The 72,089-nt window shown below is 37.7% G+C and overlaps 1 protein-coding gene across 1 annotated transcript; it reads left to right on the forward strand.

The window, feature by feature from the left end:
* Positions 1 to 18,273: 18,273 nt before the first annotated feature.
* NAF1 (nuclear assembly factor 1 ribonucleoprotein) lies at positions 18,274 to 53,083 on the forward strand. Its single transcript, XM_023228437.1, has 8 exons — positions 18,274 to 19,038; positions 20,998 to 21,172; positions 33,156 to 33,249; positions 35,660 to 35,742; positions 41,134 to 41,294; positions 44,254 to 44,305; positions 48,182 to 48,284; positions 52,401 to 53,083. The coding sequence occupies exons 1-8, from the start codon at positions 18,665 to 18,667 to the stop codon at positions 52,847 to 52,849; spliced, it is 1,491 nt and encodes a 496-aa protein (XP_023084205.1). The 5' UTR covers positions 18,274 to 18,664; the 3' UTR covers positions 52,850 to 53,083.
* Positions 53,084 to 72,089: the final 19,006 nt, after the last annotated feature.

The raw sequence follows: 72,089 nt of genomic DNA on the forward strand, positions 1-72,089 counted from the left end.
AATTTAATTCTTCTTACTTACTTTGGCAAGCAAAACATAATGCTGTTTTGAAAATAAAATTAAAGCCAGTGAAATATTAAAAGGAAAAGATAAATTGGTGATTTGGCCATTGGGTTTCCAATGAATCTGCCATTTTGTAAATTCACCGACTTCCACAAGACATATGCCCAAAACAGACTGACTATAAAATTTATTGTCCAACATGACATACTCTTGAGAAAGAAAGCCAGAGCTATCCTTGATTGTACTGAGACCACAGACATAGTAATCGTAGACCACAGAACTGTCCACAGCAAACTCTGAAGGGGACTTACCTTAATGGAAACATCTGACAGTGTTTGGATGAAACCAGCTTTCATGACACCATCTGTCTCGTTACTCTTCTAAAAGAAAAATTTTCACATCTTTTATCTTATTTTATTTTTAAGTTTTAGCACTTTAATTTTCTTTTCTTTTTTTCTATTTAAAAATGTGGGTCTCGGGGCCGGGCGCGGTGGCTCAAGCCTGTAATCCCAGCACTTTGGGAGGCCGAGACGGGCAGATCACGAGGTCAGGAGATCGAGAGCATCCTGGCTAACATGGTGAAACCCCGTCTCTACTAAAAAATACAAAAAACTAGCCGGGCGAGGTGGCAGGCGCCTGTAGTCCCAGCTACTCGGAGGCTGAGGCAGGAGAATGGCGTAAACCCGGGAGGCGGAGCTTGCAGTGAGCTGAGAACCAGCCACTGCACTCCAGCCTGGGCGACAGAGTGAGACTCCCTCTCAAAAAAAAAAAAAAAAAAATGTGGGTCTCACAATGTTGACCAGGCTGGCCTCAAACTCCTGGGCTCACTTGATCCTCCCATCTTGGCCTCTCTAAGTGTTAAGATTACAGGCATGAGCCACTGTGCCTGGGCAGTTCTCTGACCTTTTACAGTGGCAAACAAAGTCTTAAGCCAGACATGTAATATGCCCTAGATAATAATCTCAGCTTGAAATTTGACTTCAACGTAGAATCATCTCACCTCCATCAGTGGAAGCCTTCATCTAGCTGGCTACTGACGGAGGGAAGGGGAATGTGGTCTTCCTTTTCCTTTGCCCTGTTGTTTCCTGCTTTTCCAGCTTGTTATCATTCTGCGGTTTTCAGTCTTTCCTGTGTGCAGGGGAGAGGGCAGAGAAAGAGGTAAGGGGGATTGAGGGTAGGTGTGCGGGTCACCACAATCCACCAAATTGTCTCCCAAGAACTTCTTCACAAAATCCTCTGACTCTCCATTCTTCTACTTGTTCATAACCCTGATGTGAGTGTGGGAGTTTGAGGTTTTTATAAATGAGTTTTGGCTGTTTTCTATGGAATTCTGCATATGGTCTAGAACTTCCTTCACTGTAGCACCTCATGTATTCTGTTGCTTTGTTCAAAAGTTTCCATTTAATATCCTGCTACAACCATGACCATGGGGTGTTGGTCGTATATAAATTCTGGCCCCAGAGAAAGAAATAACTCTGTAATCCTCCCTGGAGGATTTGTTTTCATGGACATATTCTTCAAGGATCTGGTTCATATGATGTATCTGGTTTTTGCTCTAGTAATTGTGGGCAGTGGAAATATATATCTGCCCTAAAAGAGCATTGAAGACTCCCTGAAAGACTGACACCAACTGGCTGACCATTTAATTCAGACTCGATGTGGCTAGAGGCTCCTTAAAATACCTGCCATAAAAACAGATTCTACCGGTGGGAACAGAAGATGATCTAAAACAATGGATAGATATTAATGTTTAAAGGTCAGCATAACGTACATGGAGTTTTCGGGTCATTTTAAGATAAAGTCTATGACTCTACCTCTCAAGAGCCCACAGTATTAGATAACATCCCACATATTTGTTTTTGAACAAAAGCCCATAGTATTAGATAACATCCCATATATATGCATCTTAACATACCTGAGAACAGTATGTTGAATGTAGAAATCACAATATTTCCAGCCCCAAAAAAGACAAATTAGCCCAACATTTTCCTGTCTCTATTCTTTGGCTAAAATCTTCTCTAACACAGAGATGAGAGAGAGAAAAAAAATATGAGGAAGGTCTCTGAGAAGGCACAAAAAAATGAAATCCATAGCACAGCTGAAAAATTAGATTTAGACTAGAAAAGATCCCTTGGTTTTTGAGATCAAAGTGATGGTAGTAAAAATGGGTATGAATGAGGTTTATCAATCTCTGGGAAAAAAGATGAGGGAATTCTAATCTAATGTGTATTTGATGAGAGTAAAATGATTATCAAAAGTAGTTTGAGAAATATGATGAAGGTACAAAATGGCACTATTCAAATATAGTAGCACTGCAGCAAAATGAACTTTTGGGTCTAGACGGACTTGTTTATCCAGTCACTGTATTAGCTGGTATCTTCAGGCCCCTTCAGGAGGAACATTCACATTTAAATTAATTAACATTGAATTGAAGTAAAAATTAGCTTCTCAATTGCCTTAACAACATTTTATGTGCTCAGTAGCTAAACGTGGCTAGTGGCTGCTGCATTAGACAGCACAGATGTAGAACATGTCTATCACTGCAGATATTTCAATAGGACATAACTGGTTTAAAATGTCCTCTTCGGAAAGTGCAACCTTTGTGTGGGTCTTTTGTTTCTGGAGGGGTGAGGTGTTGCTACTCAGCACTGAAAACTCATTTTCTATGTGTGTTGCTCTTCCTGAGCTCTGGCCTCTAAATGTTCGACTTGGGTGGTCAATAAGCCTGGCTTATTGTGGCTCTGTACTTCCGAGTATAGAGCAATTTAGGCATAAGTCTCAAGAGACAATTATTTGGAAAATAACAATATTGCTTTAATGAGTGATAAAACCAATTAGACAACATATTAATAGTTTTAGATCTACAGCAAAATGGACTTTTAAGATAAGACAGACTTTACCACCCAGTCACTATGTTAGCTAGAATCTTCAGCCCTCCCCTGAAGGAGCATTTGGAAACATTTGTCAACTGTTTGACCTCAGGGAATTCACTAAATCTCTTTGAGTCTCAGTTTCCTTATCTGTAAAATGGGAATAATTATATCTACCTCAAGATTTTGTGGAAAGAAGTAAATTTATGTCTATGGTGCTTAGAACAGTCCCAGGGACACAGTAAATTCTATTTATATGTTTGGATTTATCATTATTATTGCATAATGGAAAATAGCTCAAAGTGCATCTTCTCTGCTGATAGGTAGAGCTTAAGGAGAACTCAAATAAAATGGCTTTGTTGTCTGGGAATAAATACCAAGGTACTTGGCCTCACAGCTGAGGAAATCAAGGAAGTGGATGCACACACATGCTGAGATTGGAGTGGGAGTTTAATAGGCAAAAGGAAAGAACAGCTATCTGTCACGAGAGAGGTCCTGAATGGGTTGCCAAGTTGTAGTAAATGAATGTGCTTATTAGGGCCCACTCTTTTTACTGGGGCCCATTGTACATATGTGAATTTTGGTGATTACCCAGAAAACCCCGCTCTGTGCCCGAACTGCTTATCTGTGTTTTACAGCCTGATCTTCTAGGCTGTTCTTTGTTAGAAGAGAAGTGATTTCTTTGAACTGCTTGAGGTTAGAAAGGGAGCTATTTCTGACCCCCTTTTTGTTAGAAGGAAAGTTTTCAGCTGGGAACTCTCTCTACCCTAGCTATCTACCTAAATCATTTCTTTCTATCTCCTATAACATATTCCCTCCCCTCAGGAATGAAATCCCTAACTGCTGTTAGGGGGAATTGGGTGACGACTTCTTCTGGCTACTTCCTGCTGGAGAGGGGCATTGTATGGGAACAGCAGCCAGGGCTCCTTCTGGATGGATCTAAGTGTTCCCTGTAGAAGGGTGGTTTCATTTTTGGCTCCATTTGCAGCACCATCTGAAACTTGATTGTTTCTAGGCAAGAAGAGATAAACTTTACAAGGAGGTTTAGAAGATAGGGTCCGAATATGAGTATTAAGACTACCATTATCAGTGGGGGCACTATAGGACATGACCTTGACAGCAGAGTTTGTCTGATACCTGTGAGCCATTTAGATGGGTTGTACTGCTGCAAGTGGGTGATAATATTGGCTGCCTCTGCTAGATGTTGCTGTACTTTACCAGAAGCATTAATATAGAAGCAATACTCTTTCTTAAGAAAAACACTTTCCTCCCTGACTTGCCATTAGGAGGTCCAGCCCTCTTCAATTTTGCAAGGTGACACCTGTGAGTGAGTCTATTTGCCGTTGTTGTTTCTGAGTGGCGGCCATAATTTCAGCTAGCGCCTGGGTTTGCTGAGAGGTTAAATGTAGAGAGAGAGACCTGAGGGTGGTTCCCAGGAGTCCAGTTACAATGGTGCTAAAGGGAGTAGAATTACATGAGCTGCCCTTTTTGCTACAGCGTGGGTATGTTTTATAAGGAATGGGAATTATGTAGAGGCATTGGCATAGGATACTTTTGGAAGTATTACTGCAACACCACAGGCTCCCTCCATTGACTTAGCAAGCTCACATATCCCACGCTTCTTCATATGAAGTATAGTTCCTGTTTGGGATCTAAGGACACTTGATATCCCCAGAAGGCCAGCTCTAATTTCCCAGGAGGTTGGGGATGTCCCATGCACTTAGGTAGTTTTCAGTGAGGTCCTCCCATATTGAGGCAAATTCTGCCCGAATGTTGGAGATGAACACATGATTGGGGTGGAATTTTAGTAACATTCTTTGTATTCCCCAGGCTAACGTTTGGGCTAAGGATAAAGGTGAGTTATCGATTAACACTGAGTACCAAACCATAGAAGTGCAGGAAGTGTTGGTGTTACAGTAAACTGAGTTCACCTTGAATTTGGGTATTTAAGGAGAAGGAACTGGTGTTGCTTTCTTACTTTAAGATATCATTTGCCTCTCTTTTTTGAAGAGCTGTATTACCTTTCCTGAGTTGTCCAACTAAGAAAGACCATATGAGCAGTTGGACAAGATTCCCAGGTAAGTTCCTTTTGTTCTCAAGGACGTGAAACAAATGGGTAATGTGTGCCTCGGAAGTACAGTGCAAAAGACTCTTACAAGAGGTGCAGTTTCTGTAAAATTCAGGTCTGGACCATCCTGTATAACTTGTGATATGATTGGAAGACATACATTTTTTACTTGCTCATCAGGATAAGCTGCATTGGACTGAGTGACTAGGGTAACTTCAGTGTTCACGTTGGCTAAATCTTCTAATGATAGTGGTAATACTTCAACTGATGGCGAATCTGAAGTACAGCTATAACATGAAGTTAGATTGACTGCCAAGGCTAGGCGCTAGATCTGTTGGGCTATCAGGTTCAGGAAATTAACCTGCACTATTAGGAGGAGGAAGAAAAGTTTGAGCAACTAGGCCCTCATATTTGTCTTTTTCCTGTAATTATTCGGCCTGCTATAAAGGTGATAATCAGGCACAATATTAGAGCAACTAGAATTATTTGTCTAGAATTCCACTGTGCAGGTGCCACAGTATATAGTCCCACTGCAAACCGTGGAGTGAGCATAGCAGTTCCTGCAATTGTAATACAGTAAATTATTTACAATTTTGTTCACCAGGATATAGAATTTCCCCGTGAGTCTATGAAGCTACAAATGTAACCCCACAGATATTCGAAATCCCCCTGCAAGGATGCGTCAAAGAGGAGTTCTAATATCTGGTGGCAAATCTCAAAGGGAAAGGTGGAAATAACTGAGAGTATCTGGTAGGATGAAGGTGGGACTAAGTAGAATGAGTAGTCGTCACTCATTTACTTATATTTCGTGATTCTCAGCTTGAGATTCTCTGTTTCTTCACAGTGATATTGAGGGTATTCTGAGCTGTCAGGGACTTCTCCTTCAGTTCTCCAAACCTTGACTCGATTGTGATGTATCCAGAAGTCGATTCCTGTAACTTTTACTGCCAAGGGGTTGGACACAAGAACAGTGTAAGGTCCCTCCCAACTTGGGCTTAAAGATGGAGAGAGAGGAATGAGCCTTCACTAGTACTGAATCTCCTGGGTTAAATAAAGGTGGTCCTCTTTCCTGGTGCTGGGCCACCTGCACTAGCTGATTAATTCCTGTTGGAAATGAGCTGGGGAGGTTACATGCTTAACCAATTCAGAGGTTTTTTGGTCTAAAAGGAAGTCATTTGTAAGGAAAGGCCGTCCATACAGCATTTCAAAAGGGCTCAAGCCTAACTTTGAAGGGATATTTCTTACCTGTAGTAAAGTTATGGGAAGAAGAGTGACTCAAGGAAGGGGAATTTCCTGGGACAGTTTTCTGAGTTATCTTTTGATAATTTTTTTTCTCTACCTTCCCTGAGGACTGGGGCATCCAAGCACTGTACTGTATACTGTATGTATCAGTATACACTGATACTGTATGCCTAGAGCCTTTGGCACCTCTGGGTGACAGTTGTTTTAAATGAGGGGTCGTTGTCAGTTTGGACATGCTTAGGTAGGCCAAAGCAGGAAGTTATTTCATTAACTAGACCTTTTATTACCTCAGAGGTTTTTTTCTGTACAGCATGGAAATGCTTCTACCCAATTAGTGAAAGAATTTACCCACACCAGGAGGTATCAGATGCCCTTTGCTTTTGGCATATGGGTGAAGTCTGTTTACCAATCCTAGCCTGGATACTTTTCTATTCTTTGGGTTTCAGGAGGGAGGAGCCGTTTCTTAATGGAATGATTTTTAAGCCACACTATTTGACTGTTTTTAGTTAAGTTACTGTGTCCAGAATTGGTGGGTTCTTGGTCTCGCTGACTTCAAAAATGAAGCTGTGGACTCCTGCAGTGAGTGTTACAGTTCTTAAAGATGGTGTGTCCGGAGTTTATTCCTTCAGATGCTCAGACATGTCTGGAGTTTCTTCCTTCTGGTGGGTTTGTGGTCTCGCTGACTTGTGAAGTCAAGCTGCAGACCTTCGCGGTGAGTGTTACAGCTCTCAAAGGCAGTATGTCTGGAGGTGTTCGTTTCTTCCAGTGGGTTCATGCTCTCGCTGGCTTCACAAGTGAAGCTGCAGACCTTCGTGGTGAGTGTTACAGCTCTTAAAGGCAGCACCAGACCCAGAGAGAGAGCAAGATTACAAAAGATGAAAGAACAAAGCTTCCACAGCATGGAAGTGGACCTGAGCTGCTGGCCACTGCTGGCTGGGGCAGCCTGCTTTTATTCCCTTATCTGACTCCACCCACATCCTGCTGGTTGGTCCATTTCGTAGAGAGCTGATTGGTCCGTTTTATAGAGCGCTGATTGATCCGTTTTGACAGAGTGCTGATTGGTGTGTTTACAATCCCTGAGCTAGACACAGAGTGCTGATTGGTGCATTAACAATCCTTTGGCTAGACATAAAAGTTCTCTAAGTCCCCACCAGATTAGCTACATACAGAGTGCTGACTGGTGCATCCACAAACACTGAGCTAGACACAGAGTGCTGACTGGTGCATATACAATCCTCCAGCTAGACATAAAAGTTCTCCAAGTCCCCACCGGACTCAGGAGCCCAGCTGGCTTCACCTAGTAGATCCTGCCCCAGGGCTGCAGGTGGAGTTGCCCATTAGTCCTGAGCTGCACCCCTGCACTTCTCAGCACTTGGACAGTGGATGGGACTGGGCGCTGCAGAGCAGGGCAAGGGGTGTTGGGGCATGGCGGGCTGGAGGTCCTGAGCCCTGCCCGGCTGGGAGGAGGCTGAGGCCCGGGGAGAACTCGAGCACAGCACAGGCGGCCGGCAGTGCTGGGGGACCTAGCGCACCCTCCGCAGCTGCTGGCCTGGGTGCTAAGCCCCTCACTGCCTGGGGCTGGCGATGCTGGCTGGCCACTCCAAGTGCAGGGCTCCCCCGCCAGCCCGCACCCACCTGGAACTCACACTGGCCTGCGAGCGCAGCAGGCAGCCTTGGTTCCCGCCCACACCTCTCCCTGCACACCTCCGGGCAAGCAGAGGGAGCCAGCTCCAGGTCTGGGCCAGCCCAGGGAGAGGCTCCCACAGTGCAGTGGCGGGCTGAAGGGCTCCTGAAGCGCGTCCAGAGTGGACGCCAAGGCTGAGGAGGCACTGAGAGCGAGCGAGGGCTGCTAGCACGTTGTCACCTCTCATTATCTCCTGAAAGCAATCTCTGGGCACACTGATAAGTTTTATCCTTTACCAAGTGAAAGGTTTGGTGAAGAATTTTAAGGACTTTCCATTGTCTAGGAGGTGACAAGTGGAGTTTGCCATTCTCTCGCTGTAGCCATCCTGAAGGCTGGAAAATGTACCTCCAACAAGTGGCCCACTCTGTCTCTGCAGAGGAGTACTGAGGCTTAATTGCTATTATGGAGCCTTCCCAGACTAGGGGGCTTTAAGAGTGTTGATACACTGAGGCTTTCTTGCTGCTGACTTGGCTGCCTGATCAGCTAACTTGTTTCCTTCAGCTGTTTCATCAGTTTCCTGCTAATGGCCTTTACAATGCATCACTGCTACCTCTGGAGAAAGAAAAACCGAGGATAATAACCTGTTAACTTCCTGATTGTATTTTATAGGGTACCTATTAGCAGTTAGAAAGTGCCTGTCCTTTCAGATGGCAGCATGAGCATGGAGAACTAAGAAAGGATACTTAGAATCAGTGTAAATCTTAGTTACATTTCCCTTGCTTAATTCAAGTGCTCTTGTAAGAGCTGTCAGCTCAGCTAGTTGAGCGCTTGTGCCTGGGGAGAGAGGTGCACTTTCAATAACATTATTCAGAGTGACTACTGCATATCCTGCCTACTGTCTCCTTGTTCCACAAAGAATCTCTCATCCATGAAGAGGGTCCAGTCTGGATTTTCTAGGGGAGTCTCTCACTGGCTGCATAGGTCTGTACCATAATTTGTTCACCACCATGTTCAGATTCCCCAGTTTCCTCGGGGAGGAAAATGGCTGGATTTAGGTGACAGCAGGTTCTTAGCTGAACTGCTGAGACTGCTAACAGCAGAGCCTGATATTTAAGGATCCGGCTGTCCATTACCCAAAGGCTTCCCCTAGAAGACAGCAATCCTTCTACAGTATGTGGGGTGTAAACTGTTAAGCCATTTCCCAGGGTTAATTTGGTGGCTTCTGCTACCAGTAGGGCCACTGCTATGTCTGCTCAAAGACATGCTGGCCATCCCTTGGCTATCAAATCAAGCTCCTTACTCAGGTAGTCCACTGGCTATTGAGCTGGTGGTCCCGGGCTGGAGTTAAATCTCCCAGGGCCATTCCCTTCCTCTCTAATACGTAAAGATTGAGGGCCCTCCTCAGGGAAGGCTGAGGGCTGGTGCCTTAAGTAGAGCTTGCTTCAATTGGTTAAAGCCCTTTGGGGCTTCCGTTTCCAAGGTCAGGAAGTGAGTTTTAGCTGCTTGAGTTTCTTTCATGAGCTGACATAGAGGTCGGGCTATCTCACCATACCCAGGTATCCATAGTCTGCAATATCATGTAATGCCTAAAAATCCCCTTAGCTGCCTGAGGGTCTTGGGCAGGGGGAAGGAAGAAATGGGTTTAACCCTTTCTTTCTCTAATGCCCTGGTTTCCTCAGACAGCACTAAACTCAGGTACTTTTTACTAAAGTCTGGCAAAGCTGGGCCTTAGATTTTGAAATCTTGTATCCTCTGTCAGCTAAGAAATTAAGGAGCGCTCCAGTGCCTTCCTGGGAATCTTCCTCACTTGGGGCACAGAGCAGAAGGTCATCTACATATCACAAGACCCTGGCCTGAGGACAGGAAAACTCAGAGAGGTGCTTTGACAGTGCCTGTCCAAACAAGTGAGGATTGTCTTGAAATTCCTGAGGCAGCACCAACCACATTCACTGGGAAGTTTGGTCAGAGGGATCCTCAAAGGCAAACAGGTATTGAGAGTCAGGATGTAACAGTGTGCAGAAAAAGGCATCCTTTAAATCTAGGACTATAAACCATTTTGTTCCCTTGGGTTACCAAGGTGTAGGGATTAGAAATTACCAGATGAATTGGGACTATGGCTTCATTAATGAGGCAGAGGTCCTGAACTAGTCTCCATTCCCCATTGGGTTTTTGCACTCTTAGTATCGGGGAATTTCAAGGACTGTTACAGGCTTTGCCTCTTCATGTTATTATTATGATTTCTACTCCTTTCCTAGCCTCTGGGGTTAGGGCATATTGTCTCTGGTTAGGAAAAGAAGTGGAATTTTTACGGTGTATCTAAACTGGCCTAGCAGTTTTAGCTCAACCTATTCTTTCTTGAGTTACCTACACTTCTGGATTAATATTGGCTTCCATTAGGGAAAGACAAAAAGTCTGTCCTGGGGCCATGAGGATGCTGGTCCCTATGCAGGCTAAAATGTCTCTACCTAATAAAGGAGTGTGACTTTCAGGCATGATCAAAAAGCCATGTGTAAATAACACGCTCCCCCAACTACAACTAAGCGGTTGAGAGAAAAAAATCATGTTAGAGTCTTTCCTGTAACACCCACCATGGTTGTGCTATGGGAAGAGGGGAGGCCTAGATTGGAGAGGAGAACAGAAAGACTGGCTCCAGTGTCTAGGAGGAGGTCCACCCTCCTCCCTTCAATTTCCAGAGTCACCCAGGGCTTCTGAGCAGTAATGGCAGCTTCTGTAGTTTTCTTCTAATATCAGGAGCTGCCTGGGTAATAAACTTGTCCTTTAGAATGAGTTTTCCCTCAAATGAATCAGGGGACAAAGAGGTGTGTTTTACTAGTGCCTCTCTCAGCCTTTCCATGAGGGCCGAGGGATTGTCATCTGACTTGTGGTCTATTGTGGACAACTTAGAGTAATTCAGTGGTTTGGCCCTAGTTCTTCTAATGCCCTCTAATATGCACATTAAAAGATGTTTCCTTTTCCATTAATCTATGGGGTCACAGGGATTCCAATCAGGATTGTCAAGAGGTATAGCCTCTCTTCATGTTGGGAATGGTTGTTCTGTTATTTCCTCCCCTTCTATATCTCCACTTTTCCTTTTTGGGCTACTATAAGAGATATGTTGTTCATCTCTGAACTTCTCTGCTGCCTGCAGAGCTGCCTCTTTCTCAGCTGCAGTGAGGGTTTGGCTTAGAAACAGCATAACATCCTTCCATGTGAGGTCAAACACTTGAGTCAAATTTTGGAAGGCCTCTATATACCTATCAGGCTCATCAGAAAATTGGCCCAATTCTCCCTTTATTTGTCAAACGTCCTGTAATGAGAAAGGAACTTGCACCCTACTGGTGAACCTTCCATCTGGCACTTTTTTGTAGGGGTCAAAGTGCAGATGGGGGCAGTGGAGAGCTTTGGAGATGGGGGAGCTGGAGGAGCCAGAGGAGCCAATGGCACAGTCACAGGGCACCCGGGATAAGGGGGACAGGAAGAACTGGTGGGGCACTTAGAAGTTGCCTCCAATGGCGCCTTAAAAACTTGCTTTTTTGACTTAAGGGAACTACTTGCTACGGACTTGCCCAATATGGCTACCAAGAGGGCTTAGTCGATTATGCAATGCTTACAAAGGTCTGAGTTGTCTCGCAGGGCAAAGAAAGCCTGTACGTAGAGGAGCTTGGGCCACTTGCCCTCCCATCTACAAACAAGATCTAATTGTTGGATAAGATTAAAACCAAGGCTCCTTCAGCCAGCCAGGTCTGTTTATTTCCAATATTTCCATCAAATGAGCCACTTTTTCTTCAAAGTCTCAAGGTCAAAGGAGTTCCAGTGCTTCAGAATGTACTCCAGAGAGTGCAGACCAAAGATGGCTTGTTACCCATTTAGAAAAGAGACAAGAGAAGAGGCATCCCTTAGTCTCCTTGTTCTTTTCAGTGTGACCCAGGGTGCAGGGGAAAGACAGTGGGAGCATCACCCCAACTGTTCTCCTTCCTTGGTTCCTGGGTCCTGGCACTGTATGTGCCACCCGTGGTTGCAGGTATGACCCTCAAACCATGGTACCAGAGGAGCTAAGCAATGGGGCTAGTCATGCTACTATCCCATGTGACCTTAGTCCTCTGCTTGGTGATTACCCTTTGACCTCCTAGACTTGTGTGGTCTGCCTGACTTCTTGATGGACGGGTCTTGAGGAGACTATGTAACAACTGAATTTGGGCAAGGCCCCTTAATGGAGGGAGTATACTGGATTGAGCTTTATAATCTGCTGTTAAGGACCAGATTAGAGAATTTGTTTTTAGGTAGTGGTTCCAGTTAACTTTGAGACACAAAATCCCCTTTCTATTTAGATGCCATTCTAGTTATAGGCAGAATAGGTGTCTTAGGAGAACATAAGGGTCAAATGGTGGCCCTCCCGCTAATGGAGAGAGTATTGAGATTAAAATTTGGTTTTGGAGGACATTTTTCCCCTCACTACTGAAAGCAGAGTTCTTCCGCTTGCAGAGGGGGCATAAAGTTTGGTCTCCAGCAGAGGGACACAAAACGGAGAGGAACTGGAAAATCTTCCTGTCTGTAGAAAATCACAAAACCAGCAATCCCTTGATCTACGTTCCTAGTTTCTAAGGTGGTTGCTAAGCCTGCCTAATTGAATTATTTTCCAGGGCTGTAAAAACTCCTGCTGCGTTGCATACAGAGAGGGAATGGGAGACACGGTGACAGCAGAAAGGAAAGGAGGAAAGTGTGATTTGCAGTAGGAAAGCTTGGGTGGTCGACACCTGATTGGGCACTTGGGGGCTGGGGTCAGTCCCGAAGCCTTTAGATTGCACCAGGGTATAGCCCTGACCGGAAATTTTCAGTTGCTCCAGGACCTCTCCCAGCCCCACACGATGGCCGGGTTCTCCATGAAAGGAACTGGAACTGGTTTGGAACAGGGCCAACACTCCCAGCACCCGGAGGACACTGGGAGAATGACTATCTCCTCCCCAACAAGCCTCTCCTCGGAGTCTTCAAGACCAGCAACTTGCCCTGGTGGCTCCTTAATCAGTTGTCAAATGTGTGGGGTTTTGATAGTTGAGAGGATAAAAACTGAGGATGAGAAGCCTCGGAAATCAAAGTATAGAGTCCGCTCCTACATTTACCCTTCCAATAAATTTACCTTCAAATCCCGGACGGGTCCCCAAGTATAAAACGGCCTCATTGTCTGGGGTAAATACCAAGGTTCTTGGTCTCACAGCTAAGGAAATGAAGAGCATGGACGCATACACACAGAGAGTGAGACTGGAGCAGGAGTTTATTAGGCAAAAGAGAACAGCTCTCTGTCACAGAGAGGGATCCCCAACGGGTTGCCAAGTTGTAGTAAAAAATGTCAGTCATTTATAAATGGGCTAGTGAGGAGGGTGTGTCTTATCTTCCTAGGGTCCGAAGAACTGGGGACCAGGTGTGCTATCTGCATAGAGGAGCAGGGTCTCTATCAGCCCCCACCCCATTCTTTGATCACGTAGGTACACTCTTAGTTTATGCTGCTCTGCGCTGTTTGTCTGTGTGTGCTAAAAGGGAGGGAAGAGTGTCTGTTCCCCTATTCCCAGGCACCTTCTTGCAGCTGCAGGTATCTCCCCTGTGTACACTTCTAGCTTCCCTATCCTAGTATGCCTAAAGAAAGGGAAAGAGATGTGAAGGCCCACTGTTTTTACTGGGGCCCATCGTATGTATCTGAAGTTTGATGATTACCCAGGAAACTCCCCACTCTGTGCCTGAGTTGCTTCTATCTGTTTTACAGCCTGGTCTTCCAGGCTGCTTTGCTAGAAAGGAAGTGATTTCTTTGAACTGCTTGAGGTTAAAAAGGGAGCTATTTCTGGGCTGCTTTTTGTTAGAAGGAAAGTTTTCTGCGAGGGACTCACCCTAACTCTCTACCTAAATAATTTCTATCTCCTATAACACAAAGATACTGGACCAAGGATGCTCAGTTCCTTTTCCCAAGATCACCAGTCAGATAAGACACTCTCTTATCTGATAAGTCACCCTCTTACAAGCTGAGTGTGAGAGACTAGGTGGCAAGAGGTGCCTGGTCTCTAGTCTATAATATCTGTCCATACTCTCAAATGAGTCCAGTACAATGTCAGTCCATTTTGGGCTAAAATAGCACTTATACCTCTCTTTTCCCTACTACATTAGTTTGCAATGCAAACATATGACCTTGACTTAAATTAGTGCTACAATATATAAATAGGAATAGCAACTCACCTAAACAGTCACATAACCTGCTTTTAATCATTTTGTGACATATATTAGAAAAATCTCATCATTTTTATCTAGCAAGTGCATTGTAGGTTTCTTGAAATGTAAATGTGTCTATTCATGTCTTTTTAAACATTGAAATAGACTCAGATCAATCAGTGACATTTATAGAAATGTAAGTTTTACATGCTCCCTTTGAAATGTAATATGCCATTTAAATTGTAATTTAATTCAAGGTAAATTCTCTCATGCTGTCAATAGTGATGCTGTAAGCTACACAGTCTTCCAAGGAGTTTTTTTGGATTTAGTCTTAGGTTAAAGACTTCAGGCTAAGTTTAGCAGCTGTCAAAAATAATGCAGTTGAGAGGAAGGCTGTGGAAGTAGGCAAATTCAGGACATTCTGAAACAAGCACTTAGAAAAATTACCATCTGTGAAACACTGACCTACTTTGAAGCTAGGCATAGGTACCACTATCATCATGTTGAAACACAGAAATATTTCCACCACCACACAAACAAAAGATTTGTATTTAATACAGTAGCTTTTCTTAGATATCATCAGATTAATTTAAATTGAAAGAATAACAGATATTATCTGTTAAGTCATATTCCTTACTCTGATTGTCCCATTGAGCTTTATTCTTTCTTTCATTCATCCATTCAAAAATCCTTATAGGATTTATTATGTTTCCAGGCACTTAGAGAAACAGTTGTGAATTAGACAAAGATCCTGGGCACCCGAGACTTAATTTTATGAAAAAACAGACAATAAAGAAGTAAATAAATATAATTTCATGTCAAGATAAATACTATGTAAATAAAACCAGTAAGCAATAAGCTAGGAAGTGATTGGTATTGAGGGGTACACTTAGAATGGGTGATCTGGAAAGCTCTCTCTTAGGTGTAGTGAGTAGAAACATAAATGAGTAAAAAGGCCACCCTAATATGAAGAGAACAGAAAACAGAGAATTGAAAATGTCACACGTGAAGAATTAACTCGGTGCGTTGAAGGGAGATCAAGACCAGTGATCATGTGGCACAAGGGTGGGGAAGACAGTAGGAGATAGAAACTGGAGAGGTAAGCAGTGGCCAGATCAGGTAGGGTGTTGAAAGCCAAAGCAGGGAGTCTGAATTTTATTCTAAGTGTGCTTACAAATATTTAGAGTTTTAAGCATGAAATTACAATGATCTTATTTATTATCCCCTGTGAAGGTCTCCTATTTTCTCAGATTAACAAATTCATGGTTCTCTTTTAAAAGTCCAGCTCAAGTATCACACGCATTTTAAAGCCTTCTGTTATTGTCAGTGGGGCAGTGGTTGGGTGGTCCTGTTTAACCAGCTTTCCTAGAGGTGACTTCTCCCATTCAGTTCTATTCAAGTCAAAGATGGGTCTTAGAGATTGTCTCGTGCTTTTGTAGTTTATTCTGGCATTGCTCTTAAAAGATAGTGGGAAGAGTCTGGGGGCATACACCAGATGGTCAGGGCTCAGATGATCAAGAGAGACTGCAATTAGAGACTGTTCTCAGTGTTGGCGGTTTCTTCCCCCTTTTTAAAACCTGTATTCAGCTGGTCAGTTATCAGATGTTTCTCTCATAAGTGGAGTTGAAGCTATTCTTACAAGGGTAAGCTTTAAGGTTCATGAAAGTTGCATCTGTGCTGAAGTGGCCTCGTCTCCTGGAAATCACTGGAAATCTCCAGGGCCAGCTTGTATTACATTGATAAATACATTTAATATCAGCCCCTCAAGGCACCTGAGTGAGCCTTATGGCTATAATTAATCTTAAAGCCATGATATATCTCTTATAGTATACTTTCCTTAATTTTCCAAGTATCTTCTCTGTCTTTAGTTTTCCTATTTCATATATTCTTGCATTTACATGGTACATTTCTCTACTATAGTACCTTCTGCTTGTTTTCAACTTGTCTTTTCTACTGAACTGTTAACTCCATAAGGGTTGGGACTGTGTTTATCTTCCTGAATGCACAGTTTATAATGCAGTGCACAGCATATACTAACGTTAAGAAAATGATTACTGAATGAACAAATGAGTATTTCAGTTATCCCATAACTTATGCTTCTGGTCTTAACATTTCTGTCAAATTCCAGTTTCTTATTTTTAAATTGCCTACTGACATTTTTAATTATCTAGTTTTTCTTCAGACTCAACTTCACATACCCACATCTCTTTCCAACTTCTCCATTTTAGGTATTTGTTTATTTATTTATTTGAGAGGGAGTTTCCCTCTTGTTGCCTAGGCTGGAGTGCAACAGTGCAATCTCGGCTCACTGCAGCGTTTGCCTCCTGAGTTTAAGTGATTCTCCTGCCTCAGCCTCCCAAGTAGATGGGATTACAGGTGCCCGCCACCATGCCCAGCTAGGTTTTTGTATTTTTAGTAGAGATGGGTTTTCGCCATCTTGCCCAGACTGGTCTCAAACTCCTGGCCTCAGGTGATCTGCCCACCTCAGCCTCCCAAAGTGCTGGAAGTACAGGTGTGAGGCCCTGCACCCGGCCAACTTCTCCATTTTTATTGGTAATACCAACTTGTTTCTAATTTTCTTGACCAGAAATTTTAGAGTACTATTACTCTTCCCCTGATACTGGGGATTTCCTTTACTCTATTTCGTTGACTGTAACCCTAGTTCAGATTTTTATCACCTAATTCCTGGAAAAATGCAACAAAGTGGCTGGCTGGGGAAAATTCTGGCTCAAATGTCTTCCCTTCTCAAATCTGTACTGCATGTCTTTGCAAGATCATTGTTAACGAAATATTTTATTCATGAGTTCACGCATTGTTCCATTTTCCAAGTATTTTTGCACACTGAGTGTATGACATGCCATTCCCTTATACAAAACCTTACTTAATGCTCACATGAACTAAATGAGAGAATATTTTTATCTCCATTTTACAGATAAGGAAATTAGGATTTAGGTTAACTGCCCAAAGTCACAGTTACACCAATCACAAAATGGTAGTTCGTATTTTTATCTGTTTTACAGAAAAGGAAATTAAGATTTAAGTTACCTGCCCAAAGTCAGTTACACCAATCACACAATGCTAGAGCTGAGACCTGAACACAGGTCTTTTTAGTTGAAAACTCTGAGCTCTGCTTAATCATTATGCTAGTAAGTTAGTATACCAAGTTTAAAGTCCTTCTTCACTTTGGAGGATTTCCATGATATAGCCTATCAATCCTACTTCCCATTTCTGCTACACTTGGATTTTCTATTTCATATTTCAAATATTTTTCTAGTTATCTCCTGTGCATTGCCCTTCTCTACTTCAAGTAGATTATAAGCTTCTTAAAACCTTACTCTTATTACACTTGCCTTGCATTTCTATGAAGATCTACTGTTGTAGATGGCACACTAAATTCTCAGTGAATAATTTATAAAATCTTTAGCACAGTCCTTGGCACATATGCCTGTTTAACAAATGGTACCAATGATTATTAGTATTACGCAGGGACTGATGCATCAAATTGATGACCTAATAGGAAACCAGAAAATTCTGATCTCTTCCTCAGTCCTAAGAACTCTGCTGGCTCTCTCCACAATTTAGACTAGTGGTTTGCAATATTAAGTGAGTACATTTCAGTCTCATAGTCTCATCTCTCTACCACGAAACAGTGCCAAGCATGATATAGACATCACCATAACACGAACAACACAGCAAAATTTTGACCATTACTGCTCTCTTTGAGGGTACCTTGGAGAAAGGAAAATGGAATAGTTGTAGTTACCTTTTTGAAAAAATGGTCAATGCCCTATCTATTGACAGATGGATCTATTGATGGATAAACTTCATTTAACTTTAATGAAGTTACTAGTGTCTTGTCAAGGCTTCCTGACTCAAGTTTCTGATGTACAGAACTTAGTACTCTTCAGGCATCTCCTCTGTTGTATAATCCCTGCTTTATTTTGGCGCTTCAAGCAGAATTGGTTCACGTGCAGCAATAGGAAAATCCGACATTCAGGCCTTGAATGGTTCACATGACGCAGTGAAAACGGTCGATTCAGAACCTCCCCAGTCGTGATTTTTTCTGTTTTTCTTTCTTTTTTTTTTTTTTTTTGAGACGGAGTCTCGCTCTGTTGCCAGGCTCGAGTGCAGTGGCGCGGTCTTGGCTCACTGCAACCTCCGCCTGCTGGGTTCAAGCGATTCTCCTGCCTCACCCTCCCAAGTAGCTGGGATTACAGGCACGCCCCACTATGCCCAGCTAATTTTTGTATTTTTAGTAGAGATGGGGTTTGACCACATTGGCCAGGTTGGTCTGTGAACTCCTGACCTTGTGGTCCGCCCGCCTCGGCTTCCCAAAGTGCTGGGATTACAGGCGTCAGTCACCACGCCCCACCTCCTAGTCCTGATTTTCAAAAGTGTGACGCATGTGTCCTGTTCCCGGGAACGGCCGTCTAGCCGTCGCGCCGTCGCGCCACATACGTCACACGCTATTCGGAAAGCGTTGCTGCGTAAACGGCGGGGGCGTGTCTTTTGGCTCCTCCGCGTGTAGTTACCTGAGAAACGCGGGAAGTTGGGCCCACGGACTGTTGCTCAGGTTGTCTAAGTTGTTTTATTATTTCTGGAGAGAGCCGTAAGCTTGTGCAGGGTCTCAAATCCTGAGGCCGACTCGGTTTCTGGCGCGGTGTGATGGAGGTAGTGGAGGCCGCCGTCGCTCAGCTGGAAACTCTGAAATTCAATGGCACCGATTTCGGAGTTGGCGAAGGTCCGGCGGCGACGTCTCCGGGCTCTGCCCCTGCGCCAGGGACACAGCCACCGCTACAGTCGTTTGAGGGGTCCCCGGACACTGGGCAGACCGTGGAGGTTAAGACTGCCGGTGAGCAGCCTCTGCAGCCCGTTCTGAACGCAGCCGCGGCCGGGACCCCAGCGTCGCAGCCGCAGCCGCCGCCGCCGCCAGCTGAATCGCCGGCCTGCGGAGACTGGGTCACCTCTTCAGGAGCCAGAGAGCCTGCGCGGGCCCCGAACTCCTTGGAGACCTCGGACTCGGATTCGGACTCGGACAGGTCGGGTGCCTAAGGGACCCGGAAGCTGTGGGGAGAGGTCTTGTATGACGGGCGGGGTGGCTGGGGCCTAGGAGCCTAGAGGTTGCCCGTGTGGGCCCTGGAGGGTGGGCAGGTCGCTGGTGCTCCGGGCTCATGTGTTGAAGTATTGGCTCCGACTGCCCTTTATTCGCTGCCTCTCACAGCAGGTCGCGTTGTGAATCTGAGCTTAGTACTCACTTCTTTCCTAAATTTGGTAGTCTGAAGAGTTCTATGTATAGATCGTATCATTTTTAGTTAGACTTGAGAAAACCCGAGGATCTTAGGTTGTTTCCCTAACTACTCAGTTCAGGCTGTACTTTTGTGGTTATAATTGAGTTTTGCGTCAGATCTGAATTTTTTTTCCCATTACATGTAGGCTTTGTTTTTTGAACCACATACATTGAGGATAAGGAAAAGGATTATTTTGTGTGTTTCAGAGCTGGCTCTTGACGATTACGTTAATTTGTAGAATCGTTGTAGGGAACACGTGTTTATGAAAGTAGCTAAACAGTGTTATTTAGTAGTATTTTATGCTTCTTACGTTTTGTGAGAGCTTTTACCCCTTGCCTCTACTTCTGTCTTTTAAATATGAAACCTCTGGTCTGGAGAGGACTCCAGCATGTCGGATGTTACTAAACAACACTGAACATTGTCTACAAATAGTTGAGTGTGTTGAGTGGGGTACGGAACAGGTTAACAAGAGAGACACGTGTTGAGTAGGTGAGTAGTTTAGTTTTTAGGGAAGTCGTCAGCAGAGTGGGAGTGAAGAAGGCTGAAGGTAGGAGAGGGTATGAAATGGACTGGGAGGGGGAAGTAACAACTGTAGACAAGGTTGGATTTCTTGGCAGTACTAAGATTGCAGTATAATCATCTTGTGGGATTTCAGAGCTCACTGTACTAGCAAAGAAAAGTAAATGGTAGATGATTTGGGGATACGGTTTGAAAGCAGAAGGGATATGGCTTCATAATAGGCCAACTTAGTGTCAGGATACTACTTCTGACTCTTTGTGGGTGATGGCAGAGGATACCAAATATTTGAAGAAGTCAAAAGGGGTACAACTTTTTGCCAGTTAACAGCAGTGAAATCAAATGGAAACTGAAGGGGAGAAGCAGGTTCCGTTAGTATAATGCACTTTTTCTTGTTTTAACTTGCTGTAAGTGTGGGTGTATAGGCCGTTCGTACAAAGGTGACCAATACGCCGTCAGAGATTGGACATGAAGTTTAGAGACGTCATAGCCGAAAATTTAGGCGTTAATGTCACATGGGTGATGATTGAAATCATTAACATGTACGGGATTATCCATGACAGTAGTACAGAAAGAAGAGAAAGTGAGGATGGAACCCTTAAAAATAATATATAAAAGGCTTGAAGTGAGGAGCCAGCAAAACAGAATTTAAACTGAGACAGTGGTTGCTGTTAACGATAATTTCTGTGGAAGATAAGGACCAAATGAGTTTTCAAAAAGTAGAACGGTCTACATACTTTAGTAACTGAGGATTTCCCAAGTTGTCTGTAGACTGAGAAGAAACTCAAGCGATCTGGCAAGTAAACGATCTGGTTATTGGTGTCTAAGAGAGGTGCCATGCCCAGAATTCCCTTTTTTTAGTGATTTGTCACATGCTTGCTTATACTCACGTGTATGATATGTGAGACTGTTGTAATAAGAGGATCTGGGTTATAGCAGAGGTTTGAAAATGTTACTGGTAAACTAAAGACTACTTTCCCAATACCATGTCAGCTTTGAAGTGCTAGCTTTTGAATTAGAACAGCAGTAGTAAACATGTAGTAAAGTTGTTATTTTTTAATTAAATAATCTTATTTTAATATTATTAGAATAAGCAATAATAAACATGTATTAAAGTTGATATTTCTTAATTGAATAATCTCATTTTAATACATAATAATACTGGACTATTTTTTTTTGTTTTCTTCCCTACAGTGAAACAGATTCAGATAGTTCAAGCTCATCGTCTTCCTCCTCATCTTCCTCATCGTCTTCTTCTTCCTCTTGTATATCACTTCCCCCAGTGCTGTCAGATGGAGATGATGACTTACAAGTTGAGAAGGAAAACAAGAATTTTCCTCTTAAAACAAAAGATGAATTACTTCTTAATGTAAGTACTTAGATTTATTAAGTTTAGTTGGCATGTTTTAAAACATATTCTGGTACCGATATTGATCGTATCTGTTCCATAAATTTGAAGTTCATTCTCAGCCTAACCGGCATGCTTTTGGCATGCCTTGGCTTTCTTATATAAAAGAGTAGTGATCTGTATAATTTCTTAGGTAACCTCTAACTCTGCTGACATTTGATAATTTTTCCAATTGTGACATCAACTTCAGCTTTGAACTTTACATGTTTTACATTTCCTAGAAAAAGATATTTCTTATGTCGATTTGCTTTCCGGTTGTTTTTTTTTTTTAGGATCTGCAAGTCAGAAAATCTTGCTCAATAGCGATTGAAATTTTCTTTTTAATTGACTGCATTTAGAAAAGTAGAAGGTGAAATTCGAAGGGTTGAGCTTGTTAGGATTCCTATTGAAGATTTTGGAGTGTTTTTATTATTACAGTTGGAGAAAACTTGTTAATTGTAGAATGGTTATTTATTGGCACTTGATAGGTTTGGTTTGCAAAGTTAACTCTTGCAAGGTTATTTCCTCTTACGCTGTAAACATCCTTGTGAGGATGATGTTAGTCTGATTGAAACCTATAACCCAAGAGGAAAGTCTTCTCAGAATTTCAGAATGTAGGCTATATTGCCACATTTTTTTTCCAGCTCTGCATATACTTTTAATTATTAATGCTTTAAAAATATTTAATGGTCACTAATCATAATTCTTATATAACATTTACATTAATGAGATGGTTTAATGCAAGATTTGAAAAAATAAAGCCTATAGGCACTCAGGAACCTTTTTCATGAATGGATTCTACCAGTCTTAATTATTTCTCTTTTTCTCTACTCATAACAAGAAATTCTCATCTCACTTATGCTTTATACATTGAAAATCTTTGGATTTGTATGCAGCTTCATCAGTGGCTCATATTTTCGTGCTACAGATACGTTAATATTTCTTAGTGGTCTTCGTACACAAAGGCTCCCAACATAACTATTTTCTGAAAGTAGGAGACTTGTTTCGTCTTTTTTACTTGTCTTTTGATCACCTTTCTACATAAGTTCCTTTTAGACTATAATAACCAACAAAGAAAAGACCACAGTACTTCTGTAAATGCATACATATCGTTGTCTTATCTTACTAGATTTGGAATTCTTACCTTGGGAATTTCTTCAAATTTAATGCAAAGTCTTAGCGTATTTGTTTAGGTATTTTTTCTGAACAGAATGTCCCTGTTTTCATCAGGAAATCACAAAGGATTTGTGGCCACAGGGAGTCTAGGAACAAGTTCTTTGAGGACTGAGTTCATATGTGATCCTTGTAACTCCCATAGTACCCAGTGGAGTGCTTTACAGATAATGAGTTCTCAGGCGAAAGTAATTTATGATTATAGAATGAGTGTGAGGCATTTTATATTTATTAATTCTTTAAGAAATTATTATAGCACACCTGCCATTTGCCGGGTGCTGTAAATAAGACCAATCCAATTTCTGCTCTTGTAAGTGTCTAATGGAGGGACACAGACAGTAAATAAAGTGGAGACAAACAAATTTAATTGCTAAAAGTGCTATTGAATTGTGTGAGTGTATGTTTGCCTCAAAAGACAAAATTCCATTTGAATGTTGTTAGATTTTCCAACTTGGAATGATGGGTTGGTCTGTTCCTTTCTGAGACCATTTCAATGGATCTTTGGGAATGATGGAAGAGGGAATTATAGTCTTTATTTGGGAAACTTATTAGAAGTCCTTCAGACCACTGTGCTGCTAGAGATAGGTAGAGGAATTGAGGAGTTTCCCAGTCTGCACTAAATCTCTGGCTTATAGGTCTGAAAGAAGATACAAGGACTTCTTCAGGGTTTCAAATCTTAAATTTGGGGGAAAAGAATGGCTTTGTCCTGAGTACAAAAGATAGTGTATAGTTACAGGTATGTAGTGTGTTTTAAGAGTCTGCCTCTTTCTCAGGGCTGGCATTTTGACTACTGACAGACTCTTGCATGAAAGTCATGGAGATGACTTTTGCTGGCCTATGGTCTGTTACACAGCCTTGAACAGATCATTGAGGCTAGTGGAATGGATTTTCAGATTGCTTGGCTGTGAGTCACGTAGTTACTCCTGTTTGTGTAGGCGAGTGTGTAGGAGAGAGTGAGGAGAGCATGTGTAGGAAAATGAACACTTGAAAGCACATGGGCTAGTGCGAGAGGGTGGGAGTCTGTAAGAGCTAGTTGACAGAAAGAGAGTGTGAATGTGTATGTATTGTGAGGAGGGTGGGATGTTGGGTGTAATATCAGCCCCTATATAAACCACATGGAATGGTTTATCTTTCACAGGAAAGGGAGCTTATATCCATTCCAAAAGGGGATACTGGACAGACAGTAGTAATGGGCTATACTCTATGGAGGGCAATGGAAATACTTGGAAGTGGTTATCGTGTATGATTTATGTTGGACTCATTGTTACGAGGAACAGAGACTCATATTACCTCAGGAGAACTGGAGGTTTATTAGAAAGCAGCTGGGAACAAAGGCAGCTATGAAGGCTAGTCACACTGTTTCTTTTACATGCCTCTGGATAGTCTCACAGTTATCTGTCATTTTATTCTTTCGTTATTGACTGGCTTCCTCTGTTTATCTGTAGATTTTTTTTGTGGGGGGAGGGGATGGGAGGACGGACAGAGTTTTGCTCTTGTCACCCAGGCTGGAGCCCAGTGGCTGATCTGGACTCACTGTAACCTTCACCTCCCAGGCTCAAGCGATTCTCCTGCCTCAGCCTCCCAAGTAACTGGAATTACAAGCGCCTACCACCATGTCTGGCTAATTTTTGTATTTTTAGTGGAGACAGGGTTTCACCATGTTGGCCAGGCTTGTCTTGAACTCCTGACCTCAGGTGATCCACCCACCTTGGCCTCCCAAAGTGCTGGGATTTCAGGCGTGAGCCACCATGCCTGGCCAGATTTATCTTTTTAATTCTAGCTTATACATGGATTTCAGTATCTCTGGCTTTAAAAATGGCGTCTTTTGCTTTCGTCCCATGAACTGCTGTTAGTGTTGTATTTCCTTGCTTACTTTTGGGACAATTCTGTTATTTAACTTAGTGGGTTTTTTTTTTTAAATGATAATCCATTCTTTCTGGGAAGTGTCTCCTCTCCACAACTAGTACTAGCTGGTGTGGTATGTGCCATTTTGTTCAGGCCTCCTGATATGTCACTTAGACTTTTAGGCAGCGGAGGTTGTGTATCTTAGCTAGATGGAGCTTCAAGCTCTATGTGGTCTATTAATTTAACTAACAAAATTCTGAAGAAAATTAATGAACTTTTCTGCTAAAAGGTATACACAAATTAAAATGTGCCAAATAGTTAAAACCAATTTTAGAATTTGTGCTGGACCTTCAGGGATCTGGACATAGACATGCCCAATTTAGCCCAATTTAGCCCGATTTAACCCAATTTTACATCCAGCCACTTTCTAAAGTGTTTTCTAACAGTTTCCTGTTGTCACTTAGGCATGCTTAGCTTAATTTTTACTCCATTTAGTCTGTGTCTCAAGCAGGAATGTCACCTCTCTAGACCTATCCCTTTAAATCTTTCCATTGTGGGTTGTTTGATCTCTGTGATCTATGTACAATGCAGATCTTTAGGTATATGAGAACTACAGTTCACTAAAGTGAAGTAACTTTACAATTGTTCTGAAACCTTAGAAAGATGTAATTTTTAAAATTAGGTCATAACCAAATCTTGCCATCCCAAGATGTGGTTATAACCCAGTTTTTTTTTTTTTTTTTTTTTTTTTTTTTATGTGAGGGTATGGTAAGGGGGAAGAGAGTAAAAGAGGAATTAGTGAGCTAGTGAGCTATAGTGGCAGTGAAAAAGGAGAGTCTTAAATGGCTCTCTTCATAGTGTCGCAAGTAAGTTTAGATAAAATTATTCTTTTAAACATAAATGATTGCTTTAGAAGATAAAGACAAATGTCTGTTCAAGAACAATGAAACTAGAGAGTGAGCATACACACTTCAGCTGAAAGTAAAACAACACCAGGTAGTTAATGGCTGAATGTCAGATGAATGGTGTACTGCACATAAGAAATGATAGGATTGAGTGGAAGGGGAGATAATAAGGATTTCTGAAAAATTTGGGCTAATACTCTGTGGCATTTTACAATTATTTGGCAATCCTTTTATCTTAGTGATATATAAAATTAGTTTCTTAAAGTTGTTGAACTATGGACTCAGTTAACATAAAAGATAGACTTAAAGTTATATTCATTGTTGGAGGTTTTTTCCTTGTTGAGATGGATTATAGTTTTATATTTAAACAAATTAAATTTTGAAGGTATTCTTATGAATTTTGTTTCTCTTAACAGTAATTTTAGAGAAAAACAGGATAATAGGGTATTCGTTTAAAAAAGAAATATCTCAAGACACTTCAAAGAAATGTTGACCCTCATTTTTTAATTGACTTGTCTGCATCTTAAGTTTAGTGTCATACACAATAGGGTAATTAATGAGGGGACTAATGCTTACTGGTGATAAATAGCTGAGTTTCATGGAAACTTGTAAAAGTACTTCCCCTGAATAAGTTAATGAATTAGACTACATGTTAAGTATGGTCATAGTTGACACAGAGTTTACAGACCTAATCCATTTTTTTTCCAATATGTTTTACCAGCTATAGAGAAAAAAAAATTCAGTCATGGCTCTCACTACTCCAGTGATTGGATCCTACTTTCCAACCATATCTGAAAAGTGAAGGCTCACCTAATAGCATCAGGTAATTAATTGGCTGCCACGTGCATGTCCTGTGTTGGGTAATATGAGAAAAGTGGTTAGATAATTTCATTCCACCTTCCTCGCTTTTCTCAATTCTCCCCAAACTGACACCAAAAAGGTTTAGTTTTCATTTGGAATGTTTGATTCCTTCTCCCACCAACCTCTGCTGTCCTTTTCCCATATTTGTGAGTGAAAATCCTACTGAAGGTTCTTTATATAATTTTGCTTTAGAAAGTCATCAATTTACTGATACTGTTTTTTGCTCAATAAGCCTTCACAAATGCTAGAAAGGTCAAGAGTGTTGTAAATTATAAATGTTACCTTCTCAGAGGGCCACTTTTGACATATTAGCTCCTTCCATTTTTGCATTGGAAGTCCTAGGCACCCATTTTTTGACTGGTATGTCTATGACTTCATTTTTAATAGGATGGATTTTTAATGTTATGTGGTACTCTTTTGAATATTTTGCTTAACTGAGTAACCTTGTAGACCATACAGATGTTAGAAAATTGAAATATAATAATCTTACAACACAGACAATAATTGCTCTTTCATGGATATTCCAGAACTGTAGTTAGGATCTTGCATTTCTTTAATGCCATCATTATGAATATCTGTTATCACAGAAGCACAGTAATTGTTTTGTTAGAATCTAGTCTATAATTTCTGTGTTAATGTGTTATCTTTTTGATTACATGCAGTTGGACATTTAAATTGTTGTTAGCCATTTGTATAACAGTTTCAAACTTTTATTCAGTTTCCTTACTATTTGTAGGTAAGAAAAATGAAACCAGAAAGAAAGAGATTTGTCTGAAGTCATATTAGTGGGGAGGAACAGATTCTGAACTAGTAATAGATACATTCCAAACTGCTGTGTTTTTAGTATTTGTGGAGACCTGCATAGCAACATTGGAATCTGGTCATTTGGACTTTCTCATTATTTAGTTTCTGAATAATAATCATGTAGTATATTTTCTCAAAGTGAAGGATGAATGAATCATCTAATGTAAGCTTTTTAAAATTGCTTTTGCTTGGATTATATTGCCTCTTAGTAAAGCCTTTGACTTGGAGCTGTGTAGTGTGTAGGAAATAAATGGTCGAGCTTCTTTAAGTATGTTGAATTTTAGTAGTTCATTTGCCAAATGCTGTGATGTTTGGGGATGTTTATTTCCATGCAGGCTTTTCATTTGCTAATGATGTGAATGAAATAGTTTTCTTCCTTTCCTTTCCTACTCTTTGTTATGTATAGAAGTATTGAATAAATGGGTCCAGAAAAACTTTTTCCTGTTCTTTGATTTTTTGTTAGTAAACATTTATAATAATTTTATTTTTATGATAAAATAGTTACTTCTAATCGCAGATAATGTACATCCAGAATAGGTTTTTAGTTGCATTTTAATTTTGGGAAACAATAAAATTTAAATATACATTTATCACACATCTTCGTTTCCCAAGTAGAGTATTCAGGTTATCATTAAGACTTCATTAGTAATATGGTGCATGCTGTTAAAATGTGATCTTAAAATTATACCTGTGTTAATGGCCAGAAATAAATTGATATTATTAATACCTGGGCATGTGTTTTGTAATGGAGGGCTTTTTTGATATGTTAGAATGTAAAGCAGTGCTGTGTAATAGAGCTACAGTGTTGGGGATGTCTATATTGTGCTGTCTTACTTGAAATGTGGCTAGTGTGACTGAAGACTGAATTTTAAATTTTATTTAATGTTAATTAAATTTAAATTTTTATCTAATATTGTGTAAATAAAATAAAAAGTCTTTCCTATCTACTCATCATTTTTCTAACAAGGGTTGTGGGGTATCCCGGCTGATACTTTAATCTTTCTAATCTGCAGTAAATCGCCTTGTCTTTTATTTTTAGTACCCTTGGTTGTTGCTTATGGGTGATGAAGAAGGTCTTTCTATCCCCAGGCCTCTCATATCACCTCTACCTTCAGTTTTTTCAGTTTGCTTCTATGCCTTTTACATCTGATTGTTTATACCTTTTGTGCACTGCCAGAATGGTCGCACAGTATGTTTTCTGGCCATATTTTCCCCTTTATTGGAGTGTGTCTGTGTTTCTCTTCTCTGTCACACATATACACCCTTCCCTGAAATGTGGAAAAGCAAAGTGATTGATTTTTATTTCCTTAAAGGAGATTTTGTATCTGAGATTTATTCATTATCATAGGAGGGGCAGCAGCTGTGTTATCAGGGAGCCAACTGTTAATCTAATAATTGTAGTAATGTTTGCTGCTGCAACCCAGAGGTACCTATGCATCAATCCTAGGCAGTTAAGCTTCCTTGGAAGCCTGGCTTTTAAATTTTATTTTTGAGAAGATTAAGTTCAAGCCTTTTTTGTTCTTTGAGGATTCTATATCAGGTTATATTTTCATTATCTGATTTCTGCTCAGACTAAGACTGACTTTCGAGATTTTTGTTAAGCTTGGGCTGAAGAGGTAGGTTAGTTCATTTAATAGATATATATTAATACTAAATACCTACTATGTGCTAACCATAGTAGGTATTTATATATATATATATAAATATATACCTTTATGGTTAGTAATGTGTATATAACCATATACCTTTTATGTTTTGTGGAGTATTTGGGGTGAGACTTCACGTGCATCACTTTTATAGGTAGATTCGTTACTATCAAGAGGCAACTTAATGCCATCATTGGCCTTTTTAGGAATGCCCATGAAACTGTACATTCCTATATTACAGAGTACTAGGATCACTGAACTGGTATTGGAAATATGATGGTGATTTCAGATAACAGTGTCTGTGTCTGTTTTCCCCAAAGTTTGGTTCTACACAAAATCAGAGAACCTTCACCTTTGTGGGCAAAACTTTTCATTCTTGTAGTACATAGGTTGGAAACATGGAACAGCAACAGGAACTAAGAGGGCCTGCCAGACTCTGTTTTTGACCAAAACTGTGAGTCCTTGACTGACTGCAAATAATCTGACTTTATATATTTTCGCTTGTCTTCCTCATACTGGAAGTCTTCTGGTATTCTTTAGAGCAGAACATCGGGACTTCATCAGACCCTGTAGACTGAACTGCTCAACTTATAGAAAATTGCGTTATAATGATCTCAAAATGATGAAAGAATATTTGATGAAACTCAATACTTATTTCTGATTTTAAAAATGTCATTAAAATTGGAATAGATGGATACTTTCTTAACCCATTAAAAAGAAATTCCAATAAAAATGCATCATTATGCTTTTCTGTTAGCGATATCCACTGTCATCACAATTGTTTCATATTTGAGATTCTGGAATTGTCAACCAGTGTCATCTGAAAAATGAAAGCTGTGTTGGGCCGGGCGCGGTGGCTCAAGCCTGTAATCCCAGCACTTTGGGCGGCTGAGGCGGGCGGATCACGAGGTCAGGAGGTCGAGACCATCCTGGCTAACACGGTGAAACCCCGTCTCTACTAAAATTACAAAAAATTAGCCGGGCGAGGTGGTGGGCGCCTGTAGTCCCAGCTGCTTGGGAGGCTGAGGCAGGAGAATGGCGTGAACCCGGGAGGCGGAGCTGGCAGTGAGCCGAGATCGCGCCACTGCACTCCAGCCTGGGCAACAGAGGGAGACTCCGTCTCAAAAAAAGAAAAGAAAAAGGAAAAAAAAAAAAAAGCTGTGTTGTACTAATATTGAAAAGAAGGACAACTTATTCTTTGAAAATACGGTTGTATAGTAAATATACAAGAAAATTACTAAAAGTAAATTTCAGCATGATGCTTTCTTATGTTCAAGCAATACCCTATAAAGGGTCTATTTGCAATAGTAATAAAATATGTTAAATAGGAATTTATAATAGCGAGTAATATATAAAATAGCTTGGAATGAGCCTAAGCGCTTATATAGGACCCTTTATGAAGGCAACTATAACTAAGTGTGATCTCAATCAATACCAATAACACTAATATGACAAAATAGTTCTGAAATGTAGTGAGATAAACATGTGAGAACAGTTAAAAAAATTCCAAGGGGAGAAATATTTATGGAGTGGGTAAAGGAACCAGCTCATCATCTCAAATATTGAATTGTTTTATGAAAACCAGAGTTGTTAAAATAGTTTAGTACTGACACTGAAGCAGATCAGTGAAATTGAATGGAGATTCAGTAAAAAACCCAAATATGTAAGTGTACTTAGTATATGTTAAAGTTTGTTTTTCAAATCAGTGAGAGAAAAGATGGATTATTCTACAGCATGTCAGGATAACTGGCTAGTAGTTTGGATGAAGATAAAGCCAATCACTGCTGCACTTTTATACAAGAATAAAATTGTGAATGGACCAAATATGCAAATATTAAAAAAATGAAACTAGAGTAATAAAGAAAACAATAGTGAATTTTAAGTGATTTTAGGATACAGAGGACCTTTCTAAATGTGACACAAGTTTCAAAAGCCAAATATATACATACATACTTGACTACATAAAAATTAAAATGCCAAAGGTTGACTAAACAACTGAAATAGTTTAGTTTAAGTTCTTTAGCTACAAAACATGCTGTGGGGTAAGGGAGTAGATATTTGCTACATATTTGATAAAAGACAAATGTCCTTGAACATCCAAAAGTTTTTTTTTTTTTTTTTAAATGAATTACTGAAAAGATAAGCCCTCAAAAATATGTAAAGTTGTACAAGAAACAATTCATAACACACACATAAAAATGGCCAGGATACACGCAAGGATGTTCACTCTTCCTAATGAAGAAATTCAAATTAAAGCAAGATACTATTTTATATTCGTAAGACTGGCAAAGATTTAAAATTTACTTACTAGTAATGGCAACGGTGTGGGGAAATCTCTCATACATTGTGGAAATGTGAATTGATGTCACTTTTTAAGAAGAAATTTAGCAGTAACTGTCAAAATTTTAAATATGCACGTTTTAGTCTTATCAGGACCACTCAAAATAATCTATCACAGGGGTTCCACAAAGATATATGTAAAAGAATGTTGTATCACTGTGTGTAGTGGCAAAAGTTTTAAAAGGGCAGATATATGTTGTGTCAAGCGGCTAGTGTATTATAGTACCACTGATACAATGGAATATCCTAAGTGTTTAAATAAAATTAGATACGTGTTTTTGTTTGGTATAGAAAGATGTGTAGGGTATGATCGGTAAAAAGGATACCTTGTATTAAAATATGGATATTTTATTTAAGTAAAAAATATTTTGAAGTTAGAATTCAAGTTTATATCTGCATTGTAAATGTATTTGAAAGATACATGTTAACATTCGCTATCTATAGGGCTTGGCATTGGGTGGTTGAAAGGAATAAAGTAGGGGGATTTTTGCTTTTTGCTTTGTATCCTTCCATACTGCTTGAGTTTTTCCTTTTGTAAAAGTAGGAACATGTTTTACTTTTATACTTCAAACAAACAACAAAAGCAAAACAGTATCAGTTTAGGTTTATATCAAAGCATAAGTATTATATTACATGGGCCTTTATTCCTCATAATAGAAAATACAAAACCAGGGGCCTTTCATGCTGGTTAAATAGCACTTATTTATTTGAGAATATTTAACCAGTAGGCTTTATCCCAATCCAAAAGTACTGAAATTTTTGTTTTAGATCTTATAATATGGCCAGGCAATGGGACGGGTTTTATCACTGTACTTCTGAATTAGCAAATGACATTTGCCACTTACAAGAGGAGCAACTCCCAGAACCAGAGTCAATGTGAAACTCCTCTCACAATTGTCCTCTGAAATATCATTAAAGTCCTCTTCTCTGCAATCCCCCAAAATTATAGTTATCCAGTCTTATATTTAACAAGGTGTGAGATTTCTTTAGCTAAGAACTTCTGTAAAAAGGCTATTTAATGTCACAGTTTGTTCTAACAACTAAACTCCCTTCTCCATTCTGATATACACAGGAACCACTTTCAAACCATGGTCTTCCCAAGATAAGGCTTTCCATGTTTAATATGATGAAAGGGCAAGTGGTTATTCTCTCTTTAAAAGTACTCATAAGAATTCTGATGGATAAAACAAGTAATTTCCTCTAACACCAGGCAGACTAACCATACAAAGGCACGTTGCTGACTTCCTTCTGCATCAGTTGGTTGAGACCCGTAGTGTTGCTATCCATAAGTAATCCTTTATCAGAAAATAGCATATCCCAGAAACAAAATGTATTTTACATGTCTGCTTATCAACTCTGGTTGAATGATTTTAACAACCTAGTTTAAGTTTCCATAGGGTAATATGATTACTCAAGATGCATTCATCTGCAGTATACTTCGTGTTATGTAGGTTTTCACATCTTTTCCAACATTTCTCGAAAAGTTATCCTTCTCCCAGTTGAACTCCTAAAATGCCGTTGGTAGGGTCTTTGCACTTCAAGCCATCTTGAGGAAAAGCTTTCTTCTGAGAGTTACATCATTTGGCAAGGGTCAAGAACAGAAAGCTGTGTTTTTAATTTAAAGGCTAAGGTCAGATTTATTCTTAGATTTCTCTTCAGATTCATCTTTACTTCAATATCTGGTTTCCATAGCAACTGAGATGCAGTTTGCAGCTGGGTAAGAAAAGAGAAATCTTTAGGTGTAAGGAAACTTACTTTTTAAACCTGGATAGAGAAGGTATCAGGCAACACCTTCATAGTTTTTATAGGCTAAAGCCTGCGTTCTTTTTTCAGGACTTCAATATTTCACTGATAGGTGTCATTTCCTTTTTCCTGAAGAGGCCATTCAACTCTTTTTGACACAGTCCCAGAAAAGATTGCTGCTTCTGTGTTCTATTTAATCACAGTCAAGCTAATTAATTAACCAATTTACAAGACAGCTAAAGGAACTTCTGTGGAGAAATTAATAGTTACCAGTAGAATTATTTCTTTTCAAATGGAATGTCTCTGGCTGATAATAGCCTTTTTTACAGAAAGTAGGTAGTCTCTTGTTCAAGTGTGACTGAAAGAATCTAGAATAGTACTTATGTCTATTCTTAGTCTAACTGAATTTGGGGTGTATACTTGAGACCTGTTGAGTCACTTAGGTGGAAAAATGTTGGAGGGAGAGAAGTACTATCACAAGTCTTTGCAACCACTAAAAGGATAACATTAAAGAGATGCTCTAAGCACTTAATGTTACATTTTCAGAGATGTGTAGCACTTTAAATGGAAAATTTATTTTTTTTTAAGTTGTTGAAGCTGGAGGAAGTTTAATGTTTTGTTTTGTTTTGTTTTGTTTTTTAATTATAGGAACTGCCTTCTGTTGAAGAACTCACTATTATTCTGCCTGAAGATATTGAGTTAAAGCCTCTTGGGATGGTTTCAAGTATTATCGAACAACTAGGTATGTTAAGAATTTTATTAATAAAAATTATATCCAAACACACACTAATAATTGAATCAGTGACTTTTGACTAGTAAATTTTCTTAGACATACGTAATTAACACTTTATAGTCATTAAGTTTGAAGAGATAAAATTCTGTTTTCATATACTAAAATTATATATAAATACAGTTTATAGAAATTTAAATGTCTGCTTTTACTGACATACTTCCTCTGGAATTTCCTTTGATTTGGTTTATTAGTTTTCTAATGTTGCTATACCAAATTACTGCAGACCTAGTGACTTACGACAGTACAATTTTGTCATACAGTTCTCATGTGGGTCTCAGTGGGCTTAAAATCAAAGGTGTTAACAGGGCTGAGTTATTTTCTGTAGGTACTAGGGGAGAATCTTATTTCCTTGCTCTTTCTGGGTTCTAGAGCCTGCCCACATTCCTTGACTTTTGGCTCTCTTTCTTCACCCTGAAGGCCAGTAATGTAACGTCTGTCTCTGAGCCTTCTTCCATTATCTCACCTCACTCTAGCCATACATGGAAAGGTTCTCTGCTTTTAAAGACTTTTTAGATTGAGTTTATCTGCATAATCCAGGATAATCTCCCCATCTCATGGTCCTTAACTTTAATCACATCTGCAAAGGTTCTTAAAAATGTAATGTATTTACAGATTAGGGTAGTAGAGTGTGGATGTCTCTGGGGAAGCACCTTTGATTTTGTCTTAAAAACACGTGAGAAAGTTTTGTGATTTAGTACTGTTATTGGCATGAAATATGAAGCTGCTGAGTTATAAGAGAACTTAATATTTTAGATTTCTTTAGCCCCAACATGTGAGGTTGTTATGTGAGATTTTTGTTAATGCAGGTACTGTTAACTCTTAGTAGGATATGCCGGAGAATAGAACTCAGGACTGACAAAGTAATAGGATTTTGGAACTGTGAAGAGGACCTAGATTGCCCACCAGCCTCCACAGGACCTAAGGAAAGAGAAAAATTCAAGTCAGTTGCTCTTAGGACCAGTTGTATAGTGAGTCAGTGATAGAAATAGGACTTTTTCTTTTGACTTTTTTCTAACAATGTCTATATTGATATTTTAAAAAAATTAATACTTACCTGATTTTGTACTTTTTTAGTTTATTAATAAAAATGTAGATTAAAATGAATCTTCTTTTCAAAAATAATAATTAAAATTCTTTCCACGATTCTGGAATCGTTACATTTACTAGTTTTAGAGTTGTCTTATGGTATTTAATAATATGTATAAACAGGCTAGTAATTTCTTGATTATTTAGTATGATTTAAACATTTATTAGACTTGATGTATACAGAAAAATTTTAGGTCATAATGTTGATTCTCAAAAAAAAAAGTAAACTATGACATACATGGAATAATGCATGTCATTTTTGCATTTTTAACAATACTATTTTGACTAACATAGACTAAAAAAATTCTCAACCTAATGGGAATAAAGAGTAAATGGATCAAAATCAGTACATGCTACTATTGCAGATTTAACTCAAAACATGTTGCCTCTTGATCTGTTGCTTATGTGTATATTTGGAATTCGGAAGTACTAACTGTTTTTTTAATAGAGATGAGGTCTTGCTATGTTGCCCAGGCTGGTCTCAAACTCCTGAGCTCAAGCCATCCTTCCTCGTCAACCTCCCAAAGTACCTTCAGTACTTCATGTCTGTCTGTAAATTGGTTTACTATGGATTATTCCCTTAGTGGACATGGTGTTATCTGTGTAACGTAACAAAGTGTTCTTACTTGTGGCTCTGACTTTCTAAAAATTTATTGAGAGTGTGTGTGTGTGTGTGTGTGTTCTCTTTGTTATGGTAGATCAGTTCTTTAACATTTGTGTCATTTAAAAGAACTGGAGATTTGGAGATTATGCTTTTGCTTTTTGAGGAGGGATTGTGAGCTCTAGCACTTTTACTTCTTCTTTTCATAGGAAGATGCTTTTGTGAAGCCTTGTATTTAACATTTTTGTATACCATTAACTAAACAGTGCTTCATAGAAAAGAATTTTTAAGAGTGAGAAAGAAGACTAATTTCTTTTAAAACAGTTTTACAACTAAACGTGATTACACTATTTTTGGTAAAAATTACTTGAGAATATGTGCATAGCTTGAATTTGTTGACTCTTTAATGGATGATTCAGATTTTCTGTAGGATTTGTATTTTAATTTTTTTCCCTTAGAGTTGTAGCTTTTTATGTTAAAAATAGGTATAAAACATTTCCCAGTGCTATTTGGTAATAAGTAGACTTTGTTTACTGAAGAGAAATGGTTAATGAGGTAATAATCCCACCTTCAATTTTATTTTAAATTATATTGGAATTAAAGCTTAGATTTTCATTGAAATTCTACATTCTCTTACAAGTAAATCTTGAAGTAATCTATTTTATTTTTCAGTAATAATTGAATCTATGACTAACCTACCTCCAGTTAATGAGGAGACTGTAATTTTTAAAAGTGATCGACAAGCAGCAGGAAAGGTTTGTAAAACATTTCAGATCTTACAAATTATTCTATTTATTTATTGTTTTTTTCTGACTTTCCCCATCAGTTCTCAGAAGAGTTTATTTAGTTTAATTGATGGACAATCTAGAGCTCTCTAGTTTCAGTACATTCTTGATTTCCTTCAGTACTTCATATCTGTCTGTAAATTGGTTTACTACTGATTATTACTCTTTGCCGCATGAGTTATTAAATACACATGTATAGAATTCTTTCCTAGTGTTTGTCAGATAACTTGCTAGGCAGTGAGTCTACGTAATACATAGCACATCGTTTCCTACCCTCCATATACCCAGCTGAGTGAAGAAGACTTCCCATAGTATAATAGCTCTTAAGCATTTTTGTCTTGTGAGCTTCTTTGAATAGTGCCTCTCAGCCTTTTCAGACTTTGACTTCCTCAGGTGGAAGCTCAGTGTGGAATCTTTTCCAAATAGAAAAATATTTCACTGACAGCAGTGAATTGTCGCTGTAAGAACATCCTGGGGAATTACAAATATGTGCACTCGAGTAATTACTGTAAGATTTGGTCCCTTTTAACATCATTCTAATGTAACAACCCTGCATGTCCACCTTAATATAGAAAACTGCGCACTTTACCCAGCAAGTAGGCAATTCTGACTGGTCGGCAGAAGACATGATAACTTTCTAAAATCAAGACTATAAATACTAAGTAAGTATTTCCCGGCAATAGGGACAGTTTTATTCACCTTGATATTCCCCATTGTACCTAGTACAGTTCTTTGGAAATTATTTTTGCCAAGTAAATGTGTATTGAGTTGAATACAAACAAGAAAGGAGTTATTTGTGATTTTAATGACTGTTGTCTTTTTTCTTAGTACCTAACTTAAGACAATTTTAACCTGAAAATATTCAACACTTTGCTAAATTAAAACCTCTAAACAGGCATTTTTTTGTATTTTCCACTACATTTGAATTTCTAGACCTGTAAATGTGACTAATAATATTAATATTCAGCTGTCATTTAACTTTGAAAGGAGTCAGTTAAAATATAACATTTACACCTCTAACTTTAGTTATATGGCATGAGCCTGTTGACAAAAATTAAATCTATTTCTAATTTTACATAGAATGCCTTATAAATGCTTTTGAAAGAGTATGTGACAAGTCTTTGAAAAATACTTGATTATAAATCTAAGTGCCTTGAAATGATTCCCCAAAATAGTAGTGGAAGTACAGATTAGAAAGTATTTGTTAAACAAACTAATAAGCACAATATGAAACTGAGTACCTTTTAGATTGTTAGCATGTCTTATCTAAATACTAAATTAGTTTTACCTTCAGTAGCAAGCCATTGAACATCTTTTCCCTCTTCAGTAACGCAATAGTAATCAGCTACAGTGATATTTATGTTATCTTTTTAAATTCACTGAAACCCTGCAAGGAAGTAGAATTACCTCTATTTTAAAACTTGAGAAACCTTGCTAAAAAGTCACATAGCTGAAATGGATGAGATTACAACCCAGGTTCATTTCCCTTCTACCTCCCTTTACCTTCCCCACTGATTAAGGGAGGACAGTCTCAGATTTGTATTCTTACCTTTGCCCTTTAATCCTAATAATTGCTAGGTCTCTTGATAACTAGTGAAATCTGTTTCCTTCTCATATATCAGTGGGTAGGAAATTTTTACTGATTCCTTTTTAAAAGATTATATTACTGTCTTGTTTGGTAGGATATGATGATTTTCTAGAGGACTATTACATTGATGGAGTGTTGTTCCCCACCCCCTCAGTTCTCATGACATAGTTCAAGGTAACTTGTGATACAGTAATACACACAGTGATTGAAATGATCAGTTTACCTAATAGATTAGAATACTCTATTTATGTGTATTTTCTTCATTTTTGTTAATGGGAATTGAAAAAAGCACAAAGTGATTGATAAAAGACAATGTTGAATAGTTGTAAAGGTTCATTTCCTCATTTCCTTTCTCCTTTGGCAGTTTAGCCCAAAGCTGGCTTACCTGGAGAGACATTCTTTAAAGGCTGTTCCCAGGTGGTAGCATGCAAATCTTGGCCCTTCACAGGCACAGCCTGCCAGCATTGTTCCTAGTCCTGGAGATTCCTTGATGTAGTTATTGTTACTTAGAGAAACTGGGATTTACCTAGTCCCCTCCTAGGTAATAGAAAAACTGGGAGTTACCTAGCCCCCTCTAGATAACTTAGAAGTTTGTGACATGGTGTGTGTGTGGAAAGGGGGAGGAGAGTACAGCTCATTCTCCCTTTTGCAGTATTGTCTGTGCATGTCCAGCCTGCTGGCTCAAACAGGCCTTCTAAGCCACTGAAACTTTTGCCATGGTGCACACAGAACATTGAAGCCCATCCTATGCTGGGGTGGAATTTGGGGAACTGCATGCACTCTGTATCTTCTCTGCTTGTCAGTTACTTTTCCCAGCAGACCCTACATTATAGCTGTACCACGTTGTTGTTATGGTATGTATTAACCTCTGTGTGTGATAGGAATCGTTGGAGATCTTGTAGCAAAAATATGATGCCTTTGAGTAAAAAATGGTGAGTATTATCAGCTAGAGCCAAGTGAAAGGATACCTAAGAAACCACTTCTCAATGACAGGGCAAGTATAAAGCATCAGTTGGATTAAATTTTTATATGAACACCTACAGAATATATACCATTTTTAAAGATATAAAGAAAGCTGCTTACCCACTTCATAGTAAAGGTCTCAGCTGCTACTTTTCCAAATTCAATTTCTTATACTCTCCTTACAATCTTTTACTTCCTTTGCTTTTTTCTTGAATCAGGTAGTATGGAAGTTACAAAGTCCCCTAAGTTGGGTGGAATGACCGAGAAGGAATATGGGTGCCTCATATGGAGCTGTATGAGGAGAAGTGGGCTAGCCTGACCTTTGCTGTGTCCCAAGTTACTCTTTACAGTTTAGCTCTTAGGTATTAGTCAATCTAAACTCTACACTCAGAAGCTAATGGTGATTTAAAATATTGTTAAATTCCTATTTTCTACTCCTTATTAGCTAAATTGCTTATGTGAACTTGGTCAAATTTTCCTGTAACATACCTATTAGTATTGGCTCATGTCACATACTGTCTATTGTATGGCTTCCTGTTATCTACTGCCTGTGATGTTATGTTACTTAAAACTTTGTAATGATTTCATTATAGTTGTGGCTCGTAAACACTTCAGAACCTAGGAACAGTCAACTAAAATATTATGCTTTGCTTTTGTCCAAGAATTTTGAATGTCACTTATATTTTAGTTCAAACCATACTGCACAGACCTGAAGTTTGCAAGGAATTTTTCCATTGAAATCGTTTTTCACACTTAGGAAATGGATTCATGCTATCTAGGAAACAAATCCCTGGGAAACAGTCTATGTACCAGGTTGCACACTGATTATTTTACCTTATATTAATGGATACACAGGAAACTTAAAAGGTATTTTTTAATCTCTGCCCAAATGAAGAATTGGGTTTGGCTATATTTGAGGGAATTAAACTTGTGAATTGTTTTTAAGACAATTTTAAGTGAAAATAAGACTACAGTAATATATGTCAGGTAGGCCAGTAAGAGTGGTGCTGAGTACACCTCTTCCGTCCTTCACAGTTCTTACTGGAGGAGGTCTACTGGATTTATCTAAACCTTTTCAAAGCAAATGTCTTGCTATTTTCTGAAAGTTTTTTGCTTTTACACTTTTTTAAAGCTTTAAATTTGTGATGCTGTTAGTGTTATTTCATAATACATTGGCATTTTAATAGTTTTTAATGTCACTACTTCTTTTTAGAGTACACGTATCTTCAGAATGGTGGTGCCCTGATAGGTGAGCTGTTTTACGCCTTAGTGAAAATGAATAAAAGATTCGGTGCTGTACTAAAGATCATAAAATGTGCAGAGCATTTGCTATCAAAAATCAAGAACTGAGGATGTGATAAAACAATCATGTTGAAGACAGTTGGTATAAATTGGTCCAAGCTATTTAGAAAGCTATTTAGTAATTTCCATTAAAACTTTTATGCCTTAGTGTTAATTATCGTACTTTCAGCTTCAATACTTCCCCTCCTTACAAATCAATTTTTAGGAAATCTGAAGTATAGAGATTTATGTATAAGATGTTTCTCATGGCATCATGTATTATGTTGAACAAATTGTAAGCCGCCTAAATGTCCTACAAAAAGAAAGAAGCTAAATAAGTTGTTCTGAATCTGTAAAGAGGTGTTTTATAATTGCTAAAATTATACTTACAAAGAATATAACATGGAACAACTTTAGGTTTTTAAAAAGGGACAGTATACAAAACTACAGTGTGGTCTTAAAGAAAAAACATATTAGAAAAAAGACTGGAAAAATCTGTACTGGCATTGGTCATGGTCTTATCTCTATAATATACATATATTATCTCGCTCTTGACCCCCAGGCTGTAGTGCGATGGCACAATCTCAGTTCACTGCAGCCTCTGCCTCCTGGGTTGAAGCAATTCTCTTTTCTCAGCCCCCTGAGCAGCTGGGATTACAGGTGCCTGCTACCACACCCGGCTAGTATTTGTATTTTTAGTAGAGACGGGGTTTCACTATGTTGGCCAGGCTGATCTTGAACCCCTGACCTCAGGTAATCCGCCCACCTCCCCTCCTAAAGTTCTGGGATTACAGGCGTGAGCCACACCACACCCAGCCAGCAAATACATTTTTTAATTCATGTATTTTGAGAAGAAAATACAGTTTGAAATCAAGAGGTTTCCTTTCATTATTCTTAAAGCGTTTTCAGAAGTAAAATATGTAGTTCTGCTAAAAGCAGTTCTTTTAGTTAAATGTTAAAGGCTGCACCATCTTTGTGTTTTTTAAACGTAAATAACTTCTACTTTATTATTTGTTAAATTAGAAAAAGTCTTTAATTTTACAAAATTCCTGACACTATGGAAACAGCAAAAGTGATTTAACACCTATTGAAGTCAGAAGCTTGCTTTTATATTTCCCATCTGATGATTCCAAATGTATACATATGTTATTTCTCAAAAGTTACCAGTTATAATCCTTTTCTTTGTACCTTACAACTTAAATGAACAATGAACAATAATTTAAAAAAATCATAATTTGCATCTAGTTGGTACCACCAAAATGATTTGAATTTGGTGAGGAACAAACTTGTTACTGTTGTTTTTACATTCATAGAAGGGAAATCTGGAATGAGCGAGTGCATTCTAATCAATACATGAAGACAGTATGTAAAAATGACATAAATATAAATAAAAAAATATTTTATTGCCCTAACATTGACAAAATTACCTTGTTCTAGCAATTATCAGTGGGATTTTTAAAACAAAACACTGCTAACTTTTCAAATAGTTATTTTACATGTTAAAAGAGGACTTTGTGTTTCTATTACAGATCTTTGAGATATTTGGACCTGTTGCACATCCATTTTATGTGTTACGGTTTAATTCTTCAGATCACATTGAGAGTAAAGGTATTAAAATAAAGGAGACTATGTATTTTGCTCCATCAATGAAAGATTTCACCCAATATATATTCACAGAAAAACTTAAACAGTAAGTACTTTACTGCCATGTTGTTCTTCACTTACGTAACTTATATTTTAAGAATAATTTTCAGTGATGTAATTTCTTATAGTTATATTGTGTCTCTCTTGCAAAGAGTTCATTTATCTTCCTAACAATATCTTTGAAGCCTACAATTTATTTTCAGATTTTGTACGTAGAACTCATATCTTTTGCAAAAACTGAAATGATCAGCCATTAAGAGCACATTTGAGCCTTGTACGCTATCTGATTCTAGTTCAGTGTTTTTTCCATTATATACTTTCTTTAATGTACTTGCTATTTTAGTATTAGTACTAATATTATTATCATTTTTAATAACTTTTTTTTCAGTTAAGTAAAATTCTCTTTGGATTCTATTTAGAGACCTTGCTCTTCAATAAAACTTAATTTTCAAGAGGAAAAAAAATGAGTATATCTCTTTATTTTGCTTATAAATTGTAAGTTTATAGAGAGACAACTAACACGTGTCCCTGAAGAATTGTGTAGAAAGCCATGGTGTATGGAGTTGACCTAACCAACAAACCAGTGCTCTCCATTTTCTCTACAAATAATGCTAAGTGATTTCTGTGGCATGTGACTAGCAATTTTTGTATATTTTTGCTCCCATTGGTTGAATATTTTTCAAATGTTGGCTGGTGCCAGCTGTTAGTCGTAGAGCTGTTTGTATCAGTTGAACTTGTTATAATTATGTTATTTAATTTTTTATATCATCAAATAGCATATGAATTTAAGTAGAATAGATTTTTTTGAATAAAAATAACTTGAATGCTTTCGAATGATGTAATGAATATGAGCCACTAAAAATATTTTCAGATTGGGAGTGGAAGAAAAGACTGCCAAAGATTGGGGGATGGTTAAATCCAGAAAGACTTTGCACTCAGTTTGACACAGAAGTTCCTTTTAGTTCTAGCACTTCTTTTATTGGAAACTTAAAACCTAGGCGATAGGTTTTTATAGATGCTGTTTTTGCAGGAAAACAAAGGAGCTTTGGTCACTGAGTAACTTTGGTATTATGTCAAAGGTACCAGCCCCAGTTGCATGGCATAAGAAGATTACTTATGCCACTTACATATTAAATAAAGTCTCAGGTCACCAAATTTCATTTATTTCAGAGATGAAAATTTTGGTCCTGGTAATTGATTTAACTCATGTTAAAGAATCTACATAAAGATCTGGAGGAATATTTTGCCTAAGTTATTCTTCAGATTGCATAAGGTTATTTTCCTAAGTAACACTGACAAGAAAGATGAATTAAATAGACATAAAGCCTTCAAGATATTAATATGTTCTAAAATGCTTTAAATATTTAGCATTTCATCCTGTTTTGAATATAAAGATACTGCTGTGGATATGCCATATATCTAGCTTTTTAACGAATAGAGTATTTTAACTTAAAACAGATAAACTTGAAGAGGTTTTCTGAAGATGGTTTTTAAATAGATATTAAATAATAGAGTCGGTCTTTGGTTTTGATTTGCAGTTCTTCTATTAAGAAGTAGTAGTAAATCAATGAATTGGGAAATTAGTCCTATATTTCAGAAACCTCCCTCCCCCAGGAAAACTGTCGTATTCTAGACTGCATTTTGGCGTCTGTCATGGGAACTCGGTGGAGTACTTTGTCTTTAGGTAGAGAAGTTCAGCTCCTTTCAAGCTTACTGTTCTCTGATGAGGTTATTTTGGTCTTAGTTTCTCATGTACTTACTGTCTTGTTAAAAGTGCCTTTTGAAATGTTGCTTGATCTTTCCTTTAGTAGATTTTGATTTTTTGTAGAGACACAGTAGTTGGGGAATTTTTCCCATTTATGTCTGTGATTCCAGGCTAACAGCAGTCCAGATCATGAGATGTCGTGCATGCAGAAAGGAATACCAGAGCTGTATTTAAGGCTCATGTGTGAAATGACAATTGAGGAAATGCTTTTTTTCTTTTAAGTGATGGAAAAGTCATTGATAATGGCTCATATATAATGTCAAAGTTCTGAATCAAAAATTTAAAGCAACTTAACAACTTTCATGTTGTGCCAGCAAACTGACATCTGTACATTGATTTTAATGGCCTTAATTCCTGGGAATCTTATTTTTGAGATCTAGTTTAAAACAATAAGGACATCTAGTCCTAATACTTTGTAATATTTTACTTTGTGATATTTTAACATAATGGAATAACAAAATAGTACCCGAAACTATGAAATTAACAAAATTAAAAAGATTAAAAAATGAGCTTTCTCAAATTATACTGCTCATAATAGATGTCTGTACTTCTGTTGGTTGTAAAGTGTAAAACTCTCCACCAAAAATTGTTGATTTTCAGCTGCAATTACACATTTCACACATGCCAGTTGTTATATTGTCCTTCAGAATCTTTAAAGCAACTCCTTTTCCTCTTCCTCAAACTATTCATAGTTAGCCTTTATTTGACCCTCTCTGCTTTGAGAATCAGTGTTGGAATAAGCCTTGGTTACTCATAGAGGATTACTGACATTCCTCAGGTAAACTGAGGAGAAAATAATTCATATTGATATCTCTGCCATTAAACCTGTAAAATCTTTGAAAAGGGAATGGCTCATAGTCATTTTTGTGTACTTCGCACATGGAACAACTTCCAATCTATGGTTGGCGTGAAATAAGCATTTTTTTTAAAACTGAGTTTTGTGAAAACTGCAAATATCATGAAAACAAAAATCAAAAGCACTGTCCATCTGCTTTCCACTGCACACCGTAGCCTTGGCTTCTCATTCCAATTCCCTAATCCTAATATTTATATTTGCCCAACTTTTGTGTTTTTCTTAGGAGCTTCCCACATCTTTTGAAATAAGGTAAAAGACACATAAGTGTATTGCAAAATTAAAGGTTGAACTCATGTCCTTTATTGTTTTCTGTACTTTTAAGTTATAAGCACTTAACAGAATTGTGATAAATACTTTTTTGGTTCCCATCCCCACCCCACTCAGGGATAAGGGATCAGATGCATCGTGGAAGAATGATCAGGAACCACCACCAGAGGTAAGTATAAGTCTTTTTATGCAACATTTTATAAAGTAGGGCAGAACTTAGTCTTATAAATTTTATCATTCTTGCTGTTAGGGAAGTCATTAATACTGGCTAGCAGCCATACTGCCTTCTCCTATCCTAGCCCATGTATTCTCTCACCCTCCTAGATGACTATTTTATACCTTTCAATGAAAGGTTTTGATTGATCATTTAGGAAAAAAACTTTTTCCAGTTACATTTAGTTGTATTTTAATAATTATCACCTTATCATTTACAATGTAATTTGCTATTTTTGTTAACTTTGTTGATGTGTGATAAAGGCAGGCTGTCATTGTTTTTAAAAAATTTAATTCAGTTTAGTAAATACACCCATGTATGGGACATGAAGACATGGTGCTTTTAGTAGTAGTAAGCTGCCCTTCTTTTGGAAGTACAAGATCATTGGAAGCACAAGATCATTGGAAGGTAACTAACTCTCTACTTTTTAACGATATAACTACCTTTCTAAAAAGGGACCTTGATTTTCTTTTTGTATCTACATCAGCAAAACAATAGTTTTATGCCCCAAGGTGACTTGATAATCTAGTCTTCCTAGAAATGTGTAGTAAATTTAGGAATAATATGTAAATGAGTTAATGATTTAATAGGATTACTTGGTTAACATTCCATGAAAGTGTTTAAGCAGATTATCTTGAGATTTTTTTTTTGAATTACAACAATGAATATATTCATTTCTTAAAAATAGCATGTATTTATACAGTATAAAATAAAAATGTATATAATTATTTTTATAAGTAAAAATTATACAGGAGAGTTTTTAAAACTTTCTTGGCAGTTCTTATGAAGTTTTCTCAGTATTACAGTTTGTTTTTTTTTTAACGAATATAGACATGGGGGTCTCACTATGTTACCCAGGCTGGTCTCAAGCTCTTGGCCTCAAGTGATCCTCCTGCCCTCAAGCGATCTTCCTGCCTCCTCCCCCGCAAAGTGCTGGGATTACAGGCATGAGCCACCTTGCCCAGCTAGTATTACAGATTTTTGATAGTTAGAGATTTAACCTTGGTCATTTTAGATGTTTAAAGCAATGCTAAATCATGATCTGTGTTAGTTTCTAATTTTACTGAGGTATGAATCAGGTTTATGCCCACTTAGAGGGTTTTGTACAGGTATTAATCACTTAACCAGTGAATGATCCTTGCTTAGTATCTGAATTAAAATGGAATTATGTTTTCTAAGTCTGTGTATTTATGTGATTTCAATTAAGACTCTGAATATTCACTTAATGTTCTGAATTAAGTTTAGAGCATCTAGAGCATCTTATTACTGGAATTACATGTTTTAAAATGTTTAGAGATTCATAAACATCTCAAAACGTATTTCTTGTAAAATCCAGATATTCTTTTTTTCTTTTTTTGGGTGGGGGATGGAGTTTTGCTCTTTTTGCCCAGGCTGGAGTGCAGTGGCACAATTTCGGCTCACTGCAACCTCCGCCTCCAGGTTTAAGCTATTCTCCTGCCTCAGCCTCCCGAGTAGCTGGGATTACAGGCACATGCCACCACGTCCAGCTAATTTTGTATTTTTATTAGAGATGAGGTTTCACAGTGTTGGTCCAGGCTAGTCTTGAACTCCTGACCTCCAGTAATCCACCCCCCTCTGCCTCCCAAAGTGCTGAGATTATAGGCATGAGCCACCGCACCTGACCAAAATCCAGATATTCTAATGAATCCCTGTTGTTTCTGACCTAACCGTTGAAGTTACCAATTACAGCAATGTGAGTTATTCGTAAAATTGGTTTGACTAGGTTAATTGCCAAATTACATCTCACCTAGTTCATGGTATTCGTTTTTTCCAAGTAGCTAGAACTGGATCATTAAGTATGTTGGGATTTAATTATGTAATATTTGTTGATGAAACTTTGTAGTATAGAATTATTGCCTGGTGTTGATCATAGATTGAAATTAGAAATTTGTGAGGTTTAAACTTAAAAAGAGAAAAAAGAGAAACATGATGTGATGTGAAAATAGAAAGCTTACATAAAGGAAAATAAATTATGTGCTATGAAATATTGGACTGTGTAAATAAACTGAAAATTAGCTAGAGTTGTATCACATTCATCTTCATAGCCATTTTTAATATGCCACCATATACTTTATGGTTGAATAAATGTATTTAACGAATGGAAATATGAATTAATTTGCATATAAGAGACATGAATTTTTCTGATTTTAGGAGTGATAGCAAAATACTACCAAAGTAATCTCCGTGAAATTAACTATTCCCAGTTAAAATCCTTAGTTCCTCCCTCCTGCTCTTAAGATGATGTTCAATTATTTAAAATGGCACAATAAGGTTCCTTATTAGCTTCTCCAATTTTATCTTTTCTGGTTTTGCTGTGTAAGAGGAAGCAGCTTTCACTTTACCTTTCAGAACCATTTTTCTTTTTTGTGTATACTATGTTCTGTCATGCCTCTGTGTGTATTGTTTCCATTCCTTGAAAATTCTCTTTATTTTCATAGCTAACTCATTCAGGTATTTCTATTGGGTTGTCCATATCAAGAAGTCTTCCTTTTCCTTTTTTCTCTTTTTCCAGCACTATAATAACATAGCATTAAGTCGTAGCACTCGTTCATTGTACATTTAATCTGTTTTCTCAGAAAAAGGAGTCTTCTATCTCATCTCCATACTTTCTACTGTCTGTCAGATACCAAATTTAACCTGAGTTTTAAAATCTTATCCCATTAAGCTCAGTAATAAGAAATAGTGTATTAGAAGGCATACAGTTATTTCATGTTTTCAAATTAGATTTCAGAATCTGAAGTGTATGGATTCCTGTTGATGGAAGATTTGATCTAGAATGTATTCCAGTGAAGCCATACTGAAAATTACATACAAAGACTTTCATATACATTTTATTTCTTCTTTTTAAATGTGTATCCATCCATACATAGTGGGCCTGCTTTCATATATTTTTTGTATGAAATATAATAAAAGTTTTCTGGCATTAATAGAATAATAAAATGCCTGAACTGTAGATACCATAGCAGTCATAAGATAAATAGCTCATAAATCTTGGTTTCTTTGGTGGATTATAAGAATGAATCCTAATTCTTAGTTGCATGTGAGTTTTACCACCTTTAATTTTTAAATAATTTCCTCTTAGGAGTTGGATCATTCATGTATCTGCTTATAAAAGTCTTTGCCATGTTGGTCAGGTTGGCGTGCATCTGTAACCCCAGCTACTCAGGAGACTGAGGCAGGAGAATCGCTTGAACTTGGGAGGCAGAGGTTGCAGTGAGCTGAGATCGTGCCACTGTACCAAAAAAAGCGCCTTTGCCTATGGTCCTATCTAAATAGCTTCCTCATGATTTGTATACCTTTATTTTCCCTCATTTATTTATAGCTCTTGCTATATACTTAAAATTATATTTAAAAAATAAGATGGTAAACCTGTAAAGAATGAACCTGTGAAATGTTTAGAACAGTGCTTGGATGTGTATTTTGAATGAATGAATTATGGAACATTGTCTTCCATTTTTTATTGGCTCTGATAATGTATATAATTTGTTTAGTCCTTGATACTGTTACCTTTGGTACCCTTTTGCATCTGATACTATGATGAATCTTAAGTCTAAACTGGAAGTCAGACTCGATATATATCTGAAGGTTGATTACTGACCTGTGTTAATTAAAAGAGTCATTAAGCATTTATCAAAAAATACTTTATTTTTCTACCATGTCTAATTCAGATATAGAAAATATTAAGTATCAAAAAGGCAACTTTTTTTAGTCAGTGATTAATAATAGGCTTATTTTCTTCACCTCCAAGTATGTACTATTGAATTGGCAAATCCATGTAATATAAACCTATTATATACTTTTCTCTGCAAGGCCTTAGATTTCAGTGATGATGAAAAAGAAAAAGAAGCCAAACAGAGGAAAAAATCTCAGATTCAAGGCCGGAAAAAACTCAAATCTGAATTTAATGAGCCAGGTGAGTGAATACGACATATATAGTCGTTTTTTATCTTCATTTACATCTATATAAGTTTATCAATAATAAAACCAAGGGAAACATCTGGGTTTTCTCTGTTTACCTCCTAGCATCCTGCTAACATTTAGAGCCGTTACATAGCAGGAAGTGTGGTAGTTTTATGAACTTAAGCAGTAAAAATGGCTTTCTGGGGTGACAGACAGACTAAACATTGTTACTAGTGCTTGTCAGCACTTTTTTCTTAAGATACCTATTTGCTTCCATGATCAAGTACTTGATGAACCCCTAAATCACTGTATCTTATTTATAAACATGCATTCCCTTTACCTTTTTTAAAAAGTTAAAACTTTCTGAGGTAACTGTAAATTCACATACAGTTGTAAAAATAATAGGAGAGGTGCTGTATGCCCTTTATTCAATTTCCCCCAGTTGCAACATCTTGCATGACTATATATGGAACACTGTCCCAGCCAGGATATTGACAGGATACAATGAAGCTATACAACATTTCCATCACCAGAGAGCTACCCAGTTGCCTTTTTATAGTCACAGCCATGTCCTTACCTCTCAGCCCCTCCTTCACTCATGGCAACCATTAATCTGTTCTCCATTTTCATATATTTTGTCATATCTAGAAAATTATATAAGTGAAGTTATACAATATAGTATGATTAGGGAAAGGCTTTTGCCACCGAGCATAATATCTGTGCGTCTGCTGGAAACCATCATTCTCAGCAAGCTATCACAAGAACAGAAAACCAAATACCGCATGTTCTCACTCATAGAACAATGAGTGGGAATGGAACAATGAGATCACTTGGACACAGGAAAGGGAACATCACACACCGGGGCCTATTGTGGGGAGGGGACCAGGGGAGGGATAGCATTAGGAGACATACCTAATGTAAATGAGGAGTTAATGGGTGCAGCACACCACCATGGCACATGTATACGTATGTAACAAACCTGCACGTTATGCACATGTACCCTAGAACTTAAAGTATAATAATTTAAAAAAATTAAAAAAAAAAAAGTCTGTGCATCCACCCACATTATCAATGTGCATGTATCAATAGTGCATGTATCAATAGGTTTGTTCATCTTCATTACAGAGTAACGTTTCATGGCATGAATTTACCAGATTACCTAACCATTCATCCACTGAAGGACATCTAGGTTGTTTCCATTTTGGGGTTATTAGGAATAAAGCAGCTATAAATATTTATGTACAGTTTTTTGTGTGAAAACAGATTTTTATTTTTCTGGAATAAATGCCCAAGAATACAATAGCTTGGTTGTATAATGGTTGCATTGTATGTTTAGTTTCCTAAGAAATTGCCATACTGTTTTTCAGCATGGCTGTACCATTTTACATTTTTATCAGCAATGGATGAGTGACAATTTCTTTGCATTTTCTCCAGCATTTGGTGTTATCACTCTTTTTAATTTTGGCCATTCTGCTAGGTTTGTAGTGCAAATATAATTGTAGTTTTAATTTGCATTTTCCTAATGGCTAATGGCATTGAACATCTTTCTATGTGCTTATTTACTGTCTATCTTCAGTGATATGTCAGTTCATTATCTTTTGCCACTTTTAAATTGTATTTCTGAATTTTTACTGTTGAGTTACGAGAATTTAAAAATGTGTATTTTAGATGCTCACTTTCTGTCAGATATGTGGTTTGTTCATGATTTGTCTAGTCTGTAGTCTTTTCCCTCTTTTAAGAGGGCCTTTTGCAAGACCAAAGTTTTTAGTTTTGAGGAAAACTATCAATTTTGTTTATGGAATCTTACAACTTCCTGCTTAGCTTTAGATCCTAATGATTTTCTTCTGTTTTTTTCCCTAAAAGTTTTGTAGTCTTCTCTTTTAAATTGTACACTTGTGATTCATTTTGAATTAAATTTTGTATGGAATGTGAGGTTAGTCTTGAAATTGCGTAGAGTGATAACTCTTACTTTATTTTTCTTTTTCAAAATTATAATCGGTATTCTAGGTCCTTTACCTTTCAGTGTAAATGTTGGAATCTTATCTGCATCAACAAATGTCTTGCTGAGGGTTTTTTTTTTTCTTTTTCTTTTTTTTTTGGTCTGTTTTTTGAGATCTTCTTGCTCTGTTGCACAGGCTAGAATGCAGTGGTACAATCATAGCTCACTATAACCTTGAACTTCTGAGCTTTTTTTCTTTCATTCTCCTGACAGTATCTTTCATGGAGCAGAAATTTTTAAGTTAATGAAATTCAGCATATTGATCATTTCTTTCATGGATCATGCCTTTGATGTCCTATCTAAAAAATCATTATCTAAAAAGTCATTATTGGCCGAGCACAGTGGCTCATACCTGTAATCCCAGCACGTGGGGAGGCCAAGGTGGGCAGATCAGGAGGTCAGGAGTTCAAGACCAGCCTGGCCAACATGGTGAAACCCCGTCTCTACTAAAAATACAAAAATTAACTGGGCATGGTGGTGCATTCCTACTTGGGAGGCTGAGTCTGGATAATTGCTTGAGCCAGGACCCGGGTGGTGGAGGTTGCAGTGAGCTGAGATCATGCCACTGCACTCCAGTTAGGCCTACAGAGCAAGACTCCATCTGTAAAGAAAAGTCATTATCAACCCAAGGTCATCTAAATTTTCTTCTATGTTATCTTTTGGGAATTTTATAATTTCGCATTTTACATTGAGGTCTGTGATCCATTTTGAATTAATCCTTGGGTGTAAGATTATTGTCTATATTTATTTATTTATTTTTTTGCCTATGAATGTCCAGGTTTTCCAGCCCCATTTGTTAAAAACACTACTTTTGCTCTGTTGTATTGCCTTTGCTCCTTTGTTAAATATCAGTTTATTATGTTTATGGGGGTCTATTTTTGTACCTTCTGTTTTGTCCCATTGATTTATTTGTCTGTTGTTTCACCAGTACCACACTGCTGTGATTACTTAAACTTTTTAATATGTCTTGAAGTTGGGTAGTTTCTGTCCTTTGTTCTTCTCCTTCAATATTGTTCCATTGAGTTTTTTATTTTGGTTATTGTAATGTTCAGTTCTAAAATTTCAATTTATTCTTTATTTTATATCCTTTTTTTGCTAAAACTTTGTAATTTTGATTTTTTAGAGAGTTCATAATATCTTGTTGAAGCATTTTTATGACTGCTTTAATACCTTTCATAATTCTAACATCTTTGTGGCACCCTTGGTTAATTTTTTTTTTCATTGAATTTTAAATCTTCCTGGTTCTTTTTGTGATAAGCAGTTTTCTTTTATTGAAACTTGGGATATTGAATATTATATTATAAGACCATGGATCTTATGTAAATCTTCTGATTTAGCTGGGTTTGTTGTAATTGTTTCTTTGTCTTTTTAAAAATGCTTCTCTGGCAGCAAAAAGAATGGGGTAGATTGAAGTCTAGGTATTCCTCTTAGCCTCTGTTGACACCTTTGGCCAAGGGGTGCCTTGTTAGTGCTGGATGAGGGTAGAAGTTCTGACACCCCACGAGGTATTTTCTTATGCCTGGTAGGGACAGGAGTACTTTGTCACTCCTCCCCATGTGGCATGCACTGGCACCAGTGGAGGATGGCCTTGTTATCACTGGATGGGGACAAAAATCCTAACTCTACTCAGTCTTCTCTGACATTGTCACAGTGTAAAAGAAGGAAGAACACTGTGTTGCTGCCAGTGGAGGTGGAAGTTCAGGTTCCCCATGTGATGTTCATTGTCACTGCGGGGAGGCTTGTTACTGGCACCCTGTTCAGCCTGTTCCTGATGCTACTGCGGTGGAAGGGTTGGAGTACCTCATTACTGCCTGTCAAGGATAGAAGTCTAGGATCCATACTCAGCCTTTGAGAGTGTGTAGAGGTGGTGCCACATTTTCTTCTGTGGTGTTTGGCTGGAGTAGAATGGTTATCGTCTAAGTGTTTTCTGACTTGCTCGATTATCTTTCTTTGGCATTAAGTTTCGTCTTTTCAATTCATTTAAAATTTACCATTTTATGTTTTACACTTTTTTAACTGCCATAAGATATACTGGATAATAAAGAAAATTCATAATTGAAATTTCAAACAGTGCTTTTTGATATATTAAACTTACTTTTGTTGTTTTGTTTTCCCTCCCCTCACTCAAAGGTGAAGATTTTGCTGAAGTACATCAGAATTGGAGTGCTCACTCTACTTCAGAGCATGCAAAAGGATATCGTAACAGAGAATTCACACGAGGATTTTCCAGGGGCAGATACCCTCGATCTTGCCATGGCAGGCCTCCACCTCAGCATTTCTATAATTCAGAACATATGGTATCTCAGGAGACTTCAGGATTTCCTTCTCAGAGACAAGATAATCCCATTATGCCACAATACCCCTTTCCTCTTCCAATGTTTGATGTGCATAATTTTCCACTCCGCTCTCCACCCCCACCCCCACCCCCACCTGTAAACATGAGTTGGGCTACACCAAACATGGCAGCTCATCCATTACTTAACTTACCATACTCCCTGCCCCCACCCCCTCCCCCTCCACCGCTGCCTCCTCCACCCTCCTCTGGAGATAGTAATTCTCATTTTGGACCTTACTATTAGGTGACTATGCATTTCCAGAGAAATGTGGACTTTTCATATTATGTGGTAAGAATTTTTTTGTTTTTTTAAGGAGTGATTATGGAGCTAGATTTTTAGAAACACTGTAAAATACTAAATGATTCCTTCTGTTGTAAGTTGATATATATATTTGTAACCTTTGTGAAATTGTATTCACATGAAAATGTCAGCTCAGATTCTTGGGGGAACATTAAATTATGTAATATTTAATTAAAATTTTGAATTCCTGCCTCTCCCTCCCAGCCCCACCCAATTAAACTATGTATATAGTAATGGATATGGGACAAGTTTCATCGTGGGTAAAATATATGTAGCACATTGATTTTCTTGCTGTAATATGAATATAAGATGTTGAAGTCCTTTTGAGAGTCTTTAAACTATTTTTATAAATTTATACTTTGGAAATCAATTTTAATTACAAATGTAATTTGTGAGTAAATTTAAATGACCATAATTTTTCTTTTTAAAACAGTTGAAGGGTATAGAGGAGAAAATTCTTATATATTGGTAGAAGCTCTGATTATAGCTAAAGTAAAAAAAATATTTATTATGCATAGGCAAGCTTCCATTATCTGTGCAAAATATTTCCTTTATTTGGGCACTATTCAGAAGACTTTACTATTTAACCTCCTAAAAGGGATGTAAGGATTATTCACAATAAGATCTATTTAGGGATTTTGTCTTCCGTATTTGTTTTCCAGATCCTCACATGCAGACTAGGTTCAGTAAATAACAAATATTATTGAATATCTGAATTTAGAGTTTTTAATTAAATGAGTAATGATTACTGCTTTCTATTATGAAGTGTCAACGTAAGGGAAATTATGGGGTTTAGAACTAGAAGAGACCATTGAAATACTCTTAAGTTTTCATTTAGTAAATAAGGAGTCTAAGTGTCCCAAAGAGGTTAAAGTAATTTAAGATCACTCAGCTAGTGAGCTGACATGGAGTTGAACCTAGTTCTTCTGGTTTTCTGGTTAGCAATTTCCACTAATTAGATGTTTCCCAATCTTACATTCCTTTACACACTTAGGAAACAGTGTTTGTATGGCACATTGGAGTAATCTGGAGACCACTTAACACAAGCCTATGCACTCTGGTTGCACTGAGGCCCCACTTTTCTTTCTCACGAGCTGAGGGGACTCTTTCGGCATTCCTTGTACACAAGTTGAGACACTCTGCCTTGGTATACATTAACTTTATCATGTGAATAATTTCTTCATTATTTTTTTAAATATTTTTGCAACTTCTCTTCAGGAATTACCTTCACAGGTTATAGCACAGTCTTTTTATAATTGTTAGAATATTATTAAGAGTTTATGAGATTATATCTAAAAGCACTAAAAGAAAAACCCAAATCCTTTTCCACAAGAATGGGAACAGTAACATGTTATTTTTAGTCATCAAGCTGTTCTGATCATCATGGCATTTAAAAACCTGTCCATTTCGGCTGGGTGCAGTGGCTCATGCCTGTAATCCCAGCACTTTGGGAGGCCAAGGTGGGCGGATCACTTGAGGTCAGGAGTTCGAGACCAGCCTGGCCAACATGGTAAAACCGCGCCTCTACTAAAAATACAAAAATCAGCCGGGCGTGGTGGCACGTGCCTGTAATCCCAGCACTCGGGAGGCTGAGACAGGAGAATTGTTTGAACCTGGGAGGCAGAGGTTGCAGTGAGCCGAGATCACACCATTGCACTCCAGTCTGGGTGGCAGAGCAAGACTCCATCTCAAAGTAAAAATCTGTCCATTTCTTTACCTCAGGTACAGGTATATCTCACAGATACTGTGGCCTCAGATCCAGACCACTGTGGTCAAATAAGTCACACAAAGTTTTTTGGTTTCCAAATGCATATAAAAGTTATGTTTACACACTATTGTAGTTTATTAAGTATACAATAGCATTGTGCCTGAAAAAACCAATGTGCGTATCTCAATTTAAGAATACTTTACTGCTCAAAAAATAATAATGACCCTCTGAGCCTGCAGTGAGTCATAATCTTTTAGCTGGTGGAGGGTCTGGCCTCAAGTGTTGTTGGCCGCTTACTGATCAGGGTAGTGGTTGCTAAAGGTGGCAGTTTCTCCTAATAGACAGCAGTGAAGTTTGCTATGTTAATTAGCTCTTCCTTTCACCAAAGATTTCTGTGTAGCATGTGATGCTACTTGATAGCATTTTATTCTCTGTAAAACTTTTCAAATTTGGGCTCAAGTCCTCTCAAACTCTGCTACTGCCTTATCAACTAAGAAGGTTACGTAGCATTCTAAGTCCTTTGTTATCATTTCAACAGTGTTCATAGCATCTTCACCATGAGTCGCTTTTACTTGAGAAACCTCATTTTTACTCATGCATAAGAAGTAACTCCTCATCTGTTCAAGTTTTTTCGTGAGATTGCAGCAATTCAGTCACGTCTTTAGGTACCACTTCTAATTCTAGTTCTCTTCCTATTTCTACCACATCTTCAGTTACTTCCTCCCATGAAGTCTTAAACACCTCAAAATTATTCATGAGGGTTGGAATCAACTTCTTCCACACTCCTGTTCATATTGGTATTTTGACCCCCTCTCATGAATCGTCAGTGTAGTTAATGACATCTTAAATGGTGAATCCTTTCCAGAAGATTTCCACTTTACTTTGCCCAAATCCATCAGAGGAATCACTATAACAGCTATAGCCTTACAAAAAATATGCTTATATCATAAGACTTGAAAGTCAAAACTATACCTTGATCCATGGGCTATGGAATGGATGTGTTAGCAGGCATTAAAAAAAATTCAACTCCTTGTACATCTCCATTGGAGTTCTTGGGTGACCAGGTGCATTGTTAATGATCAGCAACATTTTGAAAGAAATGTTTTACTGAATGGTGGACTTAAAATCTTTAGTAAACCATGATATTAAAAGATGTGCTGTCATCCAGGCATAGTTTTTCTATCTGTAGAGCACAGGCAGAGTAGATGTAGCAAAATTCTTAAGGACCCTAGGATTTTTGGAATTGTAAATGAGCATTGGCTTCAACTTAAAGTCACCAGCTGCAGTACCCCTAACAAGATAGCCTGTCCTTTGAAGTTTGGAAGCCAGGCATTGATTCCCGCTCTGCAGCTATGAAAATCCTAGATGGCATCTTCTTTGAATATAAGGCTATTTTATGTACACTGAAAATCTGTTGTTTGGTGTTTAGTGGATCCACCTTATCTAGATCTTCTGGATAACTTGCAGCTTCATTTTGCACTTTTATGTAATGGAGATGGCTTATTTCCTTAAACCTCATGAGCCACCCTCTGCTAGCTTCCCAGTGGGAGAGAAACTGCAGTTTTTCTCAGCCTTCATAGAACTGAAGAGAGTTAGGGCCCGCTCTGGATTAGGCTTTGGCTTAAGGGAATGTTGTAACTGGTTTGATCTTTTATCCAGACCACTTAAACTGATTCCATATTTGCTGTAAAGCTGTTTTGCTTTCTTATTCCTGTGTTCACTGGAGTAGTACTTTTAGTTTCTTTTAAGAACTTTTTCTTCGCATTCACAATTTGGCTGTTTGGCACAAGAGGCCTAGCTTTTAGTTTGCCTCAGCTTTCAACATGCTGTCCTCAGAAAGCTTAATCATTTCTAACTTTTGTTTTAAAGTGAGAGACATACAACTCTTCCTTTCACTTGGACACTTAGAGGTCATTGTATGGCCAATAATTGGTTTTATTCCGGTGTTGTTGTTTCACGAACTAGGAAGGCCTGAGGAGAGAGAAAAGGAAACAGCAGATGTGTGGAGCAGTCAGAACATACACATGTATCCGTTAAGTTCGCTATATTATATGGGCATAGTTCGTGGCATATTATATGCCTCCAAAACAATAGTAACATCAAAGATCACTGATTGAGATCACTATAACACAAATAGCAATTATGAAAAAGTTCAGAATATTGGGAGAATTACCAGAATGCAACAGTGTACATGAAGTGAGCATATGCTGTTGGGAAAATGGAGTTGATATACTTGCTAGGTATGGGGTTGCTACAAACCTTCGATTTGTAAAAAATGCAATGTATATGAAATATAATGCAATGAAGTACAATAAAACAGTGTATTACTATAGTATTATCTGACAGTGGATATTTACTATCTACTATCTACAGAAACATCTGAATTGTACCATTTGATCTTTGCTTTAAATTAGGTTGATATCTTAACCACTTAGGTCCAATTGCCATTCTCTCTATACAAATCGGCCCTCTATGTCTGTGGGTTCTGCATCTGTGGGTTCAACCAATTGTGAATCAAAAATATATAGAAAAAAATAAAATGTATGGTTGCAACTGTACTGAACATGGTAGATTTTTTTTTCTTGTGATTATTCCCTAAACAATAGAGTATAACTATTTATATAAAGTTTTTACATTGTATTAGGCATTATAAAATAATCTAGAGAAATTGTTTAAAGTATTGGGAAATGATTAAGTCATGAGGGCTTTGCACTTATGTGTGGATTAGTGCCTTATAAAAGGCACTTAGGCACTAAGGTATGGATTCGTGCCTTATAAAAAGGGCTGGAAGGAACTGGCTTAGATCCGTTTTGCTCTCCAGTCTCATCCACCATGTGAAGAAGACTCAGTATTCCTCCCTCCGGAGAATGTGGCAACAGGGTGCCCGTCTTGTAAGCAGAGAGCAACCCTCACCAGACACCAAACCTACTAATGCCTTCATCTTTACTTCCCCAGCATCCAGAACTGTAAGGCATACTTATTTATTTATTTTAGAGACAGGGTCTTGCTATGTTGTCTTAGCTGGTCTCGAACACCTGGCCTCAAGCAATCCCTTTGTCTCAACCTTTTGAGTAGCTGAGATTACAGGTGCAAGCCACCATGCCCAGCATAAATTTCTGTTGTTTTTATAAATTACTCAGCCTGTGGTATTTTGTTACAGCAGCACAAAAGGACTAAGTCACCAACTGTCTCTTATTTGGGAGAGAGAAATAATGCAGTTATCATTATCCTCACCTTAATCTTACAGCACATCTTTAAAATTGTGTCCCTAGATCTTTAAACTGATGTAAATGCAAAGACTTAAGATGTTCTACTCACAGTTTCTCACTTTCTATGGAGAATTATTTGTATTAACCTTTTACTATACAAGGTAGGCTGACATTCACATGATTGTGTATGGATAACCCCTTTGCATGTCTACAGTTGCAAATATAGAATGAAATTAAAATCATTGCCTAAGCTAATACATTTGTTTTATTAAGGTGAGTAGCTGTAGGCTGGGTAGGGTGGCTCACACTTGTAATCCCAACACTTTGGGATGCTGAGGCAGGAAGACTGCTAGAGCCCAGGAGTTCAAGACCACCAACCTGGGCAACATGGTGACACCTCATCTACAAAAAATACAAAAACTAGCCAGCATGGTTCTGCATGCCTGTAGTTTCAACTACTCAAGTGGCTGAGGCAGAAAGATCACTTGAACCCAGGAGGTTGAGGCTCCAATGAGCTGTGATCACACCATGGAAATTGGATGACTTGTTTACTTATTAGAAATAGACAATTGAAATAACTGAGTTGAGACTATGATATAGTTTGGACCTTTGTCCCCTCCTAATCTTGTGTTGAAATGTGGTCCTGGTGGAGGTGTTTCGGTCATGGGATGGAACCTTCATGAATGGTTTGGTGCTGTCTCCATGGTAATATGTGAGTTCTCTATTAGTTCACACAAGAGCTGGTGTTTAAAACCTCTCTTGCTCACACTCACCATGTGACCTAAGTGCTGCCAGTTCAACTTCCCTGTGATTGAAAGCTTCCTGAGGCTCTAATCAGAAGCAGATGTTGGTGTCTTGTTTCTTTTACAATCTGTAGAACTGTGAGCTAAATAAACCTCTTTTCTTAATAAAGTACTCAGCTTCAGGCATTTCTTTATAGCAATATAAAACAGACTGTTACAGACTGGCTAGGGGAAACCTGGAATAGAGTGCAGTTTCATAACTTACCAAAGGACATGTTCTGTTTTGTGCTGTTATAACAGAGTATCACAAACTGGGTAATGTTTAATGAACAGAAGTTTATTGGCTCACAGTTCTGGAGTCTGGGAAGTCCAATATCAAGGCATGGCATCTTGTGAGGGCCTTCTTGCTGTGTCATCACATGGTAAAGGCAAGACGATAAGAGAGGACAAGAGTGACTGAACTCGCCCTTATAATACAAGTCTCCAGTGAGGGTGGAGCCCTCATAGTCTACTCACCTGTTAAAGGTCCCTTCCCTTAATACTGTTACAGTGACAGCTAAATTGCAACATGAGTTTTGGAGGGGACTGTCAAACCATAGTAGGATACTTCTTAAAAGCCATGTAGCTAAGTCATATAAATTCCTAAATGTATCAATTTATTCGTGTAGGTAAGTGACTAGTAATAGAAACTAAATTATTAGTATGTACTAGTGGGACATAGGGAAGATGTAAGTAATTACCATGGTGCCTGTGTACAGTTCTCCATTGTTTTGGGGCAATGAATATTGAATGCTTTCTCATTGTCTTCCTCTTTTCCCACTGAATTGTGATTTGTCAGTCCCTTCCACCTCTTTTTGTTCTACATTTTTTGTTGATTGTTTAGAGCTGGTGAACAGCAACTATATTTTTAAAAAATTGAGACTAATTTGATAAAGAAGAAATGAGAATCTGAATTCCAGTTTGCTATAATTTTAAGCTATTTATTAAATATGAAGCAGTGGTATTTAAAATTTTCAAGTATTGAAACTCTTACTGTATGTTTTAAGGAACAGTTTCCTAAGGTACCAGTCATTGAACTGGGGACACACAGAGTCTCAAATATAATGTGTCATTTGTATGTATTTTCTTTCACGGATAATGTTTGGCATTTGGATTTGATTTTATTAACTTATAAATTTTTAGGCAGTATGTTAAACTGGTTCAATGCTTCGTACTAGTTCTTTTACACAACTTGCCATTACTGAGTTATTTTCTGTTGCAGAAAAGGCAGTCTCTTTCACTCCTGGATGACTCAAATCAGGAAATATAAGCAAAAGAAGATAATTTTTTCTGTGTATTTACTTCTCAGTCTTTCCCAATCTGGCTGAGGCACATAAAGAAGACTTGAGGAAAGTCTCTACTTAGGACACTATCTTAAGCTGCTCAGGGTATTTAGAATTTTTTGAAATAAGTAGTCATGTACTTCTATAATTAAGTGCTAAGGAAAGTAAATTAGTGTATTATTAAATATTAGATCTTTAAAAAAGAATTAAAAACTAATTTGTAGAGTGAATTCGTGTTCACACAATATGCATTCATAAGATATTCAGTCTGACATTTCATGTTTAACACCAATAATCTGAGGTCTAAATGTTTAAAAAATAGATAATTTTAGTAATGCAAGCTGGAAAATATAAAAAATAAAGAACAGTATCATTCACAAGAATTCATTTTCAGGTAATGTTGCAGCTACACTGTTTATGATTTAGTGCGTTCAGGATACAAAAGAAAAAAACGCATGTATTTGTGTCGTTTTCTGCAGATAAATTGCCAATATTTCAAGTCTTTTTTTTTTTTTACTTCTCATTTTGTGACCCAGTCCAATCCTAAATTTATATGGATATAAATTAGGATATGGATAATATCCTCTATGGAAATGGATTGATTACATGCAATTCTGTTCCAGAAAACCAAGGGACTATTTTCTATAGTGTAGCTGAAATTAAACTTGAGAAATATTCCCTTAATATTATCTATCAGGCTGGGCAGGCTGGCTCTCGCCTGTAATCCCAACACTTTGGGAGGCTGAGGCGGGCAGATCACTTGAGGTCAGTAGTTCGAGACTAGCCTGGCCAACATAGTGAAACTCCGTCTCTACTAAAACACAAAAATTAGCTGAGTGTGGTGGTGCATCCCTGTAATTCCAGCTCCTCGGGAGTCTGAGGCAGGAGAATTGCTTGAACCTGAGAGGCGGAGGTTGCAGTGAGCCTAGATCACTCCACTACACTTCAGCCCGTTGACAAAGTGAGACTCCGTCTCAAAAAGAAAGAAATAAATAAATTAGACCAAAGTACTTGTTTTGAGCTACTAGCAGCAATAAAATTACATCTCATTTTTGACTCTGTGCAATGATGAATTACTGTCATTGAGAGACTAGATATATGCAATTACCTGAAAACAAAGTACAAATTCATGTATCAAATGGTAAAATACTTAATAATGAAAGTAAGCCATAAAGAAAAACATCAAATATTTTTTTCTGTGCATTCTATAGAAAGCATACATTTGCACTATTATCTGTATAAATACATACGTATTTATTTGAAGGCTAGTACAGAAAGCCTAATTGTTACGCATATTTTATTTGAATATCTTTCATTTCTACTCATATAAAGGTGAAATGGGAATAAATTTTACATTGCATATCTTACAGTTAGTTCCATTACTCCATCTTTCAAACACAACAAATTGACCTTGTTTATGTGGTAAAAGCTTTTTATTTATATTAAGGATAGATGGGTCAAACGTTGTTTCTAACAAGAGATACGACCCAAATAGTAAAACACAGCAGATGCAAAGGGATAAAATGTTAGCATAGAATTCCTATTAAAATGTAATAAATCGATTATGGTGGTGTGTAGTGTTTAGATGATAGAGATGAACTTCTAAAATGTTCTCAGTATCAGTAGCCACTACAGTGTGCAAAACCTATTATTGCAGCTCTTTAAACCTTTTATTATTGCAGTTCTTCAAGTGTTTTATTGTGTGCTCCCGTGACATACAGGAGTGCTGGGAAACATTTGCACTCTCCCCCAACCCACAGCTCTTGCAAATATCTGTTTGATTATGTATCATGCAGTGTTTCATCTCAGACATGATTTGGCACTGTCAGACTCAATTATGTAAGCTTTCTTAATAGCTGATTTATTCAAAGCAAATGATTAATTTTCTTGAACAGCAGTTTGGTTTTTGTTTTTGATTAGGTATAATTGTTCGTATATTTGTTGGCAACAACATAAGTTCAGATGAATTCTGTTTAGCAAGATTATGGGCAGAAAAATATTTGCCGGCAGAAGAAAATAGCTGTGAGCATTAATTTTATTCATTCAAATCCTACTAAACTACAGCACATTGCTGTTGTGTAGGCAATCTAATATACGGACTGTGGAATATATTACTTTCCATACATATTTTCCTTCATAGAACATCACCCTGTACCATTATTCCACAGAACGCACTGGGAAATGCTGTCATAGAAGATAGCTGGAAGACATTCATGGTAGTGCACACTTCTTGGAGCTGTGTCTAGTCTTGCTAAGAAGACAATTATTAGAAGATCATGGGACCCAGAAGAAATCTTAAGTCTCTCGCATTAGGTTAGGAAACTGCTGTTCATTAGTGTGGACTCTAGGTTCCTGGTGTTCCAGAACTCCCTGAAAGTCTGTAAGATGTACATTTTTCTCGGAGATTCCATGGCTTTCATCTTGTTTTCAAAGTAGTATCTGAAGACAGAAAAAGAGGCTGGAGAGAGAAAGTCCGTCATTTAGGACATAAATAGAAAATCATTCTTACATTAAAAGAAGGGGCACTATATTCAGCTGAACACTGTCGTGGTTGGTCTCTATTTTATAAAGCTCATTCCAGGTATATTGTGATCAGCAGTGAAATCTGAGCAAGTCCACACAAATTCTAAGGACATTCTATAAATACCTTAAAAATGCCCATATGCAACAACAGAAAAGGAAAAGATCCAAATGGAACATAGAACATCATTCAGAAAAGTTTCTGGAAGGAGAGAAATTAAGACCAGAATGAGACCATTCTCATAGGCCTAATAGGCTAAGTTGTCTCTCCATTTACTTAGAGGACCTGAAAGTTTGTATGTAAGTCTTAGAGTTGCATAATTTATTTTTTGTTATAGAAAAGCAAGATGTATAAATCACCCTTACAAAAAAGTAGATTCAATCATGCTAATTAATATTTTGTTAGTTCTCATAGAGTTCTAGTCAAAGGACCCATCCAGGTAGTTTTTCACATAGCTGGCTGGACTGGATAGGTATGTCATGACAGTTCCTAATGTGAGCAAGTAGCAACGACCCTTACAAATGCTCATTTAAAATAAGTTGTATTTATTTATTTATTTTATTATTATTATTATTATTATTATTATTATTATTATTATTATTATTATTATTTGAGACAGCGTTTCTCTCTGTCGCCCAGCCTGGAGTGCAGTGGCACGATACTGGCTCGCTGCAGCCTCTACCTCCTGGGTTTAAGTGATTCTTGTGCCTCAGTCTCCCAAGTAGCTGGGACTACAAGCATGTGCCACCACACCCGGCTAATTTTTGTGTTTTTAGTAGAGACAGGGTTTCGCCATGTTGGCTAGGCTAGTCGCAAACTCCTGACCTCAGGTGATCTACCTGCCTTGGCCTCCCAAAGTGCTGGGATTACAGGCATGAGCCACTGCTCCTGGCCAAAAATGTTTTATTTCTGTCTGTGAATGTAACATGAGATGTGAGAATAGACTTCAGTTCTCATACAGTGCTCTACTTCCATTGTCATATCCTCATGACTTTTTATTGTAATTGATTGCTTAAATCATCTTTTCTGTTAGAGTATTATCTGAGGACCAGCGCTGTTTTATCACACCTATCCCTACTCTAGTACAGAGAAGCTACTTGAGAGACAGTAACTGAAACCTTGTTTCTAGATGCCACTTTCTGATTCATCACCCCTGGAATTCTTTGTGTTTCTAGAGTATAGCGGTTTATATGTGTGGATTCAAGATTATCGCGACAAGCGTTAGTGAGGATTATTTTTATTTAATGACTTGACAGTATTTCACAAGGTATCATAAACCTATTTTAGCACAGATTTCCAGGTCAGTTGTTCATCAAAAATGGCTCCAAAAGATAAATGGAACGTGAATTCTCTTTTTCTTGGAACTGGTTTTGAGAGGACCCTATCATCTCTAATTTGGAAATCACAGAATTTTAGAAAAATTATTTTTTTCCCTAGGATAATAAAATTTGCTTAAAAAAATTGAACTTTAGATGATACCAAAATTTGGCTACCAAATGATTAAAGATAATCAATCTGCTGCAAGGTTTTTGGGTTGATCTCTATGATCATTCAGTAAGAGTGTATCCATGCTGTTCTATCCATAAATATACCAGAGTGCTGACCTTTACAGATAGCAACGAATAATGCATGATGTGTGCGCGTATGTGTGTGTATATATACACACACATATATAATATATACATATATAATATATATAATATATACACATATATACATATATTATATATATATATCCAAACACATATATATAATGCTTCTAGGGAGTTTAAAAATAAAGAATAAAGAGAAGATTCAGTATCCTAGGAGACATTTGCTTTCCCTTTCTAGTTTTCTCTACTTTGTAAAATAGCTTCTGGATGAGAAAGCCATCTGAGGTCATGTACTTAGATTTACTTGAAAACATGAAAAAAAAAAAAAATAGAAGCACAAACCTGTAAATGTCTTGGAGCAACAAGTGGGGAAGTACATATAAGTTGCTGTTAATATTTCCGTTGATGAACCAACCTAGTGAAATTAGGTTTAGAGAGCCATTGAAATTTAATATATTCGTTCATTCAATGAACATTTGTTTTGTGCTTATTATTGGTCAGTCATTTGATGCTGGGAATGCAATCCTGAGTGCAATAGTAGAAAATTGATAAATAAGGACACTAGGTGTTCTAATACCAGTATATGTTTTTACAGGGTATAGTGGGAACACAGAAGTGAGAAAACTCTGTTCCACCTTGGGTACAGATGGGAAGAGGAGGAAGGTAGGGAATAATTCACAGAGAACATGATCTTAGGGCTGAATCTTATAAAATAAAAGATAAACCTGAGAAAAGCCGTAGAACTGTAAAACAGCTCAGCATGTTTTGAAACCAGCAGATAGATAGGTATGACGGGTATGAAGACTGTACAAGGATGGAACAGAAGAAAACAATTCCTAGAGCTAGAAAGTAATTGGAAGTCTAAGGAGTTTGGATTTTATCCTGGAAGTAATGGGACATGAATTGACAGGACTTGTAATGTTAGGGATTGTGCTGCAAAAGGTGTCTGGAATGACTCGGCTTTATTTATGGTTTGAGTGGCTAGGTAGGGTGGTAGTCCCTGAAAAAAGGAATATATTTTGCGTCTTTTGTGTGTTTACATCTTCACAACAATTTTATGAGATAGTAAACATTATCATTTTATAAGGAAGAAAAGTGAAGACTTGTATAGGTTAAAGATTTTGTTTGATTTCTTGCAGCTAGTACTTGATGAAATCATATGGAACACAAGAGTTGTCTGATCCCAGGATCTGAGCTTGTAGCCACCATTATAGGCTTCCTCAAAGGCACTAGTAAACCACAGGATTTTCAAAAGTTGGAATTGACGAAGAGAAGAAGAAATATTATAACAAAGACTAAGGAAAAAATCCTGTTAAACTTAAGGAGACATTAGTGCTAAGAAATTCTGCTAGAAACTAATCAGCACATATTTAATACCCACATATGCCATAATACAGATCTCTCTCTCACACACACACACATACACACACATGCACGAACAAAAATAATTCAGTGTTAACTCAGTGATACACTTTTCTATTCATCCAATTATAATTTTCTCAAAATTCCATAATAAGGACACTTGTGATAGCAGTTACATAATTAAACTACACATTTTCAAGGGTTTCACTTATGTATACAGCACTGGGTTAAAACTTCATAACATGTTTGAACCTATTAATTAGTTGGAAACTGGATTGTTGTTTATTAACATTAACTCGATATCAATCAAAAACTGATGATGCGTCATTAGATTGCCATATTGTGTCAATATTAGAAATTTATTTAGAATAAGTTTAGCAAGAACTTAGACTTTATTGGTTTATTAAATAAATCAATTTTGCTTCACAAGGCAATTTAGTGTCATATTGATGTTATTAGTATACATGATAATTTGGCAAACATGTAGTTTTTTGTTTTACTTTGAAAATTATGCATAGAAATAGATCTCTACAAATAAAGCTGATAGGGAAGAATTATGCAAAATAGCTGCAAGATTTTGTTGCATTTGTACACATTATAAAGGGTACAACTTGTATTTTCAGTAGTGATTTCCTATTAGTAACACTCGTCAGTGATCATATTGAAAGAACTTGACTTTTTTCTGTTTGTAGATTTTGCCTGTTTAATCATTTAAATCAAGATGTAACCCACAGGATGTGTCAGCCAAGTCACACACAAAAAAAATACCAATAAAAATTTGCAAAAATATTGCCCAACGTTCCAAATAAACTTAAAGAAATAAAAATAAAATTAAGAATACTATTTTGAGTGTATCAAATTGACAAAAAATAAATAGAAACATGATTATCATACTGAGTATGGCAAAGACTTCAAAAAAATTATTGTCCTATACCACCGATAGTATCAAACTTTATTGAGAGTAACTTAGAAAAAGATGTACAGAGTCTTTCATGCCCGTGGTCTTAATGATCCTACCTTTTGAAATTTATTTATGATGACATTATGAGGAAAGTCTAGTTGACTGTTACATTTTTATAGTTAAGATAACCGTCATAGGAAATAAGACAATATTATGAATAACTTTATGCCAATAACATGTAAAAATGTAAGTGATATAAACAAATTTCTAGAAAAGCAAACTTACAAAAATGGATTCAAAAAGGAATAAATTATCAGAGTAGTCCTCTATTAAGTAGAAGCCATATGGGGAAAAAAAAAAAAAAAAAAAAAAAATCTTCCCACAGCAAATACCCCAGGTCCAGATATCTTTACCAGTGAATTTTACTTTGCATCATTTGATTTCTACTAAGTGTACTGCAGGATGTGGAGGAAGGAAAAGATGAGTTCATGGCTTTAAATCCTAATCCACAACCTGAGTAGGGATCCAGGAAACTTCTGTAATTGTCCTGGAAAACACAGACACACACAGAAATATCTCCTGTAGCTGCAGGGTTAAAATTTCTGAAAACCAAGCTTCAAGTCTGATCCTGTGGGCAGCTGAACTTACAAATGCAACAATGTGGATGCATCTCAAAAACATGATAGAGAGCAAAACTGCCCGACACAAAAAGGATATACGGTCTAATTGCATTTCTGAAAAGATGAAAAAATAAAACTAACAAACCATACAAGTTTTGCTGGCATATTAAAAACAAACAAACAAACAAACAAGAAAGGGATTACCATAAATGTTAGGAGAGGAATTATCAAAATGGAGAAAGGAATAATAATTGGGAGAGGACCAGAGGGGACCGTCTCTGTGCTGGCCATACTCTCTGCCTTGGCTTGACGAAGGTAACAAGGGTGATCGATCGCTTTGTGGTAGTTTTTTGAGCTATACATTTATGTTCTGTGGAACTATCTATATATATGTATTACTTCTCAAAACCAAAAGGATTAAACGGAACCCTGACGTGTTTGCCATCTAACTGGGAAACAAAAGACAAGATCCTTAAATGACTGACAAGTCTCTAAATAATCTGGCCTCCTACTAATGGTTTGATGTCTCAGTTTTTCTTCCTCTCTCTCCCTCTGCTCCTGAATCTACACATATAGAGCTGAACGTGATCAGAGAAAACCCAGCACTCATACTGTCTGGTATCACTTGAGATTCATAACTACCAAACCTAAAAGGGAGCTGTAAAGCTGCAGTATTTTTTCCCTAGTCCATTCACTTGTCACTCACCAAGGTGACAATTTCATAACTCCTGTACAACCTTCAAGCCCTCCATTCCCTGATTTCACTGTCCCTCCTCACTCCGCAGTAGCAGTTTTGCTTCCTCTTTGTACTGAGAAAATGGAAACAATTCCACTGGGTGGACACAGAGCTGTATCATCCACATCCCTTTTCACAAAAACAGCCTTATACCGTAGCTGCTGGGATCAGCAGATGTCTTCCAGCATTCAGCAACTATAAAGTCCATCTCACTTTTGGAGAGCCCAGAGTGCACCCTTCTAGGGGAAGCCCAAATCCAGTGTCCATTTCCAGGAGTGGTTGAGGGCAGCATAAAGGCTGGAACAGATCCAGAGCTGTCTTTGGGTTGGTTAAGCTTTGCCGGGCATGTACTGTAGTTTGAATTTCTCCTCCATCCATTTGTTTCCTCTCTCTCCCTTCCCTAGGTGTTTATCCCTAACACATATTCAGTATTCCAAACTCCATCTCAGTGTTTGCTTCCAGTGAATCCAACCTGTGATACCTCAAACACATTCAGATTTCCATCACCATGTTCACCTAACAACTTGCTTTTTTCTTCAATATCCTATGGCTGCCCTCTTTACAGAGTGTTTTTACTTAAAGCTAATAACTTCATTTGTGCACTGTCTTTGCTTACTGAGAGAGATAACTCTAGCAATTCTTTCTCCCCCACCATCATTTTTTCCTTTTTGTAAAATTGCTATTATCTCTCCTTTATTATTATTTTTTTAATCTTTGCCTTGGTCCATTTCACCGGCTACTGAACTGTTCTGCTTTCTTTTGCAAAATTATTAATAATCTCAGACTCACAATTCCTCTTCTCTCATTTCCTCTGTAGCTTATTCTAATCAGGCTTCCCCCTCCATTAGTAGAAAGTGCCCTTTTCAAAGTCATCAATGGCTTTTACAATGCAAACTATGATGGTCTGATCTCAGTCTTCATCATACTCAACTGCATGATTGATAAAATTTTCTGCTCCTTAAAATGTTTCCCACTTGGCTTCCAGGACATCAAATTCTTTTACTTTTTTCTCCTCCTCCTAGTCCACAGCTCAGTCTCAGATGAGCCACCTAGTGCACAATTCCAAGAAATGCCGTTTACCTAGAACAAAACACCAGCAGTGGCTCTACTTCTCAGGCCTCTTTGCTAATTGATTCTCTTTTCCCTGACTCTTAAGGTAGGAGGGTCACATCTATGGTTTCTATGTACACATCTCTCTTCCAGACACTCAGACTCAGAAATGCACAAACCCCTTGACATCTTTATTTAAATGACTAATAGATACATTGACATGTCCAAAATGAATTCTAAACTCATCCCAAACTTGCACCACTGGACATTTCTGCTCCCTCAGTTTATGACAACTCCATCCTTCCAGTTGCTCAAGCTCGTTCGATTTCATCTTATTTTGTGTTTCAAAACAAAACAAAATAGAAGAAAAATAAGGATTGTATATTACTTTTACTTTATGCTCAGAGATGGGGAGGGAATAGTGGTGGTTAAAGAATGAACCTACTTTCCAATTTTCTAGGGATAGCACTCTGAATTTAAATGTTTCAAATGGGTTGACAACCATCAAAGACGTTTTCCCACTACTTCCTCCTTCTCCTCTGGTGTTCAATTCCTTTCTAACTTGACTCATATTCACCTATTTCTTTAACACCAAATCAGTCCTTCAGCTTTATATCTAGAAGTATATATTCAACACTTGTCACTTCTGAAAAAAACAAAAGGTAGTTATGCAATAGATGAAGTTATGTCCAGAAACTACAAAAAAAGAGATTTTTTTTTTTTTTTGCCAGATATAAACTAATAAGGAGTTTTCTGAGGAACTTTCAAAAAGGAATTTTTGGGGTTTACCTTTTTAAAAATGTTTCCGGTGTTTAATATGTGAAGAGGAATACAATTTCTAGTTATTATAGAGGGAGAAACAAAACTCAAGCAGCTCTATCCGTTTTTATGTAGGCCTTTAGTCCATTTTTTAAAACTATAAATAAATCCCTAGAGATTATGGTTTCAGGTTCCTAAGACTAACATGCAAATAACTACACTACAAAGTGCTAGAGCTCATCAATTGTGAGTTACAAAACTCCATAGTAGAGTTTAACTTGATGGAAACAAAAATAGGAAAACCAAAAACAAAACTGAAAGATTAAAATCTTGTCTCTAGTTCCTTTCCTCTTTCAGTGGAAATGTATTGAAGCAAATAAACATCACTTTTGCTTGACCTTAGATTTCCAGAGCAGTAAGAGAATATACAAAATTCATTTACAAGTTAACTTTCAAAATTAAGATGATGATGCAGTAGTTCCCCCTGAGCCTTGGGGGATGTGTTCCAAGACCCCAGTGGATGCCCAAAATCACAAATAGTAGCCAACCCTATATATATACGCAATGATTTTTCCTATACTGACATACCTATGATAAAGTTTAATTTAGGAAATAGGCACAGTAAGAGATTAGCAACAATAATAAAATAGGACAACTATAACAACATTTTGTAGTAAGAGTTATGTGAATGTGTTCTCTCTCTCTCTCAAAATACCTGATTTTCCCTCACCTATTTTCAGACCATGGTTGACTGAAGGTAACTGAAACCATGAAAAGCGAAACTGCAGAATTGGGGAGAGTACTGTCTCTGCAAATGATGCTATGGCCGGTGATGGTAACAGCAAGGCTACCAGCCTAGTCAGGCATTCTTATCCATAGAAGAGTTGCCATGGGAACCTCATGGCAACCCACGGATTTCAAGTACTGTATGTTCTGTCTAAATAAATAATGAAAAGCTATCTTCTTATTTAATGTTCTCCATATCTACATACTTAATAGGGCAGGATGCTACCTCTGAACAAAGGTAAAAATGAGAGACATACAAAAATAATATAAGGATTACATCTCTGCATTTTAAAAGCACATTGCATGTTAAGTAATTATGTTTTCATTTCATTCTGGATCAGAAGATCAGATACACATCACTGCTTATTCAGACCTCACCTGATCCTATTTATAGGCCCCTCTCAAACTCACTGAAGATGGCAGTAATCTCTATATCTATGCAGAGTGTGAGGGAATTCTGGGAGACACCTTTCTGTGCAAAATGTCAGGTGTTAGCTCCCCATGGAGGAACTCTCTCCTTGACACTTGATGACCTCACAGAAACAAGTGATAGCATTCTTTTCTTAGGCTGTGAGGTAGGGTTAGATCATCCTCACTTTTCTGTTACCACTTGTGTTCTTTCTGTATATACTTTTTAAATTCACTAAATAATAGAAAAATGCTTTGAATACATTATTAACCTCACAATAAGAGGATTTTTTTTTTCTTCCTAGACGTATTGAAATGTTTTAGACACTAGAAAATAAAGGATTTTAATGAATGGAGTGTAACTACTTAAAACTTTTTTCTTCTTTCCCCAAAGTGAATAAATAACAATTGCAGGCTAACTGTTGTCTTAGGAGGCTTCAAAAGAAACATGAGCAAGCTATTGGCTAATGGGTTTGAATTAATGGTTATTGGAAAGTTAAAAATGTACTATATGCCATCATCTAGGTATCTACAGCCATTTCTCTGTTCTTTCTCCATGTCCTTGTCCCTTATTCGTCTAAAATCCTTCCCTGCCTATAAGCAGTGACAGTGAAAAATGCTGGAGTAGAATGATCTCTAAGGTCAAGGGCCAGGTGATTTCAGATAATATGACTTTTCAGAAAGCCCAAAGAAGTTATTTCCTTACTTACATCACTATTGATGTATGCAAATTATGATGCATGCAGGAAGAAAAAAAAAATTTCTTAATTTCCACACTCAGGCAAGCTAAACACTTAGAAATATACTTGACAATGTTCTGCAATATTGGAAGTAGTATCTACTTCTGATGTTTCAATTCCTGTATGTCAAACATTATCAAAGAGGGCAATATCGCCTCCAAGGGGATAAAACTTCATTATTGGAAGGTGGAAAATTCTTATCTTTTTAATGTACAATATTAAGCACAGACATACATACAGTAATTACAGATACAGCATATCTGGGGTATTATAATTTCATAGTGGGGGATTAGGGAAAAAATGTCTAAAAAGGCTCCTTGACAAGCAGGGTGGAGGGGATAACCAAAAAAGCTTAAGACACACTATTGTACATTGTGCTTTCCATTTATTAAAAAAATCTTATTCTCCCCCAGGTTCAGGCTAATGGAATAAATGATAGAGAACTAATAGTCCTATGGGAACCATTTTTTTAAATAGTCACGCAGTGTAGGACTCTCAGGTAAAAGCTTCTTTACAGACTGTGCTTAGATCTGGGACTGAAGTGAGGTCCTTATTGTTTGAATTGTAGTCAAGTCATTGCTACAAGCCAATCTAAACCTGAAACAGAAAGAGAGAAAGCTCTGTCCTGGAGAGAAAATTGCATAGCGAGAGCACAGTGTACCTGGACACAGAGTGAAAGAGCAGGCTGAAGGAGGCTGCTGTATCTGAGCACAGGCTGGTCTCAGC

Source organism: Piliocolobus tephrosceles, chromosome 3, assembly GCF_002776525.5.
Source record: "Piliocolobus tephrosceles isolate RC106 chromosome 3, ASM277652v3, whole genome shotgun sequence".
Classification (NCBI taxonomy): Eukaryota; Metazoa; Chordata; class Mammalia; order Primates; family Cercopithecidae; genus Piliocolobus; species Piliocolobus tephrosceles.

Excerpts from the sequence above, each read along its gene's own strand:
- NAF1 (XM_023228437.1), top strand. The coding sequence starts at position 18,665 with ATGGAGGTAGTGGAGGCCGCCGTCGCTCAGCTGGAAACTCTGAAATTC. Across the intron at positions 44,306-48,181 it reads ATCAGGAACCACCACCAGAG|GCCTTAGATTTCAGTGATGA; the intron begins GTAAGTATAAGT and ends TTTCTCTGCAAG. Across the intron at positions 48,285-52,400 it reads ATCTGAATTTAATGAGCCAG|GTGAAGATTTTGCTGAAGTA; the intron begins GTGAGTGAATAC and ends CCTCACTCAAAG.